The sequence below is a fragment of the Triticum urartu genome, chromosome 2 (assembly GCF_003073215.2).
Source record: "Triticum urartu cultivar G1812 chromosome 2, Tu2.1, whole genome shotgun sequence".
NCBI lineage: Eukaryota > Viridiplantae > Streptophyta > Magnoliopsida > Poales > Poaceae > Triticum > Triticum urartu.
Genome location: NC_053023.1, coordinates 273,452,448 through 273,524,536, shown reverse-complemented (window position 1 = coordinate 273,524,536; position 72,089 = coordinate 273,452,448). Strand labels below are relative to the sequence as shown.

General features: G+C 49.1%; 1 protein-coding gene across 2 annotated transcripts; it reads left to right on the top strand.

Annotated features, from left to right (window-relative positions):
* Positions 1-22,797: 22,797 nt before the first annotated feature.
* Positions 22,798-64,198, top strand: LOC125537025 (mediator of RNA polymerase II transcription subunit 14-like). Of its 2 annotated transcripts, XM_048700310.1 has the most exons (9): positions 22,798-23,479; positions 30,127-31,206; positions 31,488-31,585; positions 33,395-33,569; positions 50,884-51,532; positions 51,779-52,722; positions 53,633-54,187; positions 54,263-54,603; positions 62,400-64,198. In XM_048700310.1, the coding sequence occupies exons 1-9, from the start codon at positions 23,246-23,248 to the stop codon at positions 63,193-63,195; spliced, it is 4,872 nt and encodes a 1,623-aa protein (XP_048556267.1). In that variant the 5' UTR covers positions 22,798-23,245; the 3' UTR covers positions 63,196-64,198. The 2 variants fall into 2 exon arrangements, with proteins under 2 accessions (XP_048556267.1, XP_048556266.1); XM_048700309.1 differs by having other exon boundaries at positions 53,633-54,603.
* Positions 64,199-72,089: the final 7,891 nt, after the last annotated feature.

Here is a 72,089-nt window from a genome sequence, read left to right as displayed (position 1 = left end):
ATTGGCGTGCGCGAGCTCTAGTAATTGGTCCAGTATATGTAACAGTAGGGGTTGTGGGTGTAACAATGGTATTGATGTCCTCAGCCCCTACTGGAGTCATCTGCCTCGCGAGGCTTGGCGTCATCTGCCTCGCGAGGCTTGGCCCCTCGCGAGGGTCTTGTGTTGTTGATGCTGGAGATGGGTCATACCAGGCCGTTGATGGAGCCATGCCATGGGCCGCGGGCATCCAAGTCTGGGTACCCCAGTTCCTAGAACGCCGACAGTAGCCCAAGGGCCCAAGGCGCACTCGGACTTGGCTTCTAGGCGAAGCCAAAGGGCAAGGGCGAAGTGCCATGGACCCCAACCGCCTGCGGACCCGGTCGATGCATGGCGCTTTATGGGGTGTGGGCGTCTCCGCTTCCCCATGCTGCCTCAGCAACTGTTCGACTTGACAACAGCCTACTGCATGCAAAAAGATCATCATTACTGAGGGATCATGGAGGCCGGCGGTTGGCCTCCCTTTAGCTATAAATGGGGAGGGGCGGAGCCCCCTTCTCATCTCCGTCTTCTGGTTGCTTTCTATTTCTTCCTTCTTGTCTCGCCGTCTCGTGGAAGCATCCATGGTGCCGATGAGGACGTTTTCCGCGGCGGAGAAGGGGAAGGCCCCCAAGGAGGGGCCAGGCTCGCCACCGCCAAAGAGAGGCCATGGATGGCCCCGAAAGCACGTGGCGACTCCAGCGGCGGCCCCTTCGGGGCATGTGTGCATTCCTTAAACGGCCAGTGCTGCCTCCGGCAGCCGCGGTGGAGCTTCTTCCCACGGAAAGGACTGCCGCGGACGGGGTGACCTCGGTGATGTGGGCAGGCGCGCGGCGATTGTTCGGCCGCCACGACCGCGCTCCCACTCAGCTGACGCACTTGCGGAGTTCATCGCGTGGTCGAAGAGGCTAGCGGGCATTTGGCTTCGGCTCCCGTGTTCCTTCGCGAGCGTGCGACCAGCCGGAGGGCCTGGTGGCCTCTGGCTGTAGGACGACGGCTGCTGCAGCCAGGCCTCATGGGTGGACGTCGAAGTCACTACCGCTGGCAATGTGTCCCTGGGCCGTGGGTGGCAGCCTTTGCCCACGCGTGCGGCGTGCACGGGAGGTGCACCCCTCCACTTTAGATATGGCAGCGCCGCGGCCCTCTATGTTAGGGTCTTCGGAGAGGGCGGTCGGTGCCTAGGATGCTGCTCGGAGAGCGACAGCGATGACAAGGACGATGACGACGTCACCTTTGCTGGCGGTGAGCTTGCCCTTGGCGATGGCCATGCCGCCTCCAGCAGCAGGGGATCCTCTTCTGGGCGGAGCACGGGTGACAACGAGGACGACGAGCCGCCACGCCGCCGGAATCGGACCAGGGAGAGCGACAAGCTGCATCGCTGGCGCGCCCCGGTGAAGCAGGAGGATGACTCCGACTGAGCTCGGGTACTGCTAGAGCCGGGCCTCAGGAGCCGCCATAGTTGCACGGGTTGCTTTTGCTTTTTCCTTTCCCCTGCATCGAAAAAAGGTAGAGGGCCCTGTTGGGGCGTGTAATGAACCATGGCGCTCACGCCACTATGCTATGCTCGTTATTTTGATATTATGCCGTGATATCCATGCTGCTACTGGGCGTGGTTAGGGTGACTTACCTCAACGTGCTCGCGGTAGACTTCCATGCTACGGGGGCATGCCCTTTCGGGGGCGTCTTCCAAGGGCTTCCTTCTTGAGACCTCGAGGAAAGTTGGGCCTCCGGAGGCGTCCTGTGGCTGCAGGGTTAGAAAACCTCACGAGGCACCATACCTCGTGCCAGCCCCCGAGCTTAGGTTGGTTGTGGCCAATATGCCATGTCGCGATGCCCGGAGGCACGGACTTGAGAGGGTGCGCATGCCCATGAGCTCATTTGAGGGCGTCCCGCGAGGATTAAGGCACCAAAGTTGGGGCAGTGAGGTTTTGGCGAGGTGTGGTCACGGGCGAGCCCAGGCTCACACACCGTACCAAGCCCCCGCGTGCAGGTCGCGTGAGGAAGAGCGATGGGCAACTGCCACTCTTCCTAAGGAAGACTAGAAAGGGCAAACACTACAGGGAGAGAAAATTTCCAACCCTTGCGAACGAAAGACACGAAAGCTCCAAATTTCATTCAGGAAGTCGAAAACCAGCTACAGGAAGCAAGTAAAAGAACAGTCGCTTCCAGCACCTAGACTAGTCTTCTTGTCTTCCCACCAGCACGGAGCATGGGGCCTCCACTAGGACGTGGGTGGGAGCCCCCATGAGGTCCAAGGGCGGCACTCAGGAGACTCCGGGGCGTGTACAACGCCAACTCATTATTACGTGAGTGTCACGAGCAGAGATCTTCACAGACGCGGGGCCTTGGTCATGGGTAGAACTTCCGGCGATGCTGGATGTTCCAGGCATTCTGGATGGGGATCCCGTCCTACGTCTCCAGGCGCGCGGCGCTAGGCCTGGAGACACGGGCGATCCTGAATGGGCCCTCCCACATGGGTGAGAGCTTATGCAGCCCTTCCCTAGAGAGCACCCGCCTCAGGATGAGATCACCCACCTCGAGCGTCCTGGAGCGGACGCTGCGGCAGTGATACCGCCGCAGCGTCTACTGGTACCTTGCTACACGGAGCGAGGCTTAGCGGCGGGGGTTCTCCCCCCACAAGAGGGCCATCCCCCATGAGTCGTCCTGGAGTGCCTCGTCAAACACCAAGACCCACGCAGAGTGATGCCTGACCTCGTGAGGGAGGACCGCCTTGGCTCCGTAGAAGAGGAAGATCGGAGTCTCGCCCGTTGGCTTGGTCGTGGTGGTGCGGATGGACCACAGCACAGACTGGAGCTCGTTGAGCCAGCCCCTGCCGCAGGCCTCGAGCTTCTTCTTGAAGGTCCTCGCCTTGAGGCCTCTCAGGACCTTTGCATTGGCACGCTCAGCTTGGCCGTTGCTACGTGGGTGTGTCACCGAAGCGTAGCATATCTGTGTTCCAAGGTTAGCACAATATGTTTTGAAAAGGTTGCTGGTGAACTGCGAGCCATTGTCGGTTGATGCAGTTAGGAACCCTGAAGCGGCTCACGAGGCCCTTGATGAACTTGATGGCTGAGCCGGTCGGGATGGTGCGGACGGCCTCCACCTCCACCTCCGCCCACTTGGTGAACTTGTCGATGGCGACGTAGAGGTAGCAGTAGCCCCCGGGCGCTCGAGGGAACGGGCCCAAGATGTCCAACCCCCAGACAGCGAACGGCCACGAGAGCGGGATGGTCTGGAGGCCCTGAGCGGGCTGGTGGATCTTCTTAGCATGGAACTGACAGGCCTCGCACGATCTTACCAACTCGGTGGCGTCACTAAGCGTCGTGGGCCAGGAGAATCTGCTACGGAACGCCTTGCCCATGAGGGTACGCGACGAGGAGTGATGCCCGTAGTCTCCACCGTGAATGTCGGCCAATAGCCCGCATCCCTGCTCCCTAGAGATGCATCATAGAGAAACATCGTTCGGGCGCTTTTAGTAGAGCTCGCCATCACGGATGCAGTACGTAGTAGCCTGGCGGACCACATGCTTCGTGTCCTCCTCCTTCTCCGGCAGGGTGCCCTGGAGCAGGTACGTCGTGAACTCCTCAGACCAGCACCCCTTCTGAGGCTCGAGCGCAAGGAGCAGGCAGGCCCCCGAGGTTGGGCCGCAGGCTGGTGCGCCTGAGAGGGGCGGCGAGGGGAGCTCCTCCCGAGGCGATGCGGGCCCCGCATCATGGGGAGCTGCCGATGGCTTGATGAGTCACTCCTCAAAGATGCCAGGCTCCTGAGGCTGGTGCCGGGATGCCCTCTTGACGATGTTATCCGCCTCCTTGTTCGTGCCGCGTGGCACGTGCTACGACTCCAAGCCTAAGAATTTTTTTTCTCAATTTTGTGTACCTCCTCAAGGTATGCCTCCATGTGCTCGTCCTTTGGCTTGTATGCCTTGTTGGAGAAGTTGACGATGAGCTGGGAGTCACCCTTGACGGTGAGGCGCTTCACCCCAGAGCTATCGTAGCCTTGAGGTCGGTGATTAGGCCCTCGTACTCCATGATGTTGTTGGAGACCTTCTCACCATGCCGGAAACAGAGCAGCATGGCGTAGTAGAGCTTGTCCCGGGTGGGCGAGATGAGCACGACTCCAGCCCCCGCACCCTGGCGTGCGTATGCTCCATCGAAGTACATGACCCAGCCATCCGGAGCTTCGCTTCCAGGCACGAGGGAAAGGTCCTCGCCCACTTCTCGGTCAGGGGCATCAGTCCATTCTGCCACAAAGTCAGCGAGGCCCGCACCTTTGATGATCCTGGTGGTGCTGAACTCCAACTGGAACGCCTGTAGTTCAATGTTCCATTCGGCGACCCTTCCCACGGTGTTAGGGCTCTGGAGTACCCTCTCCAAGGGGTAAGCTGATGCGGAGCATCCCAAGATCATCCCCATGGACGCACCTACACCTCCAACGACACCACTTGGACCAATGACACGAGCCCGAGCCAAAGCTATCGAAGATAAGGTGAACTCACTCCTCTCCGAACTTCCACTTTGTATGCATGAGACATGGCTACTACCTAAGTCCGAGGTGTTGTGCATGATTAGGCACCAAGAGGGCCCTCCTGAAGATGCGCATGAAGATGTACAAGTCCCCAAGTCCACGGATGAGGAGAACCAACGGAAGGAGCCAAGAGCATCTCCCAGGCCCCGGACATCCGGCCCCTGGAGCGTCTTCCACTACAGCAGCACAGCCGCCGGAAGCTACAGGCCCTGGACATCTGGCCCCGGTAGCCCGGACATCCGGCCTCTCCTGATCCCCCGGACATCCGGCCACCGGCCCGGAAATCCGGCCCCTCTGAACCCGAGAGCAGCAAATGCCACCACTCCAGCCCAGACATCCGGCGTCGCCTGAAAGCCCGGACATCCGGCCTCCCCTGTCTGCCCACAGTGAAGGGCCGAGGCCCGTGTATCCCTTCTCCCCCTAGACTATATATACTCCACCCCGTACAACTTTCTAGGGTTAGCAAAGGTTTAGCTCATGTTTGTGTGAGAGCTTTGCTCATCCACTTGGTTACCTTCTCCACGGAGATTCAAGCCTCCACCGGAGAAGATCCCCCCAAGCGGATTCAAGACCCCTCTTTAGGGAAGAACTCAAGACCTCCTCACGAAGAAGACCGGCTACCCTTGTATCATCCTTAGTTGTCCGTGGATCGTGTATCTTCTCTTATGTATTCGAGGATCTAGCACTTGTGTGACTTGTTCTTGTTAGTTTGAGTGTTCCTCTTGTGTCTCCCCTTGTGATTTCCCTCGTTTCCCTCTTTGTGTTCCTCGTGTTCTTTGTGGGATCCGCTCCTTTCGTGAAAGATCGGCCGATTAGGGTTCTACCCTACATCTTCTTGGTATCAAGAGCCACATTGATCACGATTTCGGAGCCTCCCCGTTGTGTTTCTAGCCTTGTTTTGTTGTTTTTCGTCCTTATTCAAAAATTCCCCACCAAAAATAGCCCCAATTTTTTTTGTGATTTGTTGGTGTGTTGAGATTTTGTTGGTTTGGATCCGTGGATTTTCTTTGTTTTGAGTGGATCTAGCTTCCCATCCTTTTCCCCCCAATTTCCATCCACAAATTCTTTCGAATTTCGCCCGGATTTAACCTCTCCACGTGGTGTTCATCCCGTTCATCCCCGGATCCAGAGCCCGGACATCCGGCCCGTCAAGCCCGGAATCCGGCCCCACCCGGACATCCAGCCTTCCATCCGGACATCCGACCCCTGGCAGCAACATCTCCATCCACCGCCCCGATTTCCGCCAAATTTCCACCAAATTTTGTTCTGGTGCCCACCATATACCATATATACTTCCGCATACCTCCACCACTTCCGCATAACCCAACCATTTTTGGACCGTTTCGCTCTCCGACACATTTTCTACTTCAAGGTTTGAGAATATGAGTGTGGTACCGTATCCTTTTGTGTTTCGGCTATCTAGGTACGGTTCGACATCGACATCACTGCCGCTCATCTTCGCCACAGAATTGTCCTACATCATCACTGACGTCCTACATCGTCATCAACAACGACCACCTCGACTACATCTTGGTATTCGTGCCACCATTTTGACACCATACCGGAAGCAAGACCGGTAACCTCATTTTGGTATTGGACATATCACTCTTGCCATTACATTGATAGCCATCATAGCCTTACTCCTTTGCGTTTCTTACCCATCGAGACTAGCCATTGAGTATTGCCGGCAACAAGACTTGTGCACATTAGTGATCATACTTCCCATAGCATACATACATCATTGTTGCATATATTGGTATCATCTCTTGTGTCACAAAGTTGTCATCCCATACTCATTTGCTATCTTGGTTCGTCAAGCATTGCTTTTGCGGTGTGTTTGTTGAGACCGATGAATTGTGGGTTTATGATCAAGTTTATCTATGAACAATATTTGAATCTTCTCTGAATTATTTTATGTATGATTGGTTATCTTTGCAAGTCTCTTCGAATTATCAGTTTGGTTTGGCCTACTAGATTGATCTTTCTTGCAATGGGAGAAGTGCTTAGCTTTGGGTTCAATCTTGCGGTGTCCTTTCCCAGTGATAGTAGGGGCAGCAAGGCACGTATTGTATTGTTGCCATCGAGGATAACAAGATGGGGTTTATATCATATTGCATGAGTTTATCCCTCTACATCATGTCATCTTGCTTAAAGCGTTACTCTGTTCTCTTAAACTTAATACTCTAGATGCATGCTGGATAGCGGTCGATGTGTGGAGTAATAGTAGTAGACGTAGGTAGGAGTCGGTCTACTTGTTTCGGACGTGATGCCTATATACATGATCATACCTAGATATTCTCATAACTATGCTCAGTTCTGTCAATTGCTCAACAGTAATTTGTTCACCCACCGTAAATACTTATGCTCTTGAGAGAAGCCACTAGTGAAACCTATGGCCCCCGGGTCTATCTTCCATCATATTAATCTTCCAATACTTAGTTATTTCCTTTGCCATTTATTTTACTTGCATCTTTTATTTCTCTTTGTCATAAAAATACCAAAAATATTATCCTATCATATCTATCAGATCTCACTCTCGTAAGTGACCGTGTAGGGATTGACAACCCCTTATCGCGTTGGTTGCGAGGATTTATTTGTTTGTGTAGGTGCGAGGGACTCGTGCGCGGCCTCCTACTGGATTGATACCTTGGTTCTCAAAAACTGAGGGAAATACTTACGCTACTTTGCTGCATCACCCTTTCCTCTTCAAGGGAAAACCAACGCAGTGCTCAAGAGGTAGCAGTCGGCAAGATACGGATGCACGGTAGCCATGCCCGCCCTAGTCAGCGGGGTTGGTGGGCCACTGTTGCCATGCTCACGCCAGTCAGCGGGGTAGGTGGGCCACTGTTGCCTTGCTCATCCCCTCATGGGGACTTGTTCCATCGTACGCCTTGGACGGGATGGGAGCTGACCCGTGCCCGGTTGAGGAGCGTACTATGATTGTGCTTGCTTGTTGATGAAGGCTTGACTTGCTAGGACCGGTCAGCATGCGCCAGCTAGCTTGACTGGTGTTGCGGGACTTGGCCGGGTTACGTTGGGAATCCAGCCAAGGGCAAGCCGGATTGCAGGGCATTGCTAGCCCCGACGTTTTTGAAAGGGATCCAGATTCTGTTGCCTGCCCGGGGTCCATTCCCCCGACACTACCTTAACGGCCACCGGACCAACACTCTGGGGAGCGCAGCCGGCCACCGAACATGGGCACGGCGGAGCCGGACAAGCTCCGCTTAGAGCATCTCTAGCCGTTCGGCACCCCCAGGGGCTTGAAATAGCGCTGCCTGGGGGCCAACCGACAATAAAATTGGTGTGGGCCCCAGACGCTGCTTTTTGAAAACCAAATTCGGCCAAACTTCATACAAAACGACACAAATTTGGAGCAAATTCAGGCATTTTCATTTATATTTGTACAAACTCAAAACATAATTTAAAAACTAAACTAAAAGTACTACTATGCCGCCGCCTTGAGCCTTCTACATGCTGAGGAGCATGTAGAAGTTGGTGTAGTCATCGACGTTATCGTCCTACATGCCACCGCCGTCCTTGCTGCAGCCCCGCCTTGGGTCGCTGTGGCAGATGGGATTGGACGGCCCGGGCGCCTCCTCGCCGCTGACGTCGAGGATGACGACACCCCCCTCGTCGCGGCCGCGGTGCCGAGCGGCGATGATGCGGAGCATCCCAAGGTCATCCCCATGGACCCACCATCGTCTCACCAAGTGCCTAGCGGACCCATGCCACGAGCACATGTAAGAGCTCTCAAAACCGAGGTGACATCTCTCCTCTCACAAGTTCACTTTGATGCATATGAGACATGGCTACTACCTTAAATGGAGACATTATGCATACTCAGGCATCAAGGAGTTACCCATGCAGAAGCTAAGGAGCAAGGAGAATTAGAAGAGGAAGATGGAGCTGAATAAGAAAAGACAGGCGTCAACTCTCTGGACAACCCGGAACTTCTGGCCAGAGCCCAGACCTTCCCCCCCCCCCGGACCTTCTGGCCGACCCGGAGCTTCCGGCCTCCGACGTCTTCGACCAGCCCAGGTGTGCCAACTCTCTGGTTAGCCCGGAACCAGCCCTGACCTTCCGGCCCCCGGAACCTCCGGCCAGCCCGGACCTTCCGGCCCCTGTATACCAATCTAGCTCCACACGTGCCAACTCTCTGGTTAGGTCGGACCCTCCCCGGAACCTGGCCCGGAACCTCCGGCGCCCGGAACTTCCGGCCTTGCTTGCGTGCAGCGACTTGGGTTGAGGCTCGTGTACCCTTTTGCCCCTTAGACAATATATACTCTTCTCCTACCTACATTTTAGGGTTAGCAAAGGATTAGCTCATATTTCGTGTGAGAGCTTGATAACCCACAAGTATAGGGGATCGCAACAATTTTCGAGGGTAGAGTATTCAACCCAAATTTATTGATTCGACACAAGGGGAGCCAAAGAATATTCTCAAGTATTAGCAGCTGAGTTGTCAATTCAACCACACCTGGAAACTTAATATCTGCAGCAAAGTATTTAGTAGCAAAGTAATATGATAGTAGTGGTAACGGTAGCAAAAGGTAACAGTAGCAAAAGTAATGTTTTTGGTATTTTGTAGTGATGATAGCAATAGCAACGGAAAAGTAAATAAGCAAAGAACAATATATGGAAAGCTCGTAGGCAATGGATCAGTGGTGGAGAATTATGCCGGATGCAGTTCATCATGTAACAGTCATAACCTAGGGTGACACATAACTAGCTCCAATTCATCAATGTAATGTAGGCATGTATTCCGAATATAGTCATACGTGCTTATGGAAAAGAACTTGCATGACATCTTTTATCCTACCCTCCCGTGGCAGTGGGGTCCTAGCGGAAACTAAGGGATATTAAGGCCTCCTTTTAATAGAGTACCGGACCAAAGCATTAACACATAGTGAATACATGAACTCCTCAAACTACGGTCATCACCGGTAAGTAACCCAATTATTGTCACTTCGGGGTTAATGGATCATAACACATAATAGGTGACTATAGACTTGCAAGATAGGATCAAGAACTCTCATATATTGATGAAAACATAATAGGTTCAGATCTGAAATCATGGCACTCGGGCCCTAGTGACAAACATTAAGCATAGCAAAGTCATAGCAACATCAATCTCAGAACATAGTGGATACTAGGGATCAAACCCTAACAAAACTAACTCAATTACATGATAAATCTCATCCAACCCATCACCGTACAGCAAGCCTACGATGGAATTACTCACACACGGTGGTGAGCATCATGAAATTGGTGATGGAGGATGGTTGATGATGATGATGGCAACGGATTCCCCTCTCCGGAGCCCCGAACGGACTCCAGATCAGCCCTCCCGAGAGGTTTTAGGGCTTGGCGGCGGCTTCGGATCGTAAAACGCGATGAATCCTTCTTCTTTATTTTTTTCTCCATGAAAGCAAACATATAGAGTTGGAGTCAAGGTTGGAGGAGCTCTAGGGGGGCAGGCGCGCCCCCACCCTCGTGGCTAGGGTGTGGGCCCCTGTTCTTCATCTTCTGCAAGGATTTTTTATTATTTCCGAAAAGATGTTCCGTGAAGTTTCAGGTCATTCCGAGAACTTTTGTTTCTGCACATAAATAACACCATGGTAATTCTACTGAAAACAACGTCAGTCCGGGTTAGTTCCATTCAAATCATGCAAGTTAGAGTCCAAAACAAGGGCAAAAGTGTTTGGAAAAGTAGATACGACGGAGACGTATCAACTTCCCCAAGCTTAAACCTTTGCTTGTCCTCAAGCAATTCAGTTGACAAACTGAAAGTGATAAAGAAAAACTTTTACAAACTCTGTTTTCTCCTGTTGTTGTAAATATGTAAAGCCAACATTCAAGTTTTCAGCAAAGATTATGAACTAACCATATTCACAATAACGCATAGGTCTCATGTTTACTCATATCAATGGCATAATCAACTAGCGAGCAATAATAATAAATCTCGGATGACAACACTTTCTCAAAACAATCATAATATGATATAACAAGATGGTATCTCGCTAGCCCTTTCCGAGACCGCAAAACATAAATGCAGAGCACCTTTAAAGATCAAGGACTGACTAGACATTGTAATTCATGGTAAAAGAGATCCAGTCAAGTCATACTCAATGTAAACTAACAGTAATGAATGCAAATGACAGCGGTGCTCTCCAACTGGTGCTTTTTAATAAGAGGATGATGACTCAGCCTAAAAGTAAATAGATAGGCCCTTCGCAGAGGGAAGCAGGGATTTGTAGAGGTGCCAGAGCTCGGTTCTGAAATAGAGGTGAATAATATTTTGAGCGGTATACTTTCATTGTCAACATAACAACCAAGAGATGGCGATATCTTCCATGCTACAGACATTATAGGCGGTTCCCAAACAGAATGGTAAAGTTTATACTTCCCCTCCACCAACAAGCATCAATCCATGGCTTGCTCAAAACAACGAGTGCCTCCAACTAAAAAGAGTCCCAGGGGGAGTTTTGTTTGCAATTATTTTGATTTAGTTTGCATAAAGCATGGGACTGGGCATCCCGGTGACCAGCCATTTTCTCGTGAGTGAGGAGCGGAGTCCACTCCTCTTGAGAATAACCCGCCTAACATGGAAGATACGGACATCCCTAGTTGATACATGAGCTATTCGAGCATACAAAACAGGATATTTATTTGAAGGTTTAGAGTTTGGCACATACCAATTTACTTGGAACGGCAGGTAGATACCATATATAGGTAGGTATGGTGGACTCATATGGAACAACTTTGGAGTTTATGGAGTTGGGTGCACAAGCAGTATTCCCGCTTAGTACAGGTGAAGGCTAGCAAAAGACTGGGAAGCGACCAGCTAGAGAGCGACAACAGTCATGAACATGCATTAAAATTAATCAGCACCGAATGCAAGCATGAGTAGGATATAATCCACCATGAACATAAATATTGTGAAGGCTATGTTGATTTTGTTTCAACTACATGCGTGAACATGCGCCAAGTCAAGTCACTTAAATCATTCAGAGGAGGATACCACCCTATCATACCACATCACAACCATTTTAATAGCATGTTGGCACGCAAGGTAAACCATTATAAGCTCCTAGCAAATCAAGCATGGCACAAGAAACTATGATCTCTAGTTTTCATTACAAACATGTTTATTCATAATAGACTGAATCAGGAACGATGAACTAATCATATTTACAAAAACAAGAGAGGTCGAGTTCATACCAGCTTTTCTCATCTCAGTCAGTCCATCATATATCGTCATAATTGCCTTTCACTTGCACGACCGAACGATGTGGATAATAATAAGAGTGCACATGCATTGGACTAAGCTGGGATCTGCAAGTATTCAATAAACAGGAGAAGACAAGGCAATGTGGGCTCTTTGTCAGATCAACAATAATGCATATAAGAGCCACTTCAACAATTTAATTATGGTCTTCTCCTATCGACCCCCAAAGAAAAGAAAAGAAATAAAACTATTTACACAGGAAAGCTCCCAACAAGCAAAAGAAGAACAGAAAATCTTTTTGGGTTTTCTTTTTAATTACTACTACAAGCATGGAAAGTAAACTAATTAAAAGCTACAACTATTTTTTTGTTTTCCTTAAGGTTTATTAAACACACAAGAAGAAAGCATAAAAAGGGAAATAAACTAGCATGGATGATATAATGAAAAAGTATGAGCACTGGCATCTAGCAATGAGTGTGTGAACATGAATATAATGTTGGTGGGAAATACGTAGTCCCCCAAGCTTAGACTTTTGGCCTAAGTTGGTCTACGGCCACGGCTGGCCTGGCGGATATCCATAGTAATAGTTGGGGTCGTACTGAGATGCAGCGGCTATCGCCTCCTGAGCTGCAGCGTGGCGACGAGCGGCCTCCGCCCTCCTCTCGTACTCATCTGCCTCCTCTCTAGTATTAACATATCTTCCTTTTTCTTGATAATCAAAGAAGGCAGGAGTAGGGAGAGTAATACGAACAGCATGGCGTCTGTCAAAGATTATGTGAACTGGAGAGGTGATTCATTCCTCTCGACAAACTGGTGGTGAACCATAGCCTCATAATCCAAATAAGCAGGAGGCAACTCAATATCATCTTCACGTATGGCTATACCAAGAAAATTAGCTATGCAGGTTGCATAAATTCCACCAAAGAAATCTTCATTAAATCTATTAAGATGCAACCTACGTGCAACAATGGCTCCCAAATTATAAGATTTATCTCCTAACACAGCACTCCTAAGAATACTGAGGTCAGGCACACACATGTGACATGCCTCATCTTTACCATTAATGCATCTACCTATGAAGAGAGCAAAATAATGTATAGCAAGAAAGTGAATGCTCCCTATGGTAGCTTGTGTTATATCTCTAGATTCCCCCACAGTTATACTAGCAAGAAAATCTCTAAATTCATATTTGCGAGGTTCCCTGACACTACCCATTGTGGAAGTTTGCAAGCAGTGGTAAAATCCTCTAAGTCCATAGTGTAAGAATTTTCATAAAGATCAAACAGGACAGTTGGAGAATTACGTGAAGATGAAAATTCAAACCTCCTCACAAAGGAACTAGTGAGATAGTGATACTGGCGGCACTTTTCCTCCTCGAAGCTCACAAGATCAGCGTTACACAAATATGCGTTAAATTCTTCCTTAATTCCCGCTCGATCCAAAAAGTTTTCCGAAGGCCATTCACAAGGACGCACTGGAGCGTCTCTTGGTGGTTCTTCATCAGCATCACGCATTGCAAGCCTGGGTCCTTGCTTTCTTGAAGAACCACCTTGGTACATTTTCCTAAGCATATTTCTTCCTCTGAAAAATTTCTGAAATTTTTAGTAACTTCAAACAAAAGTGAACCAAGCTCAACAAAATTGATAGCAACAACTCCTACAAGTGCCTAGAGCCTATATCATGCATTAGAACTACTTTTGGCCATATAAATTTGACATGCAAGCTCAAGAACATGGTCACCTAGGCAGCACAAATTTGCAATGAATAAAGCACTAGAACAAAAACTAATTGGATCAATGGAGGAGTCACATACCAAGGAACAATCTCCCCAAGCAGTTTTGCGAGAGGTGCTTTGAGCAAGGAGATCGAAAATCGCAACAAAATGAGCTAGAACTCGTGCTTGAGCTGGATATTCGTGTTTGTGGGAGGAAGAAGAAGTGTGTGGGTGCAGGAATAAAGGGAGGAGGGCCGCCGTGGGCCCACAAGGCAGGGGGCGCGCCCTCCACCCTCGTGGCCAGGTGGATGCCCTTCCTGTTGTGTTCTCAGTGCCAAATATTCTCAAATATTTCAGAAAAAATCATATTTAAATTTCAGGGCATTTGGAGAACTTTTATTTTCGAGGTATTTTTATATTGCACGGATAATTTAGATAACAGACGGAAAATACTAATTTTTGTTTTATTTAATATAAATAACAGAAAGTAGAAAGTGGGTACAGAAGGTTGTGCCTTCTAGTTTCATCCATCTCATGCTCATCAAAAGGAATCCACTAACATGGTTGATCAAGTCTTGTTAACGAACTCATTCCGAATAACATGGAACCGGAGAAATTTCGAATAACACTATGTTACCTCAACGGGGATATGCACATCCCCAATAATAAGAATATCATATTTCTTCTTGACAGTAGGAAGAGGAAATTCAAAACCTCCAAATATAATCGATGGAATTTTTCCAATAGAGTTGATACTATGAACTTGAGGTTGTTTCCTCGGAAAGTGTACCGTATGCTCATTACCATTAACATGAAAAGTGACATTGCCTTTAGTGCAATCAATAACAGCCCCTGCAGTATTCAAAAAGGGTCTTCCAAGAATAATAGACATACTATCGTCCTTGAGAATATCAAGAATAACAAAGTCCGTTAAAATAGTAACGTTTGCAACTACAATAGGCACATCCTCACAAATACCGACGGGTATAGCAGTTGATTGATCAGCCATTTGCAAAGATATTTCAGTAGGTGTCAACTTATTCAAATCAAGTCTACGATATAAAGAGAGAAGCATAACACTAACACCGGCTCCAAGATCACATAAAGCAGTTTTAACATAGTTTCTTTTAATGGAGCATGGTATAGTGGGTACTCGTGGATCTCCAAGTTTCTTTGGTATTCCACCCTTAAAATTATAATTAGCAAGCATGGTGGAAATTTCAGCTTCCGGTATCTTTCTCTTATTTGTAACAATTTCTTTCATATACTTAGCATAAGGATTCATTTTAAGCATATCAGTTAATCGCATACGCAAAAAGATAGGTCTAATCATTTCAGCAAAGCGCTCAAAATCCTCATCATCCTTTTTCTTGGATGGTTTGGGAGGAAAAGGCATGGGTTTCTGAACCCATGGTTCTCTTTCTTTACCATGTTTCCTAGCAACAAAGTCTTTCTTATCATAACATTGATTCTTTGATTGTGGGTTATCAAGATCAACAGCAGGTTCAATTTCTATATCATTATCATTACTAGGTTGAGCATCATCATGGACATTATCATTAACATTATTACTAGTTTCAGGTTCATTACCAGATTGTGTTTCAGCATCAGAAATAGAAATATCATTTGGATTCTCAGGTGGTTGAGCAATAGGTTCACTAGAAGCATGCAAAGTCCTATCATTTTTATTTTTCTTCCTTTTAGAAGGACTAGGTGCATCTATATTATTTCTCTGAGAATCTTGCTCAATTCTCTTAGGATGGCCTTCAGGATACAAAGGTTCCTGAGTCATTCTACCAGTTCTAGTAGCCACTCTAACAACATAATCATTATTCTTACTATTCAATTCATTGAGAAAATCATTTTGAGCTTTAAGTACTTGTTCTACTTGAGTGGTAACCATAGAAGCATGTTTACTAATAAGTTTAAGTTCACCTTTAACATTAGCCATATAATCGCCCAAGTGTTCAAGCATATTTGAATTGTATTTCAATTATCTACCAAAATAAGCATTGAAGTCTTCTTGCTTAACCATAAATTTATCAAACTCATCTAAGCATGGGCTAGCAAACTTAGTAGATGGGATTTCAGCTTTATCATATCTATAGAGAGACTTTACCTTTACTACCTGTGTCGGGTTATCAAGACCATGTACTTCTTCAATAGGTAATGCATTAAGATCATATGTTTATTCAACAGTCGGTAAATTAAGACCGTGTATTTCTTCAATAGGAGGTAAATTCTTAACATCTTCAGCTTTAATACCTTTTTCTTTCATAGATTTCTTTGCCTCTTGCATATCTTCAGGACTGAGAAATAGAACACCTCTCTTCTTCTGAGTTGGTTTAGGAATAGGCTCAGGAAGTGTCCAATTATTTTCATTTGTCAACATATTATTCAATAGAATTTCAGCTTCATCCGGTGTTCTTTCCCTGAAAACAGAACCAGCACAACTATCCAGGTAATCTCTGGAAGCATCGGTTAGTCCATTATAAAAGATATCAAGTATTTCATTTTTCTTAAGAGGGTGATCAGGCAAAGCATTAAGTAATTGGAGAAGCCTCCCCCAAGCTCGTGGGAGACTCTCTTCTTCAATTTGCACAAAATTATATATATATATATCCCTTAAGGCAGCTTGTTTCTTATGAGCAGGAAAATATTTAGCAGAGAAGTAATAAATCATATCCTGGGGACTACACACACAACCAGGATCAAGAGAATTAAACCATATCTTAGCATCACCATTTAATGAGAACGGGAATATTTTAAGGATATAAAAGTAGCGAGTTCTCTCATCTTTAGTGAACAGGGTGGCTATATCATTTAATTTAGTAAGATGTGCCACAACAGTTTCAGATTCATAGCCATGAAAAGGATCAGATTCAACCAAAGTAATTATATCAGGATCAATAGAGAATTCATAATCCTTATCGGTAACACAGATGGGTGAAGTAGCAAAAGCAGGGTCAGGTTTCATTCTAGCATTAAGAGATAGCTGCTTCCATTTAGCTAATAACCTCTTGAGTTCGTATCTATCTTTGCAAGCTAAAATAGCTAGAGCAGCTTCTTTTTAAAAAACATAACCCTCAAGAATAACAGGTGATTCATATTTATTAGGGGAAGAGTCTTCATCATCACTTTCATCAATATTATCAGATTCAATATTTTCACTCTCTCTAACCCTAGCAAGTTGTTCATCAAGAAATTCATCAAGTGGTAAAGTAGTATCAAGTATAGAAGTAGTTTCATCATAAGTATCATGCATAGCAGAAGTGGCATCATCAATAACATGCGACATATCAGAACGAATAGCAGAAGCAGGTTTAGGTGTCGCAAGCTTACTCAAAACAGAAGGTGAATCAAGTGCAGAGCTAGATGGCAGTTCCTTACCTCCCCTCGTAGTTGAGTGATAAATCTTGGTTTTTGGATCTCTCAAGTTCTTCATAATGATAAGCAGATATAAATCCCAACTGACGCAAAGAATAGAGTTATGCTCCCCGGCAACGGCGCCAGAAATAGTCTTGATAACCCACAAGTATAGGGGATCACAACAGTTTTTGAGGGTAGAGTATTCAACCCAAATTTATTGATTCGACACAAGGGGAGCCAGAGAATATTCTCAAGTATTAGCAGCTGAGTTGTCAATTCAACCACACTTGGAAACTTAATATCTGCATCAAAGTATTTAGTAGCAAAGTAATATGATAGTAGTGGTAACGGTAGCAAAAGGTAACGGTAGTAAAAGTAATGTTTTTGGTATTTTGTAGTGATGATAGCAATAGCAACGGAAAAGTAAATAAGCGAAGAACAATATATGGAAAGCTCGTAGGCAATGGATCAGTGATGGAGAATTATGCCGGATGCGGTTCATCATGTAACAGTCATAACCTAGGGTGACACAGAACTAGCTCCAATTCATCAATGTAATGTAGGCATGTATTCCGAATATAGTCATATGTGCTTATGGAAAAGAACTTGCGTGACATCTTTTGTCCTACCCTCCCGTGGTAGCGGGGTCCTAGCGGAAACTAAGGGATATTAAGGCCTCCTTTTAATAGAGTACCAGACCAAAGCATTAACAGACAGTGAATACATGAACTCCTCAAACTACGGTCATCACCGGTAAGTATCCCGATTATTGTCACTTCGGGGTTAACGGATCATAACACATAATAGGTGACTATAGACTCGCAAGATAGGATCAAGAACTCTCATATATTGATGAAAACATAATAGGTTCAGATCTGAAATCATGGCACTCGGGCCCTAGTGACAAGCATTAAGCATAGCAAAGTCATAGCAACATCAATCTCAGAACATAGTAGATACTAGGGATCAAACCCTAACAAAACTAACTCGATTACATGATAAATCCCATCCAACCCATCACCGTCTAGCAAGCCTACGATGGAATTACTCACGCACGGCGGTGAGCATCATGAAATTGGTGATGGAGGATGGTTGATGATGACGATGGCGACAAATTCCCCTCTCCGGAGCCCCGAACGGACTCCAGATCAGCCCTCCCAAGAGGTTTTAGAGCTTGGCAGCGGCTCCGTATCGTAAAATGCGATGAATCCTTCTTCTTTATTTTTTTCTCCCCGAAAGCAAATATATAGAGTTGGAGTCGAGGTCGGAGGAGCTTCAGGGGGCCCATGAGGTAGGGGGGCGCGCCCCCACCCTCGTGGCTAGGGTGTGGCCCCCTGGTCTTCATCTTTTGCAAGGATTTTTTATTATTTCCGAAAAGATGTTCCGTGAAGTTTCAGGTCATTCCGAGAACTTTTGTTTCTGCACATAAATAACACCATGGTAATTCTGCTGAAAACAGCGTCAGTCCGGGTTAGTTCCATTCAAATCATGCAAGTTAGAGTCCAAAACAAGGGCAAAAGTGTTTGGAAAAGTAGATACGACGGAGACGTATCAGAGCTTTGCTCATCCACTTGGTTACCTTCTCCTCGGAGATGGCGCCTCCTCGGAGAAGATCCCCCAAGCGGATTCAAGACCCCTTCACGAGAAGAACCTCAAGACCTCCTCACGGAGAAGACCGGCTACCTTTGTACCGTCCCTAGTTGATCGTGTACCGTGTGATCTCTTATGTACTCGAGGATCTAGCACATGTGTGACTATTTCTTGTTGGTTTAGTGTTTCTCTTGTGTTTCCCTCGTGTTTTCCCTCGTTCCCCTCCTCGTGTTCTTCGTGTTCATCGCGGGATCCACTCCTTTCATGAAAGATCGGCCGATTAGGGTTCCTACCCTACATCAGGCGATCTCCTCAAGGGCGCGTCGCTGGTGCTCCATTTCCTCCCGGACGTAGTTGTCCCGCGCCCATTTGAGGCCGGTCTCCTCGTCGGTGGCCATGTCTAGGTGCGCCTGCTTGACGACGACTGGCGGCGTCGCCGGCTCCTTCTTCGGCCTGACCAGACAAAGATGGCCGCGGGAAGAGGGGTATCGACGGCGACCCTCGTTTATGACAAGGGTGCCGCTACGCCGCGCTCCAGCGTATCTTGGGGCTCGGCCTTCACGGCGGCGAGCGACGTCCATGCGCCGGAGGAGTGGGAGCCGGAGGAGGAAGACGACGTGCCCGCCATGCGCCTTGGCTACCATGAGGCGCCGCTTCGGCGTAGGAAGGACGGCGTCGGATACTCCATCCGCGACGAGTGGGCGTCGACGACGAAGAAGAGAGGGGCATCAACGGCGAGAGAGAGAGAGGCTGTGGCGAGCAAGTGTGCGGCCATCACGCGAGGGAGGGTGACTTTTATAGTGGTGAGCGGGTGGCAGCAGTGTGGGCGCATGGCGGGAGGGGGCGGGACGCGCGGCAGTGGCGCGCCTTCACTGCGCCGCCCGTGAATCAGTGGAAGGCTGACCGGCGGCAACCTTCGCATTGATTCCCACAGGAAACCGAGGCGATGAGGACGACAAAGATTCTCGGCATCGCCTAGTCACTGACTCGGCGGGGACACCAGGCTTTCGCGCCAAAAATGTTTCCCCGACGCCCCTGGGTGCCCCCCAGCGCGCCGAGTTCGGCCTGGGTCCGCTGGCGCCAATTTCGGCCCTAACCGGCGAAAATTGGGTTTCTGGGCCGTGACTAGGCCAATTTTTTGAGCCGACGATAAAAAAGAGGCTTGGGAGGGGAGGGGGCATGCTGGGGGGCGAGTGGAGATGCTCTAAAGTTGCATGTAAGAGCATCTCCAGCCGTTGCCCCCCCAGGGTGCCGAAAAAGAGCCGCCTGAGGGCGAACCGGCGCTAGATTGGCCCCTGGGGGCAATCTAGCTCCCAGCCACGCCCCCAGGCGCCACCCCCCAAGTCGCGACAAATTCAAACTTGGTCATTCCCGCTCACAAAAAAATGCCACAAGTCCGGCGATCTACGGCCCAGTTCGGCGATCACCTTGCCAAAGTTTGGCGATCGAATGAAAAGTTCGGCGTACAAAAAAAGAAAGGACACATGGGCAACGTATCAAAAGGCGGGGTCGTCCTCTTGCATCGGCAGAGTCGGCGTACGTGGGCTTGGCGGTGTCGGAGCTGCTTCTGTGCTGGGCGGCGTCGACGCGGCTTCTGTGCTGCTGGGCGTCGTGGATGCATCATCCCTCGGGCTTGGTGGCGTCGTTGGCGTGGGCGTGGGAGTTGGCGGCGCTGTCGACGACAACTGGTTCAGGATGAGGCCACGCTCCACCAAGTACCACGCTTTGAGCTACTCGTCGTTGCTCTGGAGCATGTCCGCCCCGCCCATCAAGAAAGCCAAGTCGGTGTTCCTCTTCTTCGCGGCGATGTTGATCCGGAGTAGGTCGAGCTTGACGGCACTGTTTGTCATCAACGCCGACCACCGCGCCTCGGTCTTCTCTTCAAGTAGGGTGGCCCGGGCCTGTGCGTCGGCGAGGCAGTGCTCAATGGACTCCTGCACTCGTGCGTTTGCCGAGTCGGCGTGTTTCCCCTTCTTGGCCCCTTTGTTGCCTTCGGGGCGCCCGTAGCCCGCGCCCGACGTCGGCGCGTCCGACTTGTAGGTCTCCTTGGCCTTGGCGAGGGTGCACCAGACATCCGCCCACTTCTCGCACTCCTCAATCCGCTTGAAGACGTGGAGGTACTTGAAATCTTGGTCGCTGCTGTCTTGGCGAACATCCGCACCAACTGCGTCGAGGAACAACCAGTCAGCGGCGCGCACCCGGTGAAAAGAAAAGGGAGAGGCCGGTGTGCCATACCTGATCCTCGAAGCAGGCGCCGCTCTCCGGGCGAGCCACGATCTCCTCGACGATTCCATGCCATTTGTTGCACGCCGATTGGATGAGCCCCCAATGGTTCGCCATTGCCTTCGCCCCACGCTGCATGTACACGCCTTTGAAGTAGGGGTCGACGAGCTTGCGCTCGTCGAACTCGGCCTTGATGCAGTCCCAATACGTGTCGATGCTCTAGTTCATGCCGGTGATCGGGTCAAGGCAGACGACTTTCCACGCTTCGGCAGGGCACTCGTCCTCCTTGGACGCCCACTTGATGCGCGGCTCGCCTGTCCTGGCCGCCCCTTCTTCTTCTTCTTCTTCTTCTTCTTCTTCTTCTTCTTCTTCTTCTTCTTCTTCTTCTTCTTCTTCTTCTTCTTCTTCTTCTTCTTCTTCTTCTTCTTCTTCTTCTTTCGTTTCCTCGCCGGAGCAAGCACCGGCTCCTTCTCCTCCTCCTCCTCCTCCTCCTCCTCCGGCTTCGGCTCCTCCTCACCGTAGTCGAGCTCGCCGTCCATGTCGCCGTTGAGGTCCATTGTGTCGTCTTGGGTAGTGAACCTGGGGGACGCGGCGGTGGCGGCCGAGCCGGCCGTGATGATGTCGTCCATGTCGGCTTCGGTCACATCGGTGTCGCCGAGATGCGGCGTGGAGGCTTGGGAGAAGGGCAGCGCGCCACGATGGAGAAGGGGCGTCGGGGAGGATGTGTAGGCCGGTGGTGAGTAGGTGTACGGAGGGTACTGCACGCTGGCGAAGGCGGGCGAGGGCGTCCGCTAGGCCGGGTGACCATGGGGAAGGTGATGTTAGGGTTGAACCCGCCGTGCGCGTCACCGTCGGCGTAGCCTGGCGACAGCGTGCAGCCCCAGGGTTGTGGCGACGACGAGAAGCCGGCCGAAAAACTGACGCTTTGCTGGCTCTAGGGCACGTACGGGGCGTGGCCGCCGGGTGGATTCATCATCCCCACGCGAGCCTCCTCGGCTTGTTCGGCCGAGCGCTCCGCCTGCTCTGCCGCCGCCGCAGCCGCGAGCCGCGCCACGCTGTCCCGGGTCTTCTTGGCGTTAGCCCTGTTCCACCGGTCGGTGGTGACAGCCTCCCGATGCTGAACTTCCGCCCTCCAGTCGACGTTGGACATGCCCGGGGGCTTGGACGGCGGCGCCCTCGGCTTCCTCTGCTTCGGCTGGGCGACAGCAGCTGTCGCACCCGTCGCGACGCGGGGGACCACGTACTTCTTCGGCGACACGACGGCCGGCTGGGAGGGGAGGAGGAGGCGATTGGCGGGAGGAATGGAGAGAATGAGAGAGAAGCCACGGGGGGGGAGGGGCGGGAAGAAACAGCGGGAAAAAGGCCCTCCTCTCGCTGACGGAGCAGCCCCATGTCCCTTTTTGCTTGTGCCGGCGCCCCCAGGCGCCCCAGCGCGCCGGGTTTGACTCGGGTGCGCCGGCTGTTATTTCAGCCCAACCTGACGAAAAGCGGACTCCTGAGGGCATGACTGGGCCGATTTTTGTCCGCCGACACTAAAAAATCGTTTAGAGAGGGCCTGTTGGGGGCGCGGATGGAGATGCTCTAACAGTACTACTCCCTCCGTTCCTAAATATTTGTCTTTCTACATATTTTAAATGGACTACCACATACGGATGCATATGGACATATTTTGCCCTGTTTGGTTCGGCTGTGGATTTCTAAAAGTAGTTGTGAAAAATCTGCTGTGAAAAAGATGTAGGTCATTTGGCAAACCAGCTGATACAGCTTTTTTAGATTTTGGCCCGCAGCGGAATCAAATTTTGAAAAACACGGCCTATCCTGCTTTTGCTTTTGGTTCAGATTTTGGGAGCGGATTTCTAGAATCGGATTCTGCTGTGTTTTCCCTTTGGTTCAGATTCTGTTACGCGGCAGCGGAATCCGTCGATAAAAACTGAACCAACCAGGGCCTTAGAGTATAGATTTACTCATTTTGCTTTGTATGTAATCATTTGTTGAAATCTTTAGAAAGACAAATATTTAGGAACGGAGAAAGTATGATTTATGATTTATAAGGTATTCAATTGTAAAATGAATTATTTGAGCCGTGACCGTCGCTGCCCGTGGATACGTCCGGCGCATACGCGGGTGTCCCGGTGTAGATGCTCTAACTGGACACCTTGGGGCTTGGGCGGATCACGTCCACCTGACGAACCAGCTCGCTCATCTTCTTCCTGCCGTTCCCTCGAAAAAAAAGAACTTCCTGCCGGCCGCCGCCTCGCGATCCCAGCTCCATTCCCACAAACTTTTCGAACTTCCCCTCTCGGTCCAAGCTGAACTCCACCGGCTGCCGCTCCCGACCTCTCACAGACACAGGATCCCCAATTTGAAGCTGCTGGTGGCACTGCGGGGGCGTAACTCTATAGCCAAGGCAGCGGCCGCCCAGCCGCCCAGCCGCTCCGTGTACGCGGAGCTTCTTCAATCTCCTGGAAACCCTACAGGGAGAGCAGCTGCGGTGGCTATGGCGCGTCTCAGTCACCTTTAGGTCCTTACCCCGAGACTTGCGTGAAACCCTAGACTCTTCACTCACTCTCGGGTGGTAGTAGATGGCGGGGGAGTTGGGTCAGCAGACAGTGGAGCTGGGGACTGTGGCGCGGCAGGCGGCGGAGGAGTCCTACCTGGCGCTGCGGGAGCTCGTGGAGAAGTCGCGGGCGGGCGCCGAGGGGGAGACAGCGCAGCAGAGGTCAGATACTGAGAAGAAGATCGACTTGCTCAAATTCATCGACCGCACCCGCCAGCGCATGCTCCGGCTCCATGTCCTCGCCAAGTGGTGCCAGCAGGTCTGCAGCTGTCAATTGTTTCCTTCCGTGAATAAGGAGTTTCAACTTTCATTGTTCAATTAGAACTGCAACTTGTGTTCTCAAGTAAAAATGTTTTTATAGGATCAGGCCTTTGATTGCTCTGATGTCTGCCTTAGTTGAATAGAGTGACTGGAAAGCAGTTTTAGATTTTGTTGCAATCAAGGACACAAGTGTTTACTGTAATAGGAAATCATTGTTCAACACTTTGTTGGGACTAGTGTACATCAAAATCTATTTAGTCTACATTCCACTATTTTAGCTCTGACCAGACCGTGCTGCAAAACCCACATATATTCGAAGGAGATCTTTTCCTTTATGATATTGCTCTTCCGTTCCAAAATAATAGAAGTTCTAGGATTGTCCTAAGTCAAACATTTGTAAGTTTGATCAAGTCTATAGAAAAATATGCTAAGATCTACAATATCAAGTATATATAATATGGAAATACATTTCATAATGAATCTAATGAAGAAAATTTGGTGTTGTAGATGTTAATTTATATAGATTGGTCAAACTTAATGAAGTTTGACTTAGGATAAATCTAGAATTTCAATTATTTTGGAACGGAGGGAGTATAACTTTCAAGCACTGAAGAATCAGCGAATGCTGAGAACACCCACTGTGGTAAGTATTTACTAAAATTGTGGAGACTGTTAGTTGGCATTGAACGTTCAGTTTAGGACTCTCAATCCTAATCAGAATCCACAGGAGAATCCGTTTTAAAGCACCCTAGATGCTATAGAATAGCAGGTGTACGACTTGTGGTCAATCCGCCTTGCTGGTCAAACCATGGTTTACATAGTCAGTTCGCATCAACAAAACTGAATTTATGTCAAGCATATGAGTATATGTATTCTGCTATTGAGCAGTATTACATATGACAAGTCTCAAGCAAGTAGAGTTGTCTTTTTTGAACGGTAACACTTACAACAAATCTGGCAAACCAGTCTATGAACCGACACCTAAAGCTACAAAATGCTTGAAAGTGTCCACAGCCTTGAGCTAAATCCATGTTGAATCCTTCCATTCACTGAGACATTTTCAAAACAAAACAATTCTCCTTAGATTTGATTGATGGAAATATTAGCCAGTTATGTTTGGTTGTCATTAACCACCCTAACATAATTTAGGGCTCCGGATGCTCTGACTTCAATTTGGTCAGGCTATCAGTTCAGTTTGAAGGTCGTAAAGTATTGGAAAGAGTATATTTTTAGCCCTTCTATTGCCGAAGTCTACGCTTGGTCCCTCTACTCTACTAGAGAACAATCTTGGTCCCTCAAGTGTGATCCCTCCCTTGCTCCACGTCTCAACCCATTTAGAACAGAAAATTGAAAACAATCATGAAAAGTGGGATGTCATGTGGGGCCGAACATACAGGCTCAAGGGTCATGCTGGGCCAGGATTGCCCTAGTTCGTGTAGTCTAGTGCTTGCTGAGTCCATCTAGAGTTAGAGTAGGAGTCTGGTTCCTAAGTTGGAAAGGTTTAGTCCCAAAGAAGGCCACCCTGCTGGCCGGATCCAATTCCAGTTAGAGTCCAAGTCCGTTTCTTCAACTGTAATTGGCTATTTATAGCCGCCCTCACATGAAGAAGAAAGCAAGCAGAAAAGTTGATCTATTTTCTCAACTCTTGCTCCTGCGTCGTTTGACGGTGTCCCGGATAAGGGGACTCACCATGTCGACTCCCGGTCTGGTGGGCCGGGCTGAGTATCCCTTGGCGAGATACATGAAGACTCTGGAAGCCTTGATGTTCAAGACAAGGATTTCGTATCCATGGAGGACTCTCCTCTCCACCGACGTAGCCGACTAGGGCTCTTGTAATCCTAGGACCCAAGTATCTTATATAAGCCAGGGCTGGGTTAGTTAATAGAACACAAGTTAAGACAAGTTACAATCTCGTGGTAGTTTACCTGTACCCTGTACACACTCCAAAGCAATAAACACGAGCAGGACATAGGATATTATCTCCTCGGAGAGGCCGAACATGATGGGTAAAATCCCCGTGTCTCTGTTACCCTTGTTCCAAGACATCTAGCTTAGGATCCCCTACCTTGAGACCTCCCGGTTTAAGTTCCGTCACCGTGTGTCCCTCTCACCCTTGCTGCCGCCACGGGTCGTTGGGACTATCGTCCTTGGCCACCAGTATCTCACTACTACCCCCTATGCTCCACCTCCCAGCCTGCTGATTCCCAAGCATGTGACAATTTGGTATCAGATTCATCTACGATCCCGACGACAACTATGAGTCAGCCTCCGGCGCCATGGCCGCCGCCGCCACCACCCAACACCCTCGAAGACATCATCGCCAAGCAATGCGAAGACCACGAAGGTGTGGTTGCCACTCTCCAATAGCCTCATAGGCGACTTCCAAGTCACCGACCGCGCTAAGCTCGACATGGTGCTACAGCAACTCTCTGCAACGCTAAAATCGGTCTAGGATCGAATCACTGAGACATTGCAGCAACAACATGCCCAACACCTCGTTCTCCTTCGCCTCGAGCAGGGCAGCTCGACGCAGCTCCTCAGCGGCACCAACGTCATTCCACCGCCGGCCACAAAAAAAATCCAAGGTGTTGCCAATGGCTGCCCTAACGGACAAATGTGAGCAAGCTCCGCACCTCTACAAGATTGATTTTTCCAAATTTGTTGGGGAGAGTGATCCATGTCCATGGCTGATCAGATGCAATCTGTTCTTCCTCGGCTAGTGCACACAAGTTAGAAAGACATGGCTGGCTTCCTACCACCTCATTGTCATCATCGTGCTGTGGTACAACCACTTGGAGGAGAAGATCGGTCGGCTGTCGTGGGGAGAGTTTTACAATTCATTCGAACCACTTCAGACCATCAACACAAGCCAATCCCTTCGGCGAGTTAATCTCGGTTTGCCGTTCCTGCATGGTAGCAGAGCACACCAAGTGCTTCCTCAAGCACCAGACTCGCGTTCCTCCAATCCATGACACTGGGGAGTTGCACATCTTAACCAACAACCTGGACGAGTCTATGAAGATGCAGGTCGAGACGACGAAGCCGACCTCTTTGAAGCAACCATGGATCTGGCTGTCTCCTTCGAGGTCCTCCATAATGTCTCAAAAGCGGCGGCGGCCATGCATGCTTGTTCGGTTTGCCAGCCGCGCTCGCAGTTGGGTTCGGGCCAGTGCCGTTTGACGCCACCGGCTTAGCGCTGGCACTTGCCTAAGAAGCTCACTGATGTTGAGATGGATGGTCGGTGTCCTAAGGGTCTATGCTTCAACTGCATTGAGAAGTTCGTCCACGGCATCATTGCAAATGCCTCTTCCACATCCGGTCTGCCAACAATGACGACAACTCTGATGAACATTGCAAGGACATCCAGATCTCCCTCCTAGCTGTCACCGGTATTCCTACAAGCGATACCATGCAGGTCGCCGTGCGCATCGGCGGTTGCAAGCTCGTTGCTTTGATCGACTCCGGCAGCACCCATAACTTCATCAACGAGGATCTCGCCGCTTTTGTCGGAGCACCCTTCTTGGATGGGTGCCGCCTCCGTGTCACGGTCGCCAACGGCGACCACATCATTTGTTGGGGCCTTCTCCGACATGTCACCATCACCATTGACAAGGAAGCTCCTAGATGGCCTCCTGGCCTTTCCCGGCATGCCGCCATCACAATCGACAAGGAAGCTCCTGGATGGCCTCTTGGCCTCCTTCGCAGACACCTTCGCTGAGCCGAAAGGGCTTCCTCCATATCGTGCACACGACTACCGCATACGATTGTTGTCCGGATCTCAATAGGTGGCCATGCGACCATACCAATAGCCGGCCATCCAGAAGGATGAGCTTGAGAAGCAGTGTGCCGAGAACGTGTCCACATCCGCCGTAGCTCATCATCTTTCTCCTCACCGGTGCTCCTGGTGAAGAAGCATGAGGGTACTTGGCGATTTTGCGTCGACAATCTGGGACTCAATAGCGTCACCATCAAGGACAAGTTCTCCATTCCCGTCATCGACGATCTTTTGGCCGAGCAGAAGGGTGCTCACTTCTTCATGAAGCTGGATCTTCGCTTCGGCTACCATCAAGTACGCATGGCTCCAAGGTATATCCACAAGACAACGGTCCGCACACATGAAAGCCTCTTCGAGTTCATGGTGATGGCATTCGGTCTAACCAATGCCCCGCGATATTCCAAGCTTTGATGAACGATGTGCCTCGTTCCTTCTTACGCCGATTTGTGCTTGTATTTTTGATGACATTTTCATCTGCAACACCTCCTGGTAGGACCATCTTCGTCATGTCAAGCTTGTCTGGGAGGCTTTGAGGGCACATCAACTTTAACTCAAGCGCTCCAAATGTTCCTTTGGCGAGGAGTCGGTGACATACCTCGGCCATGTCATCTCCGCCGACGGCATCACCATGGACAGTGACAAGATACTCACAGTCGTCGACTGACTGGTTCCACGAACAGTCCATGTGGTGCACAGCTTCCTGGGACTAGTAGACTACTACCGGAAGTTCATCCGTGAATTTGGTGTCACCACGACACCTCTCACACTTCTAAAGGAGGGTTTGTTATGGTCCGAGGACGGGGCTGCGCCTCGATGCCCTGAAGACCGCCCTCATCACTGCACCAGTCTTCCAACTCCCCGATTTTACCATACCGTTCACGGTGGAACTCACGTATGACTCAAGAGGCCACTACGTGGACACGGGGGGGGGGGGGGGGGGGGGGGGGGGGGTTGCCAGCAATTTTTAATAAATTGCGAAAGTCAGGACTTCATCCACTAGCCAACGCAACCAGAAGTCCGAAGTAATGGAAAGAGCTAGTGCAATCCACATACTGTAACAATTTAAACACCGGCCATATGTGCCACCCACGTCTCCACTATTGGCCAACGTGTTGGCTGCTGCCCATGACTTGGGGCATGAGGGCTTTCAGAAGTCACTGCATCGCCTTCGCCGGGATTTTTACCTTCCCCAGGCTCGGATGGCGCCCCAAAACTACATGCGTGTCTGCACCATGTGCCAGCGCAACAAGACGGAGCAGCTTCATCCAACCGGCTCGGACTGGTCGCCCGACCGAGGGTGAAAGGCGCAAGGGCCATGCTGTGCAGGACTGCCCTAGTTCTTGTCCGAGTCTAGTGCTTGCCGAGTCCATCTAGAGTTAGAGTAGGAGTCCGGTTCGTAAGTCGGAAAGGTTTAGTCCTGAAAAGGTTACCCCGCCGACCGGATCCAATTCCAATTAGAGTCCAAGTCTGTTTCTTCAGTTGTAACTGTCTATTTACAGCACCCCACTTGAGCAATAAAGCAAGCAGAAAAGTTAATCTTAGTATCTTACCACTTGCTTCTGCACCGTGCGCCCCTCTAACCCTTGCTGCCGCCACGGGTCCAGGACTACCGTCCCCGGCCACCGGTATCTCACGACTACCTCTTATGCTCCATGTCCCAGCCCGCTGTTCCCAAGCACGTGACATGGGGAATTTTTTTTAAAATCAGAGATAAAAATTTAGGGAAAGAACTTAAACATTCCAGTGAAGTTACTAAAAATTCAAGGGAACTTAAGAAGTCTCGTAATAATCAGAAATATTCAACCACATAATTCTTTAACGTTATGGAGGCTCTCGTTCAAAACATTCTTCATCTTCAAAATCCACACATTTTCCCATAACTTTGGCACTGTTAGGAAAGCAACTTATCTTTATTGAAGGCCCAAGGGGCATATGTATATTACACATGACTTGAGGTGTAAGGAAACTAAACATAGACTAATAAGGACTCCTAGACCAATACTAATACTCCTTAACAGGCACTTGGCTGAAAGATTCCTGTTTTTCAAATGTTCCTGTTATCTCCTCTTTATTCTTTTTAATTTTCTTCCTTTTTCCTCAATGTCTTTTATATCTTAATCGTAAAGACTGTTTCTAGTGTATTTTCTGGTGCCCAAATTTCCCTACCAAAATCTTGACAGCCTATGACATCTTGGCTCTTACTTGGTTGGTTGCCTATGAGAACTTGCCCACCCTCCTGACATTGCCTTCACAATTATTGCCAAATAGGCAAACTAAGGGTCAAAGAATATCTAGCCAATGGTTGGCAAAAATTTGGTAGGGCATGTTGTGGAATCAACCAAACATACCTTCAAAATAAAATTTCAGTTAAAAAAACAAAATTTCATATTTGTTTCTGGATTTTCTGAATATTTTGTTCTGCTGCCCCCCAACTTCTCCTTAAACTAGTCGAGTTTTCTAGAAAGGAGACTACAGTTTTTTTCTCCTAATTTTCTCCCCCCTTTTTTTTTGAAATTTTTGCTTCTCTTTTGTGCTGATTGGGCATCCACGTGTGCGAAACTGTCGTCATCTTTAAAACCGTTTTTGATGGAGCAAAGGACCAAACTTCATTTAGAGATTCTATGTATGCAAAATTCATGCTGAAGAGGTGCGTACTGAAGTCGTAAAGAAAACCCAAAATGCGAACTTTAAAGTATTTTATCATTGTGTAATGTATTTGCTCTGACAGGCTACAATCTACCTTAATTCCTTAGCTACTCAACAAAGAATGTATTTCAAAACTAAGTTTTCCCCTTCATTATCATATTCGGGCCATCAAAATATGTATCTGGAATTTTGTGATAGAGAATATTGCTTTTGATCTTCTGCAGGTGCCCTTGCTTCATTACTGCCAGCAACTTGCGTCAACTCTCTCCAGCCATGAAACTTGCTTCACCCAAACAGGCGATTCACTATTCTTTATGCATGAAGGATTGCAGCAAGCTCGTGCTCCCATTTTTGATGTTTCATCTGCGATAGAAGTCATACATACAGGGAGCTATAGGAGATTGCCTAAATCTGTAGAGGAAATAGGTACTCAGAATACACTTTTTCAAGATGAGCGGAAGCCTACATTGAAGAAATTAAGCACCCTTGTGCGGGCAAAATTACTTGAAACCCTAGTTCCTAAAGAAATGTCTGAGGTTTCGGTGACTGATGGAATAGCCAATGTACAGGTAGATGGCGAATTCAAAGTACTCCTTACGTTAGGTTACCGTGGGCACTTCTCGCTGTGGAGGATATTGCATATTGAGTTACTTGTTGGTGAGAACACCGGGCCTATTAAGCTTGAAGAGACAAGAAGGTATGTTCTGGGTGATGACATCGAACGGAGAATGGCTGTGGCTGACAATCCCCTCACAATTTTGTATACAATTCTCCATGAGCTATGCATCTCTTTTGTTATGGATACCGTAATTAGACAGACTAATGTTCTACGACAAGGTAGATGGAAAGAGGCAATAAAATCTGAACTTGTCTCGGATAGTCATAGAAGTGCAGGACAAGGTGGGAATAATGCTCCAACGCAGCTTGGTCAAGATGGAGAGCTCGATTCAAGTGGGTTCAGGATACCTGGTTTGAAAATAAATTATTGGCTGGATGAAAGAAACAGTGGGTCAGCAGAATCTGATTCATCTCCATTTATTAAAGTTGAGGCACTGCAAGATATGCAGATAAAGTGTCAGCACAGTTCATTTGTATTGGATCCACTTACAGATAAAGAAGCTGATCTTTCTCTTGATCTTAGTTGCATTGATGTTGAGGCAATCATTTTGAAAGCAATTGCTTGCAATAGACACACACGTCTTCTGGAAATTCAGAGGGAGTTGAAAAAAAATACTCGGATTTCTCTATCCCCAACTGATGTTGTCCTGAAACGGAAAGAAGTTCATATGGACGTCCTGCAAAAGGTGCTGATATAAACCACTATGTTTAGGATTGTGGATTTCCTTATGTTTGGGATACCTTACTGATTTGCACTTGCCAAAGCAGGATTCATAAATTTTCTTCATACCAGTCCATTACTGAAAATGCAACTTCACTGAACTCTTTATTTTCTTATATTTGCTCGAGCTAAGACTTGTGCATAATCACTTCTGAAGTTCTTTCGCTTGTGGGCATTTTTTTGTTTGCCTGCTTCCCTGCTTAGTTCTGATTTTTAGTGCTTTGTCTCTGTTCATAAATTGCACAGAGAGTGGATAGAAGGGGCTTCAAGAATTGTTGTACAAATGAAGTGCTTCAGGTTAGGGCATATGGAAAATCGTATATTCACCTGGGAATAAATATCAGGTCCGTTGTTATTTACCTTTTGCATGGTTGATGCTTCATCCTTACTTTCTTGTCCTTAATATCCACAAGTTATTTAGTGTCAGCTTTGTTAAGCTTCACGCACTAGCCAACGCAACCAAAAGTCCGAACTACTGGAAAGGGCTAGGCAATCCACATATACACTTTGACACCCCATCTCACGTGTGACGTGGGAAGTCAACACGTGAATAGACTCAGAGGTATGGCTCAAGAGGCCTATATGTGGACACAAAGGGGGGAACAGTAATTTTTGGATAAATTGTGAAAGCCAGGACTTGAACTCATGACCTTAGACCCTGATACCATGTTAAGCTTCATGCACTAGCCAACGCAACCAAAAGCCCGAACTTATGGAAAGGGCTAGGCTATCCACATACACACTAAAACAAGTTTATTCTTTTAAAGAATATTTATTCCATGGTCATGGAAAACAAGTTTATTCTTTTAAAGAATATTTATTCCATGGTCATGGACTCTTGGTACTTATAAAACAACTAACAGAGTCATAAACTCTCTGGCAGTATAGGTATTATAGTGACTTCCTATTGTCTTCTATGTGAGAATCCTGTCTTTGCTTTCTCAGTATTTAGTCGGCCGCGCGCAACTTCAGTTTCATGCTCGTGCACCGGCACCAACTACAGTTGCATGTCCACCGTCTGCAAGCAAGTACAGTTACACGCCCGCGAACCGGTGTGCAACTGCAGTTGCATGTCCATCGGCTACGCGCTACTGTTTGTCCATCAGTCGCGCACTAGTGTATTTCCATCGGCCGCACACAACGGCAGTTACACGCCCGCCAGCCGTGTGCAACTGCATGTCTACCGGCCGCGTGCAACTGCAGCTGCATGTCTGTTGAGTTTGTAATCCTGCTGCCCGTTAGTAGCTAGCTCGTTTAGCTGTACTGTTAGCTAAATAAACAGCCATGCAGCGTGTGCATGTCCACGCCCTGGCTGATCTCGTTGGGGTTGTTAGTTAGCTATTTAGGTGTGTGTCTTGACCAGCTCATGGGATGGCATGAGCATGATGATCAAGGCACACACACACCTCACGTACATTGAGCGTCGTGGGATGGCAGAACCGGTAAGTTCGGCGGCGACGAGTGCTTTACCTAGGTGTTGGTTGGCAGGCAAATGAATTCCTAGGTGATACCATGACAACTATGGTTATATCTGTCAAGTAGACTGGCAATGATGCAAGTGTTTTTCAATATTTAACTTTGACCGACTATTAGTTCAACTCTGCATTACTTCATATGTACAAACTTGACACCATCAAAAAGTTTTCTAATAAGAGCCCAATGGTATCAATTGTTTTTGTCATGTAATCCACACATTGCTGAACATATTAGAAAGCGTGCGGGCCTAATATTTTTGGACGGAGGGAGTGATCCTTTTAATTCATGGTAAAAGCCCTATCTTCCTGCATGTTCCACAATATAGATTCCAATAAAATTCAAGAGTGTATTATAGTGAGTTATTTCTATTCTAATTTCTAAGTCTTCCATCAATTCTAGGAATGAGAGTCGTGCACGATTATTTTTTCCCCTTAAATAGGCTTCAACAAGTCGGTTATCATGAAGGAAAAAAAGTACCTCCTTAGGGGATGTTTAGGAGATGGATTGATTTTGAGTTCTAGTTAAAGTTTGACCCTAGAATATGGGTGTGTAAGACGGTAAGACCTCTATCCCATATGTTACAAAGCATGCAGAATGATAAGATAACCCCCCCTATATTTGTTCCAGCTCAGTCCCCTTTACTTCCTAAATTTATACCTTATTTCTTTCTACAATAGGAGTGGCGGCTTCCTCCTGCAATCACCAAAAAATATATTACCACCTTCTGCGGCATTAGACTCTGAAGAAGCCCTTAATAAACGGAGCATAACACCCACTGAGGTCTTCATGAGCTTAAAGACCAGAAGCATCCTTCAGTTGTTTGCTGCGACAGGAAGGTTTTTGGGCCTGAAGGTTATCAGTTTGCTCAACTTGCTGTCTTTATCTTCTGTTGTGTTGCAATCAGCTCTTGAATTTATTTCTTGCAAAGATCTCATTGAATACTGGAAAAATCTAGGAGCTTAGATATACTACGACATGAAACAGCAATACGTCGTCTTGTTCACGATGAACCTAAAACCAAAACCTTACTTTGATTGAACAATGATTTGCTTGGTAACTACAATAGCCAATAAAAGAATTCTCATGCAATTAATTGATCATACTTGGTCTTGCATTAACCATTTTCATGTAAAAAAACAGTAACCCGTGCTTGGTATGAAGCCAATCTGAATAATGTGAACTGTCATAATGTAGATCAAAGGAGTAACTGCAAAGTAATTTGACACCAGTTGCAGCTGGCACCAAGTTTTAGAGAATCTGCCACGTAAGTTCAGTTGGGCCAATGTCACAACTTGGACCAGGTATAATGAAATTGGGCCGGTTCACTGACTTAGGCCCAGAGTCAGTTGCCACGCCAACACCCCTTGCGCTAGCCCCTTCCCCTCCTCTCCTCATCCTCACCCTCTGCACTGCATGGTCTAGCAACACCAGATCGACTTAAGCAATCCCTCTGCTTGTGGCTACTGAAGAGCGTGAGACACAATGGCTTGGTGACCGTGTGCAGAGTGAAAGAACGAGTCCAGGGCCCACACACCCCCACTCGGTCATCGACGACTTCCTTTGCTTCTGCCTTTCGCCATCTCAGAACTGAAGAAGCTAGGGTGTCAGCCACTCTCCCCAGATCTACAAGGGCTTGGATGGTGGTATTGGGTTGTTAGCGCCCTACTACAACGCTTCTTGAGTTAACTGTTACATTTCTAACTTATTTGAAAACCCTTCGGCTTGATCCAATGTTCCATCTCGCTCCTCGCAAGGATTTGTCACTCGACCCTGCGCAGAGTGAAAGAATGAGTCCAGGGCCCACACACTCATCGACTGCAAGGACTGTTTACCTCTTTCACTTTTACCGCAGTGGCAGGTGTAAACTGAAGCCTATATAAGTTGCCGGGGTGTGGCTATCGTTGAATTCCCAGTTTGCCTGAATGACTAAACTCTGATACATCTAGCTATAATAGATAAATCGGCCCTCTGTTTGGTCTCTATACTAGCATATACTCTGTCAATTCCCAAATTCTTCCACAAATACATGTCTGAATCGTTCTAGGATCTGACATGGGTTATGGTGATGCTGTCCCATTGGCCACGATTTGGACTACATCTGGACTCTGGAGAGATATCTGCCATCCCTGTTTCTTGGTGCCACTCAAAAGCTCTGAGGACCTGAGCTGCCCTCTTCTTCCCTAACAGCTCTGTTGTAATTCTTTGTCTCCGGCGAGCCATTCTTGAACTGAAGGGTTCTACACCATCCTAGCACCCTCCTCCTAACCATGCTCATTCTTTCAACAGAATTTTGTTTTTTTTTTTTTCTGTTGAAGAACCATCTACGTTGGCAGTGTGCTGACACCACATACGAACATGGCTGATCTTTGGTACCCTTGGCTTCCCTGTTTCGCACGTCCAGGATCCTTAATGTTGACATCTGGAGCCCAATTACACTGACATCACACTTATGTCTTGATTCTGCAACACCCGAGCTCACAACGTCGTCTTGAACCCTTCTCTGTCACCATCGACAGGAGGGAAAATCACTGCCATTCCATTTTATCCGTCTCCAAGCTGAGTCTGGTTGTGCCTTGTCACTGGGGAGTCTGGCCGTGGCCGCCTCACCAATACTATTTTTCTTGTTGGACCTTTTTGCCAATGAAGTATCGACGCCGAGGAGTTGCCAATCCACACAGACAAATATCTGTAACCAAAGTATTTTTATTTTGTAATCACGGAACCAAATCATTAGTCAGGAGTGAGGTGGAAGAGTGGAGTGAAGTGGTATGGATTTATCACCTGACACAAGGCCTGACCTACTCGGTTGGTCCGGTTATTTCTTTCTTGGACTGAACCGTACTATTTGTTTGAACTCACTTGTCCAAAGTTTTTAGCATTCAAAAACTTGGTGCAAGCTGCAACTGAGGTTAATATATACCTGGTCTAAATGCAATGTGTCAACTTAAATTAAGCTATAAAGTTCAAGCTTATGAGCCATTTTGCTCAAAGTTCCATGCATAAGGGAACATGTCACATGTGAAGAGAAGATGTCTTCTTGGTATTACCTACGTTATTCTAGTGATATATGTCCTTGTACTATGCATTTGAGTTTTAATTACTAGCACCAACTTGACCACAGGGAAAAGCCTTAGCTTTATTGTAACGCCCAAGATGCGGCTATATCTCCCACGTGTCGAGGCACGACTTAGAGGCATAACCACATGTTGGTTTTGTCGCAAGAAGAGTCATCTTCACACAATCCCATGTAATGAACAAGAAAGGGATAAATAGATAGTTGGCTTATAATCGCCACGTCACACAATGATAAAATAATTCATACATCATCAGAGTACACTCATAGTCCGGCTACGACAATCCAAATGAAAAGAAGATAACCCCAAATCCTAGATCCCCAATCGTCCCAACTGGGCACCACTACTAATCATCAGGAAAAGACACGTAGTAACGGTCAAGGTCCTCGTCGAACTCTCATTTGAGTTCGGTAGCATCACTTGCACTGGTATCATCGGCACCTGTAACTGTTTGGTAGTATCTGTGAGTCACAAGGACTCAGCAATCTCAAAACCCACGAGATCAAGACTATTTAAGCTTATGGGTAGGATGTGGTAATGAGGTGGAGTTGCAGCAAGCGCTAAGCAAATATGGTGGCTAACATACGAGTACAAGAGTAAGAAGAGAAACTACGCAACGGACGTGAAGCTAGAAGTGATCAAGAAGTGATCCTGAACTACTTACGTTCATACATAAACCAACCGTGTTCACTTCCCGGACACCGCCGTGAAGAGACCATCACGGCTACACACACGGTTGATGCATTTTAATTAAGTCAAGTGTCAAGTTCTCTACAACCGGATATTAACAAATTCCCATCTGCCACATAACCGTGGACACGGCTCTCGAAAGTTTATACCCTGCAGGGGTGTCCCAACTTAGCCCATTACAAGCTCTCACGATCAACAAAGGATATTCCTTCTCCTAGAAAGACCCGACCAGTCTCGGAATCCCGGTTACAAGACATTTCGATGATGACAAAACAAGACCAGCAAGACCGCCCGATGCGTCGACAAATCCCGATAGGAGCTGCACATATCTCGTTCTCAGGGCACACCGGATGGGACAAGCTACGAGTAAAATCAACCCTCAAGTTTCCCCGAGGTGGCCCCGCAAGCTGTCCGATTCGGACCAACACTCAGAGGAGCACTGGCCCGGGGGGGGGGGTTGAATAAAGATGATCCTCGGGTTAATTACTCCCTAGGAAAAAAATTTAGGTTGTTATTAGGCAAATGTTAAAACCAAGGTTGGGCCTTGCTGGAGGAGTTTCATTCCAAAGCGAACTGTCAAGGGGGTCCCATAACCCCAACCGCATAAGAAACGCAAAATCAAGGAACATAACACCGGTATGACGGAAACTAAGGCGGCAAGAGTGAAATAAAACACCGAGCAAAAGGCCAAGCCTTCCACCTTTTGCCAAGTATATAGATGCATTAATTAAATAAGAGATATTGTGATATCCCAACATATCCATGTTCCAACATGGAACATCCTGCAAGGCACCTGCAACTAGCAACACTATAAGATATTGTAAACCACGTTAGGTGTATGTGTCGTGTGAGCTAGCTAGATGGCTGTGCATGCATACGTGAGTTGCGGTGCAGTTGATGGCCGTTTGTGATCTGTTGGAGCGGCCGTAGTGTGCGCGTAGTCAGCGCGGGCGGCCGGGCATGGAGGTCGTGCACGCGCGTGAGTAGGAGGGGTGGGCTGCGCCATGTGTGTGAGTGCGCCGGGACTTAAATACCTCTATACTGCTGCCTGTTGTAAGCTGAGCCGAGTTGAAAACTAGAGAGAAAAAGGCCCCGGCGTTCGTCGCCGGGGGAGGGCGTTTGTTGCCTGGCAAAATTTCGTCTCTTCGTGTTCTTGTCTGACCGTTCGTCGATCCTTGGTTCCAACAATTGGTATTCAGAGCCACAAGGTTCGAGGGGCGGCCGTGTCGCGCGGTGGCGTCTGCAGCGAGCGCGGCGTGCGCGGCCGACATAGAGGCATCGGCTGCGGCGCACGGCGAGCACGTGGCGACGGCAACGCGCAGTGAGTCCACGGCTGTGCGGTGTGATGTCGTGCGCGCGAAGGGCACGGCGGTTGTGGAGACGAGGAGGACGCGAAGGACCTGTGTGGTGGCGCAGAGGTCGCGATGGCTCGGGGCGACAACCGTGGAGGCGCGTGGCACGGAGATGCGGCATGGCAGCGCACGGGACTGCGGGCTGCTGCAGTGGCAGCGAGCGGTGGCTTGTGCCGGAGACACAACGGAGGCGTACATGGCGACGAGGCGATGACAACGAGCCAGGGCCCTGTCGGCATGCTGTGCGGCGAGGCCACGACTTAGGGGGTGAGTGCTGGCCGGAATAAGCCGCGGCGCCAGCGTCGGACGCGTCGGGCGCGTGTATGGGCGCGCGCCGGGTGTGTCAGGCGCGGCGGGACCGCGGTATAGGCGTGTGTGGTCGGGCTCGTCGAGCGCGACGGATTCGCGCGGGGCGTGCAGGACTCACTGGTGCAGTCGGGCTCGTCGGGCGCGTCAGGTGCGCGCGGGACGTGCGGGACGCAATGGTGCGGTCGGGCTCGTCGGGTGCGCGTGAGACGTGCGGGGCCCAGAGGGATGCCAGACGTGTGTCGCCGGCAGAGAAGGAGCCTGACGTATGTCGCCGGGGTCGTGACGGAGCATGGTGCGACCGGCGTCAGTGCGCCAGGTCGGGTCTGTGGCGGTGCGACCGGCGTCGGTGCGCCGGGTCGGGCCCGCGGGCTGGATCACGGCCGTGACGACGACAATAACGGGAGCTGCAACAACTCCGGCGACGGCAAGATCGTGGTTTAGGGGGAGTATGTTAGAGTGAACCACGTTAGGTGTATGTGTCGTGTGAGCTAGCTAGACGGCCGTGCATGCATACGTGAGTTGCGGTGCAGTTGATGGCTGTTTGTGATCTGTTGGAGCGGCCGCAGTGTGCGTGTAGTCTGTTAGAGTTATAATATAAGTCATGTACCCCTTTGTATTTATTCCGTTGTATAAGGGGTTTCCTGCATATGTTCCACACCTGTACATGTATATATATCGGCCTATGGCCTCATGGGAATACAAGTTGCATATTTCCTAACATGGTATTAGAGCCCTAGGGTTTTTTTTTTCGCACGCCGCAACTCGTGCTCGATCCCGTCGTGCACGGCCGTTTCCGTTTCCTTCTCTCCGGACAGCCGCTGCTGCTTCCTCTCCTATTCTGCTCCGGTGGAATCTTACCCATCCATCCACGCCAGGTCCTGATCCGCCGCCCCGGCCTGAAGCATCCACGCCCGCCGGCTTCCTCAGCACGCGCTGGGGCGCTGCTTCTTCTGGATGCCACAGCCGCCACGTGGACTGCAAGGTCGGGCAGACTAATCTGGCCGCTCGCTGTTGGCCTGTGACGGCCCGCCTGAACCTGACGTGTGCATGTACAAGTCTCATCCCAATGTGTGCTTGTTCACATGCGGCTGCTGCACCATCTTCCTCCCGTGAAGGCCCGTGACGTGGTGCACTAGCCTCCCCCACTTGATTCTGCTCCGCCGCCGCCTACTGATTCCGATCTGATTTGCTCGGCCGCTGTGTTGGCTGTTTGACTGGTTGCCTTCTGATAAAAAAAAAAGAAAAAAAAGAAGAAAAAAAAGGAAGCATCATGTCGCCGGGTACAATTTCCTCTCCACACTGTCCGCTGATTTTGGAAAGCGTACCCTACCCTGATCCTGTCTCGCATATGCGCTTTTCCTCGGTGCTTGGTGCTCGTCAGCCTGTGACGTCGTCCGCTACGGCATCTTCTGCCTGTTGTGTTGGTCAATCCTCCGCGACTCTTCTCCCGACCTCTGCACATGGTGACCGTCGCTCTACGTCGACTCCTCTCGCGACTTTCACTGGTAGTGCTGGTGCATATGGTTCCGTCGACTCCGCCTCGCACAGGCGTCTTCCATTGACGATTGGCGCTTGTCTACATACGGCCTCGTCTCCTCCACCGGCCTGTGTGGATACTACTGGTCATGCTACACCGCCACATCTAGCGGCTTCCACAGGTGGTGGTGGCCGCTTCTCTCCCGGTGCTCCCGGTGCTACTGCGTCGACTACTTCAGCTGTGTACTTCACTGAGGAGGAGATTGCGCGACTTCGCGCCCTGCTGGTTGCCTCAGACTCTCTGTTGTCGGGCGCATCTACGTCGACCTCTTCAGTTGCGCCCCTGACCGAGCAAGAGATTGTGCGAGTTCGATGCCTGCTAGCTCCATCCTCCGGTTCTCCATCGACAGGTTCTGCTGGTTCTGCTGCTGACTCTTCTGGCATTGTGAGACCACCTTCTACACAAGCAGGTACATCTCCGTGGATTCTTGATACTGGAGCATCTTTTCATATGACTCATGATTCATCCACTCTGTCCTCTACTCGACCTCTCGATTCTCCTGTTCATGTTCTTACTGCTGATGGTACCTCTCTCCCGGTTATTGGCCGAGGCATTCTTAGCACTTCTTCTTTTCATGTTCCTGATGTTGCTCATGTTCCCCGACTTACCATGCAGCTCATTTCTGGTGGACAAATTGTTGACTCTGGTTGTCGTGTCATTCTCGACTTTGACTCTTGTTCCGTTCTGGACCGCCATACTGGTACTCTCCTTGGTGCCGGTCCTCGACGTCGTGACTCTCAGGGTCTCTGGGAGCTTGACTGGCTTCATCTTCCGTCCGCTGCTGCTGCCGCCAGTCTCTCCTCCTCTGTTGCCTTGTCTACCAGCTCTTTTCAGCAGTGGCATCATCGCCTTGGTCACCTATGTGGCTCTCGTCTCTCATCCTTAGTTCGACGTGGTCTTCTTGGATCCGTCTCCGGCGGTGTGTCTTTAGACTGTCAGGGCTGTCGGCTTGGTAAACAGGTCCAGTTACCTTATCCTCACAGCGACACTGTGTCTCAGCATCCTTTTGACCTTGTTCACTCTGATGTCTGGGGTCCAGCTCCCTTTTCCTCGAAGGGAGGTCATCGCTACTATATTATCTTCATAGATGATTTCTCTCGGCACACATGGATATATTTTATGTCTTCTCGTAGTGAGGTCTTATCTATCTATAAGCATTTTGCTGCCATGGTCCACACTCAGTTCTCTACGCCTATTCGTGTGTTCCGTGCTGACTCTGCTGGAGAGTATATCTCCAAGATGTTGCGTGGAGTTCTTGCCGAGCAAGGTACTCTTGCTCAGTTCTCTTGTCCTGGTGCTCATGCTCAGAATGGCGTGGCTGAGCGCAAGCATCGTCACCTTCTTGAGACGGCTCGTGCGTTGATGATCGCCGCCTCTCTTCCACCTCATTTTTGGGCCGAGGCTGTTTCCACTTCCACATATCTCATCAACCTTCAGCCTTCCACTGCTTTGCAGGGTGGCGTTCCTTTCGAGCGTCTCTTTGATCGTTCTCCTGATTACTCGGCGCTTCGTTTGTTTGGTTGTGTTTGCTATGTTCTTCTAGCCCCTCGTGAACGCACCAAACTGTCCGCTCAGTCTGTTGAGTGTGTCTTCTTAGGCTATAGTGATGAGCATAAGGGCTATCGTTGTTGGGATCCTATCGGTCGTCGGATGCGTATTTCTCGGGATGTAACTTTTGATGAGTCTCGTCCTTTCTACCCGCGTCCATCTTCCTCAACCTATTCAGTGGAGGATATCTCTTTCCTCACTTTTCCTGACACACCTCCCTCTGTGCCCAGTATGCCTATTCCTCGTCCTGCTGTTGCAGATCCGACGCCATCCTCTCCTACAGATTCTTCTCCATCTTCATCACCGCCACATTTCCCATCTCCACCTTCATCACCGATACCTTCCCCTTCTCCACCTTCGTCCTCGCTACATTCCCCGTCTCCACCTCCAGTGATTCCACCTCTTCCCTCCTTTCCTTTTCATTATACTCGTCGTCCACGTGTTCTAGATAAATCCACTGACGTGCCATCTACTTCTGGTGCGTCGTCCTCCTCATCCCAGCCGCCTTATGGTCTTCGGGCTCGGCCTCGCCCTCCCCCTGACCGCTATTCTCCTAGTCGATATGCTCTTTCGGCTATACTCGAGCCTACGTCTTATCGCGATGCTCTTGTTCATCCTGAATGGCAGTTTGCGATGGCAGAGGAGCTTGCTGCTCTTGAGCGTACCGGCACGTGGGATCTTGTTTCTCTTCCTCCCGGTGTTCGTCCCATCACTTGTAAGTGGGTCTACAAGGTTAAGACTCGCTCTGATGGTTCTCTTGAGCGTTACAAAGCTCGTCTTGTGGCTCGTGGTTTTCAGCAGGAGCATGGTCGTGATTACGATGAGACATTTGCTCCTGTGGCCCATATGACCACTATCCGCACACTTCTCGCTGTGGCCTCTATTCGTCATTGGTCTGTTTCTCAGCTTGATGTTAAGAATGCCTTTCTTAATGGTGAGCTGCGTGAGGAGGTATACATGCAGCCCCCACCTGGGTATTCTATTCCTGATGGCATGGTCTGTCGTCTTCGTCGCTCTCTCTATGGCCTTAAGCAAGCCCCTCGTGCCTGGTTTGAGCGTTTTGCCTCTGTGGTGACTGCCGCTGGTTTTTCAGCGAGTGATCATGATCCAGCGTTGTTTGTCCACATTTCCACTCGTGGTCGGACTCTTCTTCTTCTCTATGTTGATGACATGATCATCACTGGCGACGACCCTGAGTATATTGCCTTTGTAAAGGCTCGTCTTAGTGAGCAGTTTCTTATGTCTGATCTTGGACCTCTTCGCTACTTTCTTGGGATTGAAGTCTCTTCTACCTCTGATGGCTTTTTTATATCCCAGGAAAAGTATATCCAGGATCTTCTTGCTCGTGCTGCTCTTACTGACGAGCGCATTGTTGAGACTCCTATGGAGCTCAATCTTCACCTCCGTGCTACTGATGGTGATCCTCTCCCTGACCCGACGCGTTATCGTCATCTTGTTGGCAGTCTTGTCTATCTAGCTGTCACTCGTCCAGACATCTCTTATCCGGTTCATATTCTGAGTCAGTTCGTCTCTGCTCCCACATCGGTTCACTATAGTCATCTCCTTCGTGTTCTTCGATATCTTCGGGGCACGATCTCTCACCGTCTATTCTTTCCTCGCTCTAGTTCTTTACAGCTTCAGGCCTATTCGGATGCTACGTGGGCTAGTGATCCCTCAGATCACCGTTCACTTTCTGCTTACTGTGTTTTTCTTGGTGGTTCTCTCATTGCCTGGAAGACGAAGAAACAGATTGCAGTCTCCCGTTCGAGTGCCGAGGCTGAGTTGCGAGCAATGGCTCTTTTGACGGCAGAGGTGACTTGGTTACGGTGGTTACTTCAGGATTTTGGTGTTTCTGTCACTACACCGACTCTGCTCTTATCTGACAGTACAGGTGCTATTAGCATTGCGCGCGATCCTGTGAAGCATGAGCTCACCAAGCATATTGGTGTTGATGCTTTCTATGTGCGCGCTGGTGTGCAGGATCAGGTTATTGCTCTTCAGTATGTGCCTTCTGAGTTACAGTTGGCGGATTTCCTGACGAAGGCCCAGACTAGAGCACAACATGGCTTTTATCTCTCCAAACTCAGTGTTGTTCATCCACCATGAGTTTGAGGGGGGGTGTTAGAGTTATAATATAAGTCATGTACCCCTTTGTATTTATCCCGTTGTATAAGGGGTTTCCTGCATATGTTCCACACCTGTACATGTATATATATCGGCCTATGGCCTCATGGGAATACAAGTTGCATATTTCCTAACAAGTCAGCGCTGGCGGCCGGGCATGCAGGTCGTGCACGCGCGTGAGTAGGAGGGGTGGGCTGCGCCATGTGTGTGAGTGCGCCGGGACTTAAATACCTCTATACTGCTGCCTGTTGTAAGCTGAGCCGAGTTGAAAACTAGAGAGAAAAAGGCCCCGGCGTTCGTCGCCGGGGGAGGGCGTTTGTTGCCCGGCAAAATTTCGTCTCTTCGTGTTCTTGTCTGATCGTTCGTCGATCCTCGGTTCCAACATAAGAGGGGCTGAGCAAAAGCAGTAACTTAGCCAAACAACGGTTTGCTAGGAAGGTGGGTTAGAGGCTTGACATGGTAATATGAGAGGCATGATAAACAAGTGGTAGGTAGCGCGACATGGCGATAGAACAAACAACTAGCAAGCAAAGATAGAAGTGATATCGAGGGTAATGATCATCTTGCCTGTAGAGTTCTCAGAGTTGTCGAAAGCTTGCTCCTCGTAAACGTACTCAACAGATTCCTTGTTCACGTACTCGTCTTCTGGCTCTACCCAAAGCAAGAACACAAACAACGGAACAACAATCAATCACGGTGCAATGCACAAGCAACATGATGCAAGACATGGCATGGAATGCAAGTTATGATGTGCAATACACATGGGTACTCCGGAAGGGGAAATGATGATCAAAGGCATCAACTTGGCAAACCAAGAATGCCGCTGGAAAGATGGGGTGATTTCGGTCGAAAACGATATAAGGATCACTGGAAATGGATGCACGGTTTGCAAATGACAAGCAAAATAAGAACGATGCAAAACTGCGCTTAACAGCATCATAGCACTTAGGATGCAACAAGAAACTATACTCCAACACTCCAACATAGCAACAAAGCACATGGCCATAAAGTACACGGGAAGCTCTATAAATCATGGACACTGAGCTCCTTCTAGAACTCACTAGAACAAGCCTAAAATAGCATGGTAAAAATGTGAATGATAACAGCTTCACAGACTTGCTGAAAATACTAAACATGGCATAAGCAACATCAGGTAGCAATATTTAGAGCTAGCAAACAACATGCTACAGGAACATATCATGGCAAACAAAGGCATGACATGCTAGTACTAAAGGCAAAGATGAAAATTCCCTTACTGAACTTTAACCAAAGATGTATGAAAAATATGGTAGCACCCATGCAAACATGGCAAAAGATATGATCAGTTTCAGACTTGGAAGAAAAACAGAGCATGGCAGAAACAGATTCATGATAGCAACTTTACAAGCTCATGCCACTCACCACAATGCATTTCATGGCATCACAAGGTAACCATCAGTAAGAAGACACAATTATGAAGCTAAACATGGCAAGAGCAAGTTCATAGGGTGCATGGAGCACTAGCAAAACATATGGCAAAAATGAACTTCATGTTAACAATTTGCCAGCAACAATATTTAGCAAAAGTAGAGCATGGTAATGACAAGCTAGAGTACTCCATAATTGCAACCAGAGGCATGAATCGATAGAGCATAACCACATCTTCAAAACACTCTTACTGAACTACATTAAAATATGCATGGATCTACTTGGGGCGACAAGTTTACATAACAACAAAATGTAACAGGAAAAGGACTTAGCAAAATTACTAAGTGTCTGAAATCAGCAATATCATGAAGCCTACTTTGCATGCGTGTGCTAGTCATCACAGAGCTCATAAAAATACAAGGCTTGCACCACTGTAAAGATGGCATGGAGGTGCTTCTAAAACATGTAGACATCATGCTCATAGGATGCACACACAAAATGTAACGAAAATGACAAATCGGCAAGTTATGTTGAATTCCAGCAGACAATATCATACAACACTTTTGCAACGAAGATTAGGGCATCAATATGGACAGTAACATGCATGCAAATGGCATTAACATGAAGAGCATCACGAGACGAACATTTCGATATATCATATGCGCAAATCGGAGCTATGAGCATGGAGATATGACATGATGAACATGGGCACATAATGTGAGCATTTCGGGACTTAGAGAAAAAACAAGGGGTCAACCTCAGATCTAGGGTTGCACGGGTCTCGAGGTCGGCCGGAGATCGGTCAACGGTGGCGGCTCGGCTTGAGCTCCGGTGAGGTGGGAGATCGGCGATGAGGTGGCCGGGGACGGGCGCGGACATCGAGGCAGGGCGGATCTGGCCTTGGGGCCGCCGGATCCGCGAGGAAGGGCGGCGCCGGAGCCGGGTGGCGGAGCTTGCCGGCGTCGGGGCGAAGCGGCGGAGCTTGGCCGGCGCGGTTGAAGACGGGCGGCGGCGGGCGTGGGCCGGGGAGGGCCTCCCGCGGGCCGAGTGGGCCGGCGGCGGTGGGCGGTGGCGGAGGCCACGTGGCGGCTCAGGAGTGGCCGCGGGTGCCGTCGCGGACACGTCCGACGGCACGGAGGAGTCGCAGACATGTCCGGCAGCACGAAGGAGGTGGAGCTAGGGTTTGATCATGATTTTTGGGGGGAGAGGCATATATATAGGTAGGGGGAGCTAGGAGAGTCCAAATGAGGTGCGGTTTTCGCCCACACGATCGTGATCCAACGACGGAGAGCATGGAGGGGGTTTAGATGGGCTAGTTGGTTGTTTTGGAGGTGTGCTAGGCTGCAAAGAGAGAGGCTTTTGCGGTTACCCGGTTAACCGTTGGGGCATCAAACGACCTCCAAATGGAATGGAATTTGACAGGCGGCCTACCAGTAATGTACCAAGGCCACTCGACAAATCTCGACCCACTCCGAGAACGTTTTTCTCCCGCTCACAAAACGAGATCTGAGAGGTGCAACGGGTGCATGTGGGAGTGTCAGATCGCGAAACGGACAACGGGGAAAATGACCGGATGCATGAGACGAACACGAATGCAAATGAGATGCACATGATGACATGAGATGAAATGATGACATGAACAAAATGCAAAACGAAGACAAAAACCCAACCACAAAGGAAAATATCATATCACATAGCCGGAAATGAGAAGAGTTGGAGTTACAATTATGGAAGTTACATCCGGGGCGTTACTGTAACGCCCTCGATGCGGCTATATCTCCTACGTGTCGAAGCACGACTTAGAGGCATAACCGCATTGAAAGCAATGTCGTAAGTAAGGTAATCTTCACAACAACCCATGTAAATAGATAAAAGAGGAAAAAGTACATAGTTGGCTTACACTCGCCACGTCACACAAATACATGAATAACATTACAATCATCCAATACACTCATGGTCCGACTACGGTACCAAAATAAAAGATCACCCCCCACATGTGACACGGTCCCCGATCGCCTCAACTGGGCACCACTACTTATCATCTGGGAAAGACACATAATAACGACGAGAGTCTTCATCGAACTCCCACTTGAGCTCAAGCGCATCGTCTGGAACGGTATCATCGGTCCCTGCATCTGGTTTTGGAAGTAAACTGTGAGTCACGGGGACTCAGCAATCTCGCACCCTTGCGATCAAGACTATTTAAGCTTATAGGTAAGGTAAGGTATGATGTGGAACTGCAGCAAGCGACTAGCATATATGGTGGCTAACCTATTCGCAAAAGAGAGCGAGAAGAGAAGGCAACACACGGACGAAGAACTATGATCAAGAAGTGATCCTAGAACAACCTACGTCAAGCATTACTCCAACACCGTGTTCACTTCCCGGACTCCGCCGAAAAGAGACCATCACGGTTACACACGCGGTTGATTCATTTTAATTAAGTTAAGTTTCATGTTATCTACAACCGGACATTAACAAATTCTCATCTGCCCATAACCGCGGGCACGGCTTTCGAAAGTTCAAAACCCTGCAGGGGAGTCCCAACTTAGCCCATCACAAGCTCTCACGGTCAACGAAGGATATTCCTTCTCCCGAGACATTCCGATCAGACTCGGCATCTTGGTTTTACAAGACATCCTTGATAATGGTAAAACAAGTCCAGCAACACCGCCCGAATGTGCCGACAAATCCTGATAGGAGCTGCACATATCTCGTTCTCAGGGCACACTCAGATGAGACTAGCTACGAGTAAAACCAACCCTCAAGTTTTCCCGAGGTGGGCCCGCAGACAGCTCAGTCGGACCAACACTCAGAGGAGCACTGGCCCAGGAGGGTTTAAATAAAGATGACCCTTGGGCTCCGGAAACCCAAGGGAAAAAGAGATTAGGTGGCAAATGGTAAAACCAAGGTTGGGCATTGCTGGAGGAGTTTTATTCAAGGCGAACTGTCAAGGGATTCCCATTATAACCCAACCGCGTAAGGAACGCAAAATCCGGGAACATAACACCGATATGACGGAAAGTAGGGTGGCAAGAGTGGAACAAAACACTAGGCATAAGGCCGAGCCTTCCACCCTTTACCAAGTATATAGATTCATTAAGATAAACAAGATAATATGGTGATATCGCAACAATAAACAATGTTCCAACAAGGAACGATCTCCAATCTTCACCTGCAACTAGCAACGCTATAAGAGGGGTTGAGTAAAGCGGTAACATAGCCAAACAACGGTTTGCTAGGACATGGTGGGTTAGAGGTTTGACATGGCAATTTGGAAGGCATGATAAGCAAGTGGTAGGCATCGTAGCATAGACATAGTAAAAGAGCGAGCATCTAGCAAGCAAAGATAGAAGTGATTTCGAGGGTATGATCATCTTGCCTGCAAAGTTGTCAGAGTTGACTTGATCCTCGTAAGCGAACTCAACGGGCTCCTCGTTCACGAAATCGTCTTCCGGCTCTACCCAAACAAGAACAACAAGCAAACGGAACACAATCAACCACGTGCAATGCTCAAACAACATGATGCAAACATGATATGCTATGCGGGATGCGATATGTGATGCGTATGCAAGATTTGACAAAGAATGATTGAACCTGGCCTCAACTTGGAAATTCAAGAGTGCCACTGGAAAGGTGAGGTGATTTCGGTTGAAATCGATATAAAGATCACCGGAATCGGATGCACAGTTTGAAAATGGCAAGCAAAACAAATATGACACCGGTCTGCGATAATCAGCAAGTAGCCATCTAAATGCATCAAGATAAGTATGCTACAGCACTCAAACATGACAACAAAATACATGACAGGGATCCCCTCATGATGCTTGACAAAATATGAACACTGAGCTACGGCTAATTCATCCATTAACAGGTTTAAACAAGCATGGCAAAAGTGCAAATGATAACAGGTTTCAGACTCAGTGAAATTAACACAAGTCTGGAATTTAACATCAGGAAGCACACTTTAGAGCATGAAAACTACATGCTACAGGAACTTAACATGACAAAGCAAGGCATGGCATGAAGCTACTCAAAGCACTTAACAAAAGTCCCTTAGTGACCTTGAGCCAAAAGGGATCAGAAAATACAATTGCAAGCATGTGAATATGGCAAAAACATAAACAGATTCCAGACTTAGTGAAAAACTGGAGCATGCAAATCAGTTAACGAGTAGGCATGTTTACGAGCTCGAAGCACTCACTACAGAGCATGTCATGACAAACTAAGCATACACCCATCAAGAATACATAGCATAGAAGCTAGACATGGCAAGAACAACAACATAGCATGCACGGATCAATAGCAACATCCTCAGCAAAATCGCTAATCATGTCAACAATCTGCCAGGATTCATGATATAGCAAAAATAGAGCTCGATTGACTCAAGCTAGGGTGCTTCATAAATGCAAACAAAGACATGGATGGATAGAGCACCACAAGGTTAACAAAACATCCTTACTGATCATTCTCAAAAGAGGCACGGATCACTAGGAAACAACATGAACATATGGCATACTGACAATAACAGAACAAGGACTTAGTGAAATTCTAAGTCCCTGAAATCAGCATTACCGATTACACTACTTTGCAAGCTTGTGCTAGTTACCACACATATCACAAAAATACATGGTAAGCACCTCTGTAAAGATGGCATGGCATATAACAAAACTCATGAAGAGCTCAGAAGCATATCATGCACACATTAATCATGACAAAAATGACAAATATCTATTTGATGAAACAGATCTGGCAAATGTATCACATAGCCCTCTTTCAACAGCATTTCGGGCATCAAGATGAGCTCAAATAAAAATGATGCAATGAGATGAAATGATGTACTCGTCAAGACGAACATTTTGATATGCTACAGGCACAAATCGGAGCTACGGATGCAGAGATATAGCATGTCAAAGTTTGCATAAAGTTAGGGTTTGTAGGGAAAAAGTCAACCGTCTGGATTTTAGATCTGAGATCCAGATCCGAGCGCACTGTAGCTGCACGGCCGCCGAGGTCTGCCGGGTATGAAGAACGCGGTGGCCGGAGTTGCCAAGGTTGTCGGAGGAAGATGGCGTCGCCGGCGACGAGGAGGACGTCGGAGGTGGCGGTGGTGGCGCGCGGCGAGCTCAAAGGCGGCCGCGACGGTCGGCAATGGTGGTGGCGGTGGTCAGCGCCGGGGCCTGCGGTGGCGGGCGGCGCCGGCGTCGGGGAAGGCGGCGGCGGAGAGACGATGCGGCGGCGGGCGCCGATGGACCGGGGAGGGCCGGTCGCGGGCTCCCGGGTCGTGGGCACAAGCGGCGGCCAACGGGAGGCGGACACGTGGCGGCCGCGGAGGTAAGTCGGACGTGTCCGGCGGAGGTTTGTGTCCGGCGCGCAAAGAGAGGGAGGGATCTAGGGTTTGCCCGAAAATTTCGGGGGTGGACCTATTTATAAAGGTAGAGGGAGCTAGGAAGCTCCAAATGAGGTGCGGTTTGCGGCCACGCGATCGTGATCGAACGCTCTAGATGATGGAAGGGGTTTTGGTGGTTTTTGGGCCAAATTGGAAGGGTGTTGGGCTGCAACACAAACCAGGCCTTCTCGGTCCCTCGGTTAACCGTTGGAGTATCAAACGAAGTCCAAATGGCACGAAACTTGACAGGCGGTCTACCGGTAGTAAACCAAGGCCGCATGGCAAGTCTCGGTCCAATCCGGAAATGTTTAACCCTCACACACGCAAAGAGGTAGAAAGGGGCACCGGAGGAGATAGGAGCGCCGGAATGCAAAACGGACAACGGGGAAAATGCTCGGATGCATGAGACGAACACGTATGCATATGCAATGCACATGATGACATGATATGAGATGCATGACAAAGGCAACAACACACGGAGACAAAAACCCGACACCAAGGAAAATAAAATAACTTAGGCCGGAAACGGCAAGAGTTGAAGATACAAATAAGGTAAATTACATCCGGGGTGTTACAGTTACATTTATATCTGTCAGGGCCCCAAACATTTTAGAACTATTAGCCTTTTATGTGTATACTCATAGTGAAACGTCGTTTCTATATTTGATTGTTTTCGTTCATATAGTACTATCTTAAAACTTATACACTAAATTTATTTTTCTGGTGCTTGTTCCAGGTTTACTCTGAGTGTCAGATTACTCTGAAGATACCAAAATCCATACTGTATGGTTCAGATTTTATGGTTATGGGATTTCCTTGGCGTACGAATGCCTATTATCTTCTGATGCAACTTGATGACAACCTCATGCCGGTTTTTTATTTGCTTGAGGTGCATATTGACGGAGAAGACAGGTTTAACATTGATACAACCACTGACACTAAAGAAGTTGTAAGGTTTAACAGAATTGACATTGGCCAGATGCAACTAGGTGAAGATGAATGCATTGCAAATCTTCTTGATGTAGAGAAATTGCAGGTGCTACAAAGCATGGAAGATGGGTCTCCCAGGCATAGTGAAATTGATGAGTCTCTTCCTCTAAAGCCTTCATTTTCTTCTGTTGTTAAGGCAGTATTAGGATATGAGCGAGATTCTCCAAGTAAGGAAAATTGGCTGTCTTATAGTTCGCCCTCAACTCATTTGAGTTCTCAAAAAGTTGTCCGTCAGGGGGTTAGCCGTAGAGCTGGCCCACCTGAACTGGATGATGAGTTACTACATTCTAACATTGACACAGCAAAAGTCACTTCTGGTGTCACTTTGGACAGTTATCTGCTGAGTAATTTGAAGTCTGCATATAGTACAGAGACCTCCGTTTTGGTCCCTGCAGGTGATCATCCATCCAAGCTATCAGCTTGTTAATTCGGTCATGACTTGAGCTAATTTAGATCTCGAGAAATCATGTTATTCTGGATGAAAATAAATCTCCTTGCCTTGATTTCTCAAATAATCCAAACTATAGTACTGTGCACATTAACCAAAATTAGAATTTTTAGTCTCTGATATTCAAATAGCTTTTTATGTAAAATAAAGAGGTTTTCTTCTTAATGTTATGCTTTTATTTGGAAATTGTCAGGTTTGGAGAATATCTCCGCTTTACGCTCTGAAGTTCCATCTGGAAAGAGATATCTTTCAGAGTTCTTGTTGAACATCCCATCATTACAGCGATCAATAATCAGTGGTGGGCCAAGAAAGAGAAGAAAACTGCCAGAAGATGCAAGCAGCGTGCAATCTCGAACAACACTCACCTATGGAACTATACTGAGAGAAGGAAATTGTTGTATTACAGAAAATATATATGCTTCTGTGCTTCTTCAAGTCATAAAGCATTGTTCGCTTCGTATCAAATATGCTCAACTGACTACCCAGATGAATTCTCTTAACATTCCATATGTAGAAGAAGTTGGTCTGGGGACACCCTCCTCTAATCTTTGGTTACGGCTACCTTTTGCTCAAGATGGTTCTTGGAAACACACATGCTTACGTCTTGGTGAAGCTGGAAGCATGTCATGGGGTGTTAGGATCAACGATCCATATTATGCTGCACTGTGGGAACTTCATGGAGGCAGCAATACTACAGAATGGGGTTCTCGTGTTCGCATTGCAAACACTTCTGAGATGGATTCACACATCTCTTTTGACTATGATGGGGTCACTTTGACTTACAACTCTGTTGAGGCTGATAGTATACAGCGGCTTGTCTCAGAATTACGACGACTTTCAAATGCTCGTGTATTTGCTTGTGGAATGCGGAGGTTGGTTCGTGTTAAAGTAGATGAGAAATTAGTTGAGAATCAGTTAGCTACAAAGGCAAAGTTACATGCAAGAAAAGGTTTCAGGAACAGGTTATCGGACCAGATGGCTAAAAATTTCCGGATTAACGCTGTTGGTTTGATGAACTTGTGGTTCAGTTATGGTGCCAATGCCATGCCCATGGTTCACTTTGTTGTCGAGTGGGAGGCCGGTAAGGTTGGCTGCACAATGCGTATTTCACCAGATCATCTTTGGCCACACACAAAGGTATGGTTTTTAGATACAAGCGTACTGCATCACAGTATATGCAACTGTGCATTACATTACTGCATGTTTGGCTGACTTGTGATTATGCTTCATTTGGGGTAACATGTTGACTGAAGTTTTATATTTGAAAATGCATCACCTCATTTACTAGATTGGATATTGATAAAGATCTCAGTGAGGTTGGTATAATAGGCATCAGTACGGTGTGCAGTTGTGCATGCTTTCCTTTTTTAACTGCAGTCATCTCAGTGATTAAACTACATTTGTTCTCAATCCACTTTATAGTCACTTGACCCTTCCCCGACCCTGCGCAAGTGGGGGCTACGTGCACCGGGCTGCTCACTTTATAGTCACTTGCATCCAACTGAACTATTCGACTTCTTTAAAAGTTTAGATACTGTTTTTGTTCAGATATGATGTTGTTTTGTACTACCTCTGTCTCAAAATATGAGACGTTTTGCAGCGTCTCAAAATATAAGACGTTTATATTTTGAGACGGAGGTAGTATTTGTTAGTCTTACATGGAAACTGTTGATCAAAGTGCATATTTTTATGTTTGGAATACTAGCAGTTACCATGGCATGTTTTATTTGTAACTTGAAGTTGTCAAATACTGGTGGTTTAAATTTGGTTTCCTTGTCTGCAGCATTTGGTTCATGAACAAAATTGAAATGCAGCATTGGTCGATTTAAGCTCAGTTTGACCAAAATGTGATCACAGAATATCATTATTTGCATGATTCTTTTTTTACTGAGAAAGTGCAGAGAGTTCTGCCAATCTATGTGTTGCGCCAGACTTTTGAATTTTCTACTTAGGCATTCTAAACTATGAACAAGACTTGGCATACTTCTATACGAAATTTGCACGAGATATTGTCAATCTTTTGTTTAATCATGTTTCCATAATGCAGTTTTTGGAGGATTTTGTGAATTGCAATGAGGTGGCATCATTTTTGGATTGCATCAGACTGACAGCAGGTCCTTTACTTTCCCTTGGTGGTGCAATTCGTCCTGCAAAGATGCCTGCTGTCCCTGCTGTTTGCGGTTCTGCACAAAAGCAAAACAATGTTCTTTTGGCAAATGGTTCGTCATCAACTACTGTGCATATAAACAGTCATGATGCTCAGACTTCCTCTATGCTCTCTGCTGTAGGCCGGACTGGTCATGGACTAGTTCCTAGTTCTTTGATGCCTTTTGATGTTTCTGTTGTGCTCCGTGGGCCATACTGGATACGCATTATATATCGCAATAAGTTCTCTGTTGACATGCGCTGCTTTGCTGGGGATCAGGTCTGGCTGCAGCCAGCAACCCCTCCAAAAGGTGGGCCTTCAATTGGTGGATCTTTACCTTGTCCACAATTTCGACCATTCATAATGGAACTTATTGCTCAGGGTCTAAATACTCTTGAGCCGAGCTTTCTGAATGCTAGACATACTAGTGCCAATACTTCATCTGGAAGTCAACAGGTAGTTACTACTACAAATCGCTTGAGTGGTGGTACTCCTGGGGGAATTAAGCTAACTTCAGGTGTTGGTTGTCAGATAGCAGCTAGTGTGAGTAGAGCAGGCAATGCCACACTACCTTCAGGAGACGGAGCTCCTGCACACCTTTCTCCTGACACTAACCTTCCTGTGCATATGAAAGGAGAATTGAACACAGCTTTTATCGGGCATGGAGATGATGGTGGCTATGGTGGTGGCTGGGTCCCTCATGCTGCCCTTAAGAAGGTGTTGCGAGGCATTCTCAAGTACCTTGGAGTTCTATGGTTGTTTGCGCAATTGCGTGATATTCTGAAAGATATATTGGGGTCAGTTTTGAAAGATAATGAAGGTGCACTTCTGAATTTGGATCAAGAACAGCCAGCGCTGCGCTTCTTTGTGGGGTAAGACGCAATTTATTCATATATTAGCATGGTATCTACTCCCTCCGTTCCTAAATATAAGTCTTTCTAGAGATTACAATAGGAACTACATACGGATGTATATAGACATATTTTAGAGTGTAGATTCACTCATTTTGCTCCGTATGTAGTCCCTTTTGGAATCTCTAGAAAGACTTATATTTAGGAATGGAGGGAGTACAAGAAAGCCAAGATATCCCCAACTTTTATACTTTACAGAAAGCCAAAATATCCCCAGCTTTTCTGATATGTTAATGGCCTAATATGATGCAATTGGACGACTAGATGCGTGTTATTAGAACACAGTTGCACATGGAAAGTTCCCAGAGTTGTGCAAATTTTTCTTATCATTCTTTACATTAATCTTGTCCTATTTTTAATGTTTAGTTTTTCTTGTTCATATATATTGTACTCCCTTCGTCCCAAAATAAGTGTCTCAACTCTGTACTAACTTTAGTACAAAATTGTACCAAGGACGGAGTGAGTACAAAAGAAGGGATGGATGTCAAGGGTTGAAGTAGGGATTTTTAGGTGAAAGATGAGACCATAGATTTGGGCGATAAACTTTGGAAGGAGAATTGATCCATTCTTCTGAACAGAAACAATTCTGCTTTTCCTATAAATTAGGCAGTTCGCCCCCCAACAAATTTGATCTGGTTAACAGGATGCAGGGAAAACTTGTTCTTATCACTATATACCAGATGCTAAGAAAAGAGGGCAGCGAGGGCGATGGCTCCGCTCCTGCCTAGCTCCGCTCCCACCCTCTAGCCCCTCTGAGACGCCCCTGCCTGCCGCTGTCGCTCTACGCCGGCAGCCCACCCCTAGCCCTCCCCTTCCCCCCTCGCCCTTGCCATGGAGGCCCCAGGCGCCGACCCTGCTGACCGCCGGGTGACCCTCTCCGGCGAGCGCGTGTCCTCAGGCGACCGCTGGCTCAGCTCGGAGAGCGAGTCCTCGGCGCGTTCCTACCGGGACGTCGCGCTCACCCCGCCGGCCCCTGCTGCGCCGCCGGCTGCCAGAGCCCCCGGCCGCACCTTGCCGGCCGCCCGCATGCCCAGGCAACGCCTTGGCCCCCGCTCGGAGGTACACCGCGTTTCAGCCACCGCGGCGCAGGAATCGCCGTCGCCGCCCGAGCCAGGACGGCACCGCCAGCCACTCGCCGCCTCGCCGTCGCAGCCCGTCTCCGGAGGAGGTTGCTGGGCTGTGCTTCAGATGCCTCGACCACCGCCAACGGGTTCGTGATTGCACCAACGACGTCCGATGCAGATGCTGCCTCACCTCAGGCCATGAGTCTTGCGACTGCGACGTCTGACGCAACGACGGCGCGCGACCTCGCCGTAACGCCCCTGGCCGTGCCCCCCCCCCCCCCCCCCCCCGCCCCCCCCCCCCCCCCCCCCCCCCCCCCCCCCCCCCCCCCCGTCCCCAGTCCCGCGCCCCGACGTGCCCGTGCGGGTCATCATGGCGCAGTCCACGGAGATGGAGGAGTCCGAGCGGGTCCTTGGCCGTGCCATGGTGGCATCCATCACCAGCAACAGCCCGCAGGTGGCCACAGCCGAGGTGGCCGAGCTGCTTTACCGCTCCCTCGAGCTCTCCGAAGGCGACTTCACCGTGCACGTGCACCACCTCGAGGACTTCCTCATCCTCTTCTCCTCCCTGGACACCATGCGTCGTCTCAACGGCGAGCACTTCATCAGCTCTCCACGGTTTGCGTTGTCGCTGCGGCCCCGGTGCAAGCTCGCGCATGCTGGCGCCGGCGGGTTTGAACACCGCGTCGAGCTCGAGCTCCGCGGCATCCCCGCCCAAGCTTGGCACCTTTCCACCACCGAGCACATCCTCGGAGAGAGTTGCTGGGTCGAGCGGCTGCACCCCCGCACGCGCTCTCGCGAGGACCTGGCCGTCTTTTGCCTGTCCGCTCGCGTGCACGACCCAGCCGACATCCGCCGCGCCGCGATCCTGGAGATCGTCGAACTGCTGCCGGCCCGCATCCCCTCGGAGGCGCTGGAGGTCAGGACGCTCACGTACCCTGTCTCCATCGCGCTCACACGCACCACCCCGCTCCGGGCGCCTCCTCCCGGTGCCCAGGCTAACGACGACCCCGGCAGAGGCGGCGCCGGCAATGGACACGGCCAAGGCCAGGGCCCCGGTCATGGTCGGGCAAGGTGCCGTGGCCGGAAACGAAGGCGTACCGATGCTGCGCCGGGCGGCCGGGTGGATGGCATGGCCATGGACGCGCCTGCTTGGCGCGCCAGCGACCGCTCTGGCCGGACCGATGGGCTGAACACGGCGGCCTCCTGGCCCCGGCCGGCAACGGTCGCGGCGGCGGCGTCTCCAGTCCGACCGTCCCGGGACGGCATGCTGTCGTGGCCGGGTCAGCTGGGCCCTGTTCATTCTCGTCACCGGGCCAAAAGAGGAAAAGGAAAGGGCCCACAGCTGCAGGATTTGGCAGCAGATCCTACGCGAGCGGCCGTCGCACCCAATGATGACGTGCGTCGGTTGCGCAGGGGCCAGCTGGCGTGCTTTCACCGGTCGCTGAGGAGCCGGAAGGCCCGGGAAGTTCAAATTTGGGCTCCTCCCACGATCCCGAGGACGATTCCGCGGGTCCCGCTTCTGCCGCTGCTGATCTATCACCGTGTCGGGATCTTGCCCTTTTGAGTCAGATCCCAGACTCGCAGCCCGTGGCGCCAGGAGCTTCAGAACGGCCAGGATCGCTTGCCGCCTTGTCGGGGCAAAGCAGCGACTCGCGTACCCATGTCGATCCTGCGGGCCCAGACACCCCCGCTGACCGGTCATCGGTGTCCCCCGCCCCCACTTCTGCGGCTCTGGCGGGAGGAGACGCGCTGGTTGCCGCCCAAACTGCCATCGCACTAGCGGCCGTGCCCCCCATTGCAGCGCCATTGATGGGCCTGATGGGCCAAATGGGGCTGGGCCGCTCCATGCTATGGCCGAATCCCCAACCGCGCTCCCTCTTGCAGCTGATGCCGGGCCGCCCGCCATTGGGCTGCCGGAAGCCGGGGTCCAGAGGCCAATCTCCATCCTGCAGAGGCCCAGAGGACCCTCCACGCCAACGCCCAACGATGTTCAGCGATCGCCTGCACCTGCACCTGAACCCTGTTCTCCGGCATCGGGACGGTTCGCATCGCCACCGATCACGATGCGCCGTTCACGCAGCCGTGCGACCACGCAGTAGGCCTGGACGCTTGGCGAGTTTCTGGCCGCGGCCACGAAGCACATCAGCGCGTCACTGCCGACTCTCGGGAAGAGGCCACGTCGCCCCCTCAACTTTGCCCCATAGCGAGGCCGCTCCGCGGCTACGGCCGCACCCGTGGCGGTGCCGCCAACGGCAGAAAGGAGGGCCCATGTGCAGATCATATGCACATTGGGGATCGTTGGCACCAACCAGAAGATCACTGCCATCGAGATGAAGGCCTACGACGACATGTTCGCGGCGCCAATCCCCCTGTCCGTGCTCAAGGCCATCGCTGCCCTGGTCGATAGGGAGATCCCAGCGTGCTTCGCCTCTCCCACTCGCACGGCCGTTGCCGGCGACAGTTAGGTCTGCCGGCCACTCATTGTCGACCTCTTGTTCATGGATCACGGACTAAAAATCGCTGTTTGGAATGTACGCGGCCTCAACTCGCGCGCCCGACGTAGTGCCATCCGCTCCCTGTTGGGCACTACCGGATCCTCCATTGTATGCCTTCAGGAAACAAAGATGGCTTTGATCTACTCGCCCACTGTGCTTGACATTCTCGGCTCCGAGTTCGACGACTTCACATACCTGCCGGCTGATGGCACGCGAGGCGGCATTCTCTTGGCCTGGAAGAGCAGGGCTGTCACGATCTCCGACCCGCTGTTCACGCGGAATGCGCTCACGGCCAAGGTATCCGTGGCCTCCGGGACGCCGTGGTGGCTGACGACGGTCTACGGACCCCAAGACGACGCGGATAAAATCTTGTTCCTCCAAGAGCTGCGCGATATTCGGGCGGCATGCCCCGGCCCATGGATGCTATGTGGTGATTTCAACCTCATATACCGCGCCGAGGACAAGAACACGGGTGGCCTGCATCGGCGCATGATGGGTAGATTCCGCCGCGCCATCAACGACCTCGCCTTGAAGGAGATATATCTCAACGGGCGTCGCTTCACATGGTCGAATGAGCAATCGCCGCCCACGCTAGTGCACCTTGACCGCGTCCTTTGCACGTCGGACTGAGAAGATGCGCACGGCGAATGCCACCTCCGGTGCCTCGCTTCGGTCGTGTCGGATCACTGTCCGCTGCTGCTTGATTGCTCCCCCATGCCGGCAGCGCACAAACGCTTCCACTTCGAGGACTATTGACTCAGACTTGACGGCTTCCATGACACCGTTACCGCGGCGTGGAGCTCGGTGCATGACGACGACCCATTCCGGCGGCTGGTCAAGCGTCTCCAGGCCACTGCTCGCCGCTTATCAAGCTGGAGCGCCAAGGCCACGGGCAACATTCGGGACAAACTTGCCATATCCCGTGAGCTGATCATGCGCTTTGACAAAGTGCGGGAGGACCGAGTGCTCTCGCCTCCGGAGGAATGGCTCCGCAAGCAGCTCAAGCTCGCCTACCTCGGCATGGCATCCATGGAGCGCACGATCGCTCGGCAGCGTGCCCGGATCGCGTCTCTTAAGGATGGCGACGCCAACATGAGCTTCTTCCACCGGCAATGCTCCTATCGGCGTCAGAAGAACCGCATATATAGCCTCGACGTCGACGGGCAGGTGCTCACGGATCATGAGGAGATGGTCAACGCAGTGTTTTTACACTTCGATGGCTTGTTGGGCACTGCTGTAGACCGGGCGCACACGCTGGACCTTTCTCAACTCATCGCGCCCGGCGACCTCGCATGCCTAGACGCGCCCTTCAGCCAGGAGGAAATATGGGACGCGGTCAAACGCATGCCGGTGCGCAAAGCACCCGGACCGGATGGCTTCACCGCGGAGTTCCTGCGCGCCTGTTGGAGCATCATCCGCCATGACATATGGGACGTCTTCGAGCTGCTATACACGCTGCGTGGCCGCGGGTTCAGCAAGCTTAACCAAGCGCTGCTAACCTTGCTGCCTAAGCGCGCGGACGCTCACAAGCTTGGTGACTACCGGCCGATCTGCCTGATCCACATTGTGGCCAAGATCTTCGCGAAGGTCCTGTCATTGCGCCTCGCCCCCAAACTCGACACCCTAGTCAGCCGCAACCAAAATGCGTTCATTGCCGGACGTAGCCTCCACGACAACTTTGTTCTAGTCCGGAAATCCCTCAAGATGCTGCACCAACTTGGCGCGCCCAGGATCATGCTAAAGCTCGACCTCACACGCGCCTTCGACTCCATCTCATGGCCATTTCTCTTTCAAGTGCTGCGCCAGTATGGGTTCGGGGAGCGATTCCGGGAGTGGCTGGCCATTCTACTCTCCTCGGCTAGCACGCGGGTCATGGTCAATGGAGTCCCCGGCCCTCCAATCTGGCACCGTCGCGGCCTGAGACAAGGCGACTCCACCTCCCCACAACTCTTTGTGCTGGCGGTGGACACCCTTGGGAGGCTGATGCGTCTCGCTCTACAAACGGGTATCCTCCAGCAGCTGCACCCCCGGCGAGCCATCCCGACGATATCTCTTTGCGCCGACGATGTGATGCTTTTCTGCCATGCCACTACCGAGGAAATTGCCGCTGTCAAAGGCATCCTGGACGTGTTCGGTACGGCGTCTGGGCTACGGGTGAATTACGCGAAGAGCTCGGCCACGATCCTTCATGCCGACGACTACGGCGAGGGGCTGTTGGAGCCACTTGGGTGCCCCGTCATGGCCATGCCGGCCACCTATCTGGGCATCCCGCTCTCCACTCGCCACCCATCCGCAACCCAGCTGCAACCCCTCGTCGACGCGGTGGCGGGCCGACTACCCTCCTGGAAAGCTTGGTTGATGAACAAAGCAGGACGACTAGCGCTCGTCAAGTCAGTGCTTAGCGCGATACCGATCCATCAACTGCTAGCGCTAGCGCCTCCAAAGAAAACCCTGAAGCAACTGGAGAAGATTCAGCGTGGTTTTCTTTGGGCCGGCTGCGCGGACGCCCACGGTAGTCACTGCCACGTCAACTGGCGCCGGGTCTGCCGTCTGCTCGAATATGGTGGCCTCGGCGTCCGGGACCTCGAGCGCACGGGACTATCACTCCGGCTGCGCTGGCTATGGCTCGCGCGCACGGACACGGATCGAGCTTGGCAGGGGCTGGACCTGCAATTCACGACGGAGGAGCGCGCGCTCTTTTACGCCTCCACGACCATGGCCATCGGTGACGGCAGGACAGCCCTTTTCTGGGAGGACCGCTGGCTCGGCGGCCAATCCGTCCACGAGCTCGCGCCAATGCTTTTCCAGTGCATCTCCAAACAGCGCAGGAAGTCCAGAACGGTGGCGGAGGCCCTTGCCGGCAACAGCTGGGCGCGTGGCATCCATGGCCTGCTCGGCCTCCCGGAGATTGGACAGTACCTTAAGCTCCGGCACCTAGTTCAGCATGTCGAGCTGTCCAATGAGCCGGACAGGCTGCTCTGGAGATGGACAGCCAACGGCGTTTACACAGCCCAATCTTGCTACCGGGCAACCTTCCAGGGCGCGACGAGCTGCAATTCCTGGAAACTCATTTGGAGGAGCTGGGCACCGCCCAAGGTGAAGTTCTTCCACTGGTTGGCGTGTCAAGATCACTGCTGGACCACGGAGAGACTCGCGCGCCGTGGCCTGCAACACCACCCGCGGTGCCTTCTGTGCGACCAGGAACAGGAGACGATTGGGCACCTGATGCTTGCGTGCCCATTCACTAGGCAGACTTGGCATGAGGTCCTATCTTGGCTACGCCTACCGGCACCGGCGCCCGAGCACGACGGCTCGCTCATGGATTGGTGGCTGCGTGCAAAGGAACTCACACCGCCAGCGCTTCGCAAGGCGCTCAAATCTGTGGTGCTTTTGGTGCCGTGGATGATTTGGAAGCATAGGAATGCGTGTGTTTTCGACCATGTGAGGCCTTCGCTGAATGAGCTTGTAGACAGGATTAAAGACGAGACCCGATGTTGGGCAAAGGCCGGAGCTCAAGGGCTCAGGGTCGTTTTGCCACCATCCTGGGATGTCCACTGAGGCCTTCTTGGCTGTGTAAAACTACCTCCTAGGAGGATGTGAATTCCCCTTCCTTTCCAATGCAATGAAACACAAAAGCCATTTGCGTTTTCTCGAAAAGAAAAAGAGGGCAGCCTGGTGCACGTAGCTCCGCTTGTGTAGGGTCTGGGGAAGGGTCCGACCACTTTGGGTATTTTGTACGCAGCCTTTCCCTATGTTTCTGCAAGAGGGTGTTTTCAGGACTCGAATCCACGACTTCATGGTCACAAGGCAATATCTGTGCGCATCCTTGCATAGAGACGTGCCTAACAATTTTTTTATGTCCTTTGAGATGTTATCCCTAACAATAGTATGTAATTGGATAATCAGTGCAATGTTATCTCAAACAATGAACCCAGAAGATGAAATAGCAACCTTATGATCTTATCTAGTCTGGACGGTTGCTCGCTAAGAGCAATGATACAAGTACATAATCTTTTACTACATGTTAGATTGTAGATCAAAATGGTAGGATTAAGTGCTGGGATATACCAAGGGTCAAAATCACATTCATCGTAATCTATTTTATATTAGTATCACATCAGTCAATATGCACCAACATCGATGTAGATTCCTGAAGGAATATTGTACCTGAATGTATTCTGACTCGTTTTTCCTGCAGTGGTTATGTCTTTGCAGTTAGTGTTCAGCGAGTTCAACTGCACCTTCAAGTTCTTAATGTGAAGAGGTTTCACCACCAGCAACAGCAACAGCAAGCTCCTCAGAGCAGTGCTCAGGGAGAGCTAACACCATCTGAGATACATGAGATATGCGATTACTTTAGCAGATGTGTTGTCTGTGAACCTTATGATGCTTCTAGGATTGCTTCTTTTATCATGTTGCTTACTCTGCCCATTTCAGTTATACAAGAATTTGTAAAACTAATTACATGGAATAAAAGCTTGTCCGAGGCTCATGGGGACATCGCTGCTGCAGAGCGGGCACAGGCTGAACTTTGTTTGGAAAAGCATCCAAGATCAGTTTCAGATGATTATACTGAACCTTCTTTATTATCCAAGAGTAATATTCAGCATGACAGAGCCAACAATTCAGTAGATTTTACCCTAACTTTTGTGCTTGACCATAATCTTACACCACATGTGAGGACATCTGGTGGAGCTGCTTGGCTACCATTTTGTGTTTCTCTGAGATTAAGGTACACCTTTGGGGATACTAGTCATATCGCATACCTTGCAATGGATGGCAGCCATGGTGGTAGGTCTTGCTGGTTGCAACACGAGGATTGGGAGAGGTGTAAGCAGAGTGTTGTTAAAGCAGTGAAGACCGTGAATGGATCGCCAGCAGGTGGAGAGACAAGCCGAGGAAGGCTGCAAATGGTTGCTGAAATGGTCCAAAAGCAACTGCAACTGTGCCTAGTGCATTTAAGAGATGGCTCGCTTTCTGCTGGCTCAACTTGAGCATGAAATGCATATTTTGAATTCTTGTAGCCAGACTATGAGTTGTGTTTCTGGTAGTTGCTGACTTGCTCACTACTGAATAATTCACTGGATGTTTGATAATATGGTGGCTGACATACTGGTGTTTTCAGCTGAGGGCTCATGATGTTCCAGTTATTGGTTACTGGTACTCTATGGTGACTCATTGTTTGTTTTGTACAGCTCACCTTTGTAGCTAGTGTGCTGCTGATTAGACCTTAGAACCCCTGAAAAGCATGTTTGTGGAAGATGTACATCTCAGCTCTCAGGAGAAGAAGCAGCAGCATGTGTTGCCCAATGTCCCTCTGCAGTAGCAATGTCCCCATGAACCTTAGAACCCTGACTCAGAGGACTTGCCTAGTCCTTTCTTTGGCAGGAATTGGATTTAGATTCGAGATGCAGGGGCGGACTGCGATGGAGCTTGTTAAAGTGTTAGAGGGTAGGGTCGAACACTCGGTGTATGCCAGAATCTGACACAGGCTATGGCAGAGGTGAAAAGGGAACACAGTGGAAAGTTTTGGTTTCACTTAATGGTCTCCGACTCTGGTCTTCCCCTTATGTTTCCTCTCTTCCATGAAATCGACCCCGGTGAACTGTTGAAAACCTTGTAGATTTGAAGGTGTCTGCTTGGTTTCATACCCACAAGGAAGGCACAGCGGCTATGCTTGGTGTGATCACCGATATGCATGTGATGGTGGACTTGTTTCGAAGATGCTTACTTATGTTGCATGTATTGTTGACAATTCAGAAAGAGTGGAGATAAATTCCCATTTTTTTCTTGGATATGCCATTTCCTATGCAGCTTGGTTTGCGTACTATTTATTATAGGACGGCTGTGAGTGTTTAGATTCAGACTACCCATAGTGGGGAGTTAATTATACTAATAACATGCATATGTTATTAGTCTATATTACTATCCGAAGTAACATATTTGTGGTGTCATGCAACAATTTATTTATTAGCTGATAGACTCATTTTATCTTTATATGTGTGATGTTACCCGTAGTTTATTAACATGGTATTGAGGTTTTTCTTTTCTTTGAAAAGGACTCAAATTTGGGGTGTTTGTTTGGGTTGCAACTTCTTTGGCTGCAGTTGCAACGGCTCCGTATGGAAGGAGCGGCTGTAGCTGCTAGCTGTGGCTGAAAGGTTGAAGTTGAAGTGTAGTCGCTTGGTCGTTGTGCTGTAGTAGCCGCGTCTTGTTCTGAAATGTGCTGAAATGACCAAAATGTCCCGTGTCGTGCTGATTATACTGTTTTAACAATAAATGACCGGATTAAATTTTCTTTTGTTTGAAAATGGCTAATTATTTCACAGATTTGAACTGCATATTCACATAGTCGATCGACCTCTCTGTACTTTTATCACGAAAATATCACATGGTCACATAGTCGATGACACAGCTAGCACACAGAGCGCGCTACGCAAGCACAAGCACGCACCCAAACCTTGGACATCAATTAGCACTCCCTCCATTCGAAAAAGCTTGTCACTCCTTTCATCCGAAAAAGCTTGTCACATGGGACAAGCTTTTTCGAACGCAAGCACAAGCACGCACCCAAACCTTGGACATCAATTAGCACTCCCTCCATCTGAAAAAACTTGTCACATGGGACAAGCTTTTTCGAACGGAGGGAGTACATATCAATTAGCACATCATGGCTCATATACAAGTGCTCATAGACCGGCATTGTGCCTGAGCGAAGCAGCAGGACGAACCGGGGAGCTCGCGGGTGTCCATGGCGAAGCAGGTGACGGAGGTAATTGGACGAGGCCAAGATGGAGCCTGCACCGGAACGACCCAGTGTGCGTCGTTGGCAAGCATAGTCACGCCCGGCAGGTCGCGCGTGCCTAACGTTGACCCGGGAAGGATCACCCCACCGACGCGGCAAGTTAGCTTGTGGCGGCGGACGCCGTCGCTGAGGCAACTCATGACGGTGGCAGAGCTCGTGAGGGACCTCGGGGCGGTGCCTTCGATTCCATGTGTTGCTGGGCGTTGGAGGACGAGTGCCTCGCTGCGGGGCTTCGAGGTGGTAGTTTCACTGGCAAGGAGGTCCAGATCCATCGCCGGAGGAGGGGATGGGTGGCGGCGGCTGGAGATCGAGCTGGTGGCGGCGGAGTCGTCGAGGCGAGGGAAGCGAGCGTGTTCTATCGGGGCGAGGGAGTATTAAGAACACCAATGAACCGTTGCGTGACAATTTTGTTGTATTATGGAAATTGGTGGCAGGGTAAAACTGTAAAAGGACGATTTGGAGCTGGTTGCGGCTGCGAGAAGCCCGAATTGGCAGCTCCCAGACCGACGTGCAATTATTTGGAGCGCTCTTCTGAAGCCGCTGCATGGAGCCGGTCTAAAATCAGGTGTTTGTTTCAGCTCTAGCTTCTACGGGGTAGAAGCCGGTGGAGCCGGTTTTTAGAGCTGAAACAAACACACCGATACTAACCAATCTCATGAAGTTTCGTTAAGTTTTCTGTGATTGAAGTTTTCAAGTTTTAGGTGGGATATCGATATGAGAAGAAAAAGGAGTGATAAGCCCCTAAGCTTGGTGATTCCCATGGAACCCCAAGGTAATATTTAAGAAAGACCCAAGTAACTAAGGTTGGGGATGCCTCGGAAGACATCCCCTCTTTCGTCTTCAACATTAACGGTAACCTCACTTAGAGCTATAGTTTTATTCGTCACATGATATGTGTTTTGTTTGGAGGGTCATTTTATTTTAGTTGGATTTGTTTGCTGTTATTTAGAATAATGTTTTGTATCTGTTATTTCAATAAAATTGTCAACGATAGCCTTTGGCATGCTCAATTTGCAACTATATGACTTGCTGTTTCAAAACAGGAAGTTTTTCATTCTTGCGTGAATTCTCTAGAAAAGTCAGAATGTGATAAAAGCTTGAAATTTTGACACGATAAGCTATGATAAATTTTCTACAGTGTGGTAAAATTTCAGAATTTTTTGAGTTAAGTATGGATCCTTCTTCATTCCCTACAGACGTTCTGTTTAAACAGATTGCTGTTATGTTTGCATTGTTTGCATATATTTGCTTGTTTAATGATTCTATTTGAGGATAGAAGTATTAAATATGTAGAGGCATTTTATATGCAATGTTAAATAATAATTTTAGTGATTTATTACAGTAGAGAATGATAAGGTTTTGCATTGATTTATACTAATTTATCTCATGAGTTCTTGTTGAGTTTTGTGTGGATGAAGCTTATTACTCTATTTGATCCATGTTATTAATTGTAGCTGATTTAGTACAACAATTAATATGAATTAGAGAGAGTATAAAAGTTCACCACAAATAAAAAGTATTCAAAACAAAATAAAAATTATATCGAGGTTTGTGGACCATTGACCATTGTCGTCGGCAAAATGAGCCGCCTAGGCGTTGTTGTCGTCCCCATATCAGAGCCGGGCTGACCTATTGATGACAGCCAAGAAGTTTTTATGTATGTGTATCTAAGGACCAATAGTCCAACACCTTGAAGCCTCTGGCGTGGCTGTTGCACCTTTAAATCGATCAAAAGAACCTCGCATCAAATCTTGTTGTCGCGTATAAATAACAAGAAAGCCTAATCTTGTTGGCAGGATTCTATTTCAAAGGTTTATCTAATCTGTTTTGATGGTCAAAATTAAGAAGGATCAGAGCTTGGAAAACTGATCCAAAGAAGAAGTGCCCGCCATATATTTGAGTGTTGCTCATGTGTAACGCCTCGAGACCGATGTGCCAGGTGTTTTTCAGTTATTCGCTGTTGTTGTCATGTCATTTGCTTGCGTGTTGCATCTTGCCATGTCATCATGTGCATTGCATCATCATGTTTTCAAAACTTGCATCCGTCCGGGTCTCCCTATTTCTCTCCGTTGTCCGTTTCGAGTCCAACCACGCTTGCACGCGCCCGCGACATGTCCGCAATAGTGTTTTATAAGTGGCTGGAAAATGTTCTCGGAATGGGTTGAAAGTTGGCGTGTGGTCTTATTATAGTGTAGATAGACCGTCTGCCAAGGTTTCATCGCATTCGGAGTTCGTTTGATGCCCCAACGATTAACTATAGCGACAATATAGTCGGTCAAACGTTGGACGTTTTCGGTCTCCGGAAACAGTCGCCGGGCCTTTCTCTCTTCTCTTTTCTCAGCCTGAGGCCTTCTGCACAGTCCACTACCTACCGCCAGGCCCAACCTAATCTCTCTCGTCAGCCCGCGGCCCTCCTCGCGCGCGTCCGAAAAGCTGTCCCGGACCCGACCCGGACAGTCGTCACCGTTGGGTCCGGATCATTCCCAAACATCTATAAAACATCACCGTTTTCTTTTTTGGACTGCCTAGTTTATTTTCCCCGACTGTCCGATTTTAATCGGAGAGACGAGATAGCCCCTAACCTAATCCTTTTATCTCTATATATATAGTCAAACCCTAATTTCTAGAAGAGCTGTCCCATCCTTTGCCCCTCGCCGCCGCCACTCCACGAATCCCCCTCGGGATCTACCCTGATCCACCCGCGCCTCCTTCCCCTCCTCGTTTTCGCCACCGAACCAACCAGTCTCCTCTCCCTCGATTCACCCATTCCTGCAGTTCCTCCCCACCTCTTCCAGATCGAACGAGCTCGATCTCCAGCAACAGCGCCCGAGCGCCTCCTCCTTCCTTCCGTGGTCCGGCAACCGAGCCGAAGCTTAGGCGAATCTCCTCCGCCATGCCCTCTTCTTCTCCTCGTCCCCGCGCCTCTGCTTCACCGGCGACCAGGCGCCCTGCAGCCTCCCTCCTGCCCGCGCCCGAAGGACTCCTCCCTCGTGCCGCTCGGGAGCAGGCTGGAGCTCTGCGTCGTCGCCGCCGCAGTGCAGATGAGCCCCGCCGCTCCCTCTCTTCGTCTATTCTCGATGCCGTCATCCTCCCTCTGCACCTAACCGTACCTCATCGTTGTGGTGTTCTTTGGCTCTGCAGGAGACCGCCGCCATGGACGCCCGACCTCGCTGCCGTCCATGGAGCTCTGCCTCGCGCCCTCCTGACTGAACCGAGTACTAGCTCCGCCTGACGCCATGGCCGACGGCCTCCTCAAGTCCGGTCCGCCCCGCCGCCTCCGCTCGCGGTTCCGGCGAGTCCGAGTCGTATCGCGCCGCCTCCGATCCTCCCTGTCGTCGCCTGGCGCCGCCAAGTACCCCTGCCTCGCCTGCAAGCCCCATGGCGCTGCGCCCTCTGCTTCCATCGAGAGAGAGGACGACCACGTTGACCTTTCCCCGATCAAACCCAGCAGGCCGGCCCAGCGCGCCCTGCCGGCCACTCCCTCTCCTCAGATCTGGGCCAAGCCCGCTGGGTGAGCAGCCCCAGCGCCTGCTCCTGTTGGGCCTTTGCACAGTTTCGGCCCGACTCATGATTTTTTTTTCCATGGTGATTTATCTTTTTATCCAAGAGTTTACAGATTTGCAAAAAACCCCTCCATCTTCATGCATATAATAACTTAATAACCATGCATCATATGTAAAAACTTCAAATATGAAAAATGCTTAGAATTGCATCTAGATTCATAATATCAAACTTTCATGCATGTTTGAACTGTTTAAAATGATGTTATCTAATTTTGCTTAAATGCCATGCTAAAATGATTTAATTCATAACTAAATAACCGTAGCTCCAAATTTATTAAACTTTATATGTAAATGGGGTAGAAAAATGCCTAGTTTAACATGGTGGCTTTACTTTGCATGTTTAACAACTATAAAATATGGTTTAGGGCAGAACAGTACCAAACGTACTATTTGCATATGAGGATTTTCCGGAATCGTTGTTTGTTATTTCCGGCCTCATTTAAACTTGCCTAGATAGGTAGTTTTCATATGCTTCACCTCTTGCCATGCTAACCAATATTTAATATTGTTGAGTACATAAACGGGAGAGAACTAAATAAGTCACGTGGTGTTTCGTTAATATGCAACAGAGTTGTATATTGAGTTCCACTTAATTTGTAGTGTTCTTTGTGCACTTTGCCATGCCATGCTTCATTAAACCGGTCATGCATCATACTTGGTTGTGCATCATGTCATGATTATGTGATGGTTATTTATTATGTTGTTTGCTTCTTTCCGGTGTTGCTTCTTCGGGTTAGTTCCGATAACGTCGCGTTGGTGAGGATCCGTTCGACTACGTCCGTTTGTCTTCTTCATGGACTCATTCTTCTTCCTTGCGGGATCTCAGGCAAGATGACCATACCCTCGAAATCACTTCTATCTTTGCTTGCTAGTTGCTCGCTCTTTTGCTATGCTGCGATACATATCACTTGCTATATCATGCCTCCCATATTGCCATGTCAAGCCTCTAACCCACCTTGTCCTATGTTACCGCTTTGCTCAGCCCCTCTTATAGCATTGCTAGTTGCAGGTGAAGATGGAGTTTGTTCCTTGTTGGAACATGATTATATGTTGAGATATCACAATATCTCTTATTTATTTAATGCATCTATGTACTTGGTAAAGGGTGGAAGGCTCGGCCTTATGCCTGATGTTTTGTTACACTCTTGCCGCCCTAGTTTCCGTCATACCAGTGTTATGTTCCTTGATTTTGCGTTCCTTACACGGTTGGGTGTTATGGGAACCCCTTGATAGTTCGCTTTGAATAAAACTCCTCCAGCAAGGCCCAACCTTGATTTTACATTTGCCTAACAACCTTTTACCCTTCCCTTGGGTCGGCCAACCCAAGGGTCATCTTTATTTTAACCCCCTCGGGCCAGTGCTTCTCTAAGTGTTGGTCCGACTTGAGCGATGTCGGGCACCCCCTGGGCAACCAGGGTCTATGCCAACCCGACGTCTTGCTCATCCGGTATGCCCTGAGAACGAGATATGTGCAGCTCCTATCGGGATTTGTTGGCGCATTCGGGCGGCTTTGTTGGTCTTGTTTTACCATTGTCGAAATGTCTTGTAACCGGGATTCTGAGCCTGATCGGGTCTTCCTGGGAGAAGGAACATACTTCGTTGACCGTGAGAGCTTGTGATGGGCTAAGTTGGGACACCCCTGCAGGGTTTTGAACTTTCGAAAGTCGTGCCCATGGTTATGGGCAGATGGGAATTTGTTAATGTCCGGTTGTAGAGAACTTGACACTTAACTTAATTTAAAATGCATCAACCGCGTGTGTAGCCGTGATGGTCTCTTTCCGGCGGAGTTCGGGAAGCGAACACGGTTCTTGTGTTATGCTTGAACGTAAGTAGTTTCAGGATCACTTCTTGATCACTTCTAGTTCACGACCGTGCTTTGCTTCTCTTCTCGCCCTCATTTGCGTAAGTTAGCCACCATATATGCTAGTGCTTGCCGCAGCTCCACCTCACTACCTTTTCCTTCCATAAGCTTCAATAGTCTTGATCACGAGGGTGTGAGATTATTGAGTCCCCGTGACTCACAGATTACTTCAAACAGTTGCAGGTGCCGATGATAACCGTGCAGATGACGGAACTGAGCTCAAGGAGGAGCTCGATGAAGACCGTGTTCGTTGTGTTGTTTCTTTTCTAGTTGATCAGTAGTGGAGCCCAGTCGGGGCGATCGGGGATCTATTGCATTAGGGGTTGTCTTTCTTTATTTGGTTCCGTAGTCGGACCTTGATTGTATCTGGATGATGTAATGCTATATTCATGTATTGTGTGAAGTGGCGATTGTAAGCCAACTCTTTATCCCTTTCACATTCAGTACATGGGATGTGTAAAGATTATCCCTCTTGCGACATGCCTACAATGCGGTTATGCCTCTAAGTCATGCTCCGACACGTGGGAGATATAACTGCATCGTGGGTGTTACAAGTTGGTATCAGAGCCATCCCCGACTTAGGAGCCCCCTGTTTGATCGAATCGCTGGCGTTGTTGAGTCTAGAAAAATGTTTTGAGTCTTAGGATTATATATATCGGAGAGTAGGATTCTTTTTAGTCCTCAGTCCCTTCGTCGCTCTGGTGAGGCCTCCTAACGTAGAAGTTTTGACTCTTCTCTTCTCAAATTTCATGAATTTTTTTGGATCACGTGGGTATCTTGGAATCGTTCCGATGGTTTTGTGACGAGAACATTGTTCTTGGTGCCTCCTGACATTTAGGGGTTGTGGCAGTGTCCCGGGGAGTTGAGCTCCGAGGTGTTGTTGTCACAATTTTATCGTTGCAGTTCTGGAATACCTGAGTTTCGCCGACATCGAAAATCTCTTTTATGTAGTTGTTGGTGAGATAACCTCGACGCCACCCAGTACTGGGGCGGGAGTTCGGGAGTATTGCCATAACTCGTATAACGGATGCTTTTCGAAGGTTGAGGTAAATGACTTCCGAAGGTTTCTTGGTTATGTGTTGAAGGATGGATACAGCTGGATGTAGGATTTGTTAGTTTGGGTGAGATATTATGCTTCCCCTGTATCCCCAACACCTGATTGCATAACCAGAAAGTTTCAGGAGTTTATAAGTGAGAATTCAAGTATCATGTAGGATATCTTTCCAACAGACACATGATATGACATGGGGTCGATCATATGTTTGTTCCGGCTTATTCTGCAAGCCAAATCCTTTGTTTTGTTTTGATTTGTGGTATTCGAGTTGCTTCAATGTCAAGTGCTGAATCCATAACTTCCCTAAGCGATGTTCTCATACTTCTATATGGATGCTAATCCTTCGTGATAATCGAGATTGTCATGTCAATCCTTTTCAACTGGCGTGTTTCTCTTCAAGTGGATCCGATCATTTCAAAATTCGCAAGATCAAACCTCAATTTTCCCAACGGTGCTCGTTTCATCCGTCCCAAGTTGCCTTTGTTTTTCCCGCCTTCCCACCCTATTTCTTCAAGGACTCGGATTTCTTAACCAAGTATCCATTTTATTCATGTGAAGTCTCTTCATTCTTTTCTTTCAATGTTCATATCCGGTGATTCTCATGA

Bases quoted from the DNA above. Each gene is read 5' to 3' on its own strand.
- LOC125537025 (XM_048700309.1), top strand. From the start codon at position 23,246: ATGGCGGGGGAGTTGGGTCAGCAGACAGTGGAGCTGGGGACTGTGGCG. The intron at 31,586-33,394 runs GTCCGTTGTTAT...TTTCTACAATAG, and splicing joins CACCTGGGAATAAATATCAG to GAGTGGCGGCTTCCTCCTGC. The intron at 51,533-51,778 runs GTGATCATCCAT...GGAAATTGTCAG, and splicing joins CTCCGTTTTGGTCCCTGCAG to GTTTGGAGAATATCTCCGCT.